Source organism: Mercenaria mercenaria, chromosome 7 (genome assembly GCF_021730395.1).
Source record: "Mercenaria mercenaria strain notata chromosome 7, MADL_Memer_1, whole genome shotgun sequence".
NCBI lineage: Eukaryota > Metazoa > Mollusca > Bivalvia > Venerida > Veneridae > Mercenaria > Mercenaria mercenaria.
Window position 1 is genome coordinate 41,197,361 of NC_069367.1, and position 72,089 is coordinate 41,269,449.

General features: G+C 34.6%; 5 protein-coding genes across 7 annotated transcripts; 2 read left to right on the forward strand and 3 right to left on the reverse strand.

Annotated features, from left to right (window-relative positions):
• The first annotated feature begins 1,081 nt into the window (after positions 1–1,081).
• LOC128558554 (heparan-sulfate 6-O-sulfotransferase 1-like) lies at positions 1,082–9,021 on the forward strand. The gene is made up of 3 exons (XM_053548203.1): positions 1,082–1,735; positions 4,951–5,989; positions 8,394–9,021. Exons 2-3 carry the CDS (start codon positions 5,163–5,165, stop codon positions 8,956–8,958), a joined length of 1,392 nt encoding a protein of 463 aa, XP_053404178.1. The 5' UTR covers positions 1,082–1,735; positions 4,951–5,162; the 3' UTR covers positions 8,959–9,021.
• A 15,375-nt stretch (positions 9,022–24,396) lies between these two features.
• On the forward strand, positions 24,397–31,567 carry LOC123554372 (heparan-sulfate 6-O-sulfotransferase 1-like). Of its 3 annotated transcripts, none has more exons than XM_053548205.1 (3): positions 24,397–25,170; positions 27,247–27,946; positions 30,789–31,567. In XM_053548205.1, exons 1-3 carry the CDS (start codon positions 25,116–25,118, stop codon positions 31,351–31,353), a joined length of 1,320 nt encoding a protein of 439 aa, XP_053404180.1. In that variant the 5' UTR covers positions 24,397–25,115; the 3' UTR covers positions 31,354–31,567. The 3 variants fall into 3 exon arrangements, with proteins under 3 accessions (XP_053404180.1, XP_045200400.2, XP_053404179.1); XM_045344465.2 differs by having other exon boundaries at positions 24,399–25,170; positions 26,953–27,946; XM_053548204.1 differs by having other exon boundaries at positions 24,399–24,613; positions 26,953–27,946.
• Positions 31,568–40,346: 8,779 nt separating this feature from the next.
• On the reverse strand, positions 40,347–44,802 carry LOC123555473 (cholecystokinin receptor type A-like). Its single transcript, XM_045346084.2, has 2 exons — positions 44,623–44,802; positions 40,347–42,029 (listed from the first exon to the last, which is right to left on the reverse strand). Exon 2 carries the CDS (start codon positions 42,027–42,029, stop codon positions 40,716–40,718), a length of 1,314 nt encoding a protein of 437 aa, XP_045202019.1. The 5' UTR covers positions 44,623–44,802; the 3' UTR covers positions 40,347–40,715.
• Positions 44,803–49,856: 5,054 nt separating this feature from the next.
• Positions 49,857–51,880, reverse strand: LOC123555474 (D(2) dopamine receptor-like). Its single transcript, XM_045346085.2, has 2 exons — positions 51,793–51,880; positions 49,857–51,571 (listed from the first exon to the last, which is right to left on the reverse strand). The coding sequence occupies exons 1-2, from the start codon at positions 51,844–51,846 to the stop codon at positions 50,273–50,275; spliced, it is 1,353 nt and encodes a 450-aa protein (XP_045202020.2). The 5' UTR covers positions 51,847–51,880; the 3' UTR covers positions 49,857–50,272.
• A 15,191-nt stretch (positions 51,881–67,071) lies between these two features.
• Positions 67,072–69,018, reverse strand: LOC123555477 (cholecystokinin receptor type A-like). The gene is made up of 2 exons (XM_053549019.1): positions 68,901–69,018; positions 67,072–68,694 (listed from the first exon to the last, which is right to left on the reverse strand). Exon 2 carries the CDS (start codon positions 68,692–68,694, stop codon positions 67,465–67,467), a length of 1,230 nt encoding a protein of 409 aa, XP_053404994.1. The 5' UTR covers positions 68,901–69,018; the 3' UTR covers positions 67,072–67,464.
• Between the last annotated feature and the right edge of the window lie 3,071 nt (positions 69,019–72,089).

The following is a 72,089-nucleotide window of genomic DNA, read 5'->3' on the forward strand; positions in this document are numbered from 1 at the left end:
CATACTGAGCTTCAGAGAATGCTCCGACACATGGTGTCTGTGGGTTTCAATGTATTGTTTCATTTTGTCTCAAATTGAGATAAGATAATGCAAAAGCATTTGAATTTTCCATGCAAAATTGATAATATGCATGTTATTTATAACACTGCTAGATTAAAAACTCGAAAAATGCATCTTAAACTGTATCCGACCAGGGGCGTGATCAATGCTATAGAATGCATATATATGGTTAAAGACAATGCACAGTAGACAAACTGTAATTAAACGAATATATTTATTGTTATCAGTCACGCGAATAGAAAATGTAGTGCCATTTTGCGTGAAGTGAAACAACCACTTGAACATTCAGTGAATAATTTGTATAGTCTTTCACTTCGTCACCTATGAAAAGAAGAACAACCATTTTATTCACTGGCGAGTCGAGAAATACAGCCAACAGCAGAGATATTGCACGAATTTAGGAGGGTTATTTTAACCGGCAAAAATGTTTGCCCTTTTCTAGATGCAGCCAATGATATTTTATTACACGCGCACATGAATGATATTTTTGTTTTTGTTTTTCATACTGAGTAAAATTGCATGAACTTTTTACCGAAAAGTCACGCATGATCACACATCATTTAGAATGTCGACATTTGATATAATTCCACTTTAACTTACTGACATTGTTTTCATTTGTGTAGTCAGTCGTAGCTAAAGAAACGTTATCTTTTCCATTCGTTCCATTCGCGTCTTTTAGAAAGATACGTTTGCCCTTATTTCGGTATATTTAATGTCAGCTTGATACAAAATGCATATATAGACTATATAAAAACCTTGACAATGATTAATTGTATGCTACTTTAGAGTATTTGTAAACAACTTCTATGCATGGTTATTCGATACTTATTTCCTTTATGTCTGTCTATTTTTTTTGGCTGGGTTTAACATCACACTGACAAAATTAAGGGTCATACGATTATGACTTTCCAGCTTTTGGTGGAGGAGGAAGACCACAGGTGCCGATTCGTGCATTATTTCAGGTATGAGCGGGTATCTGGGTAGAACCATCGGTCTTTCATTTGCCAGCTGCATGACTTCCTTCATCACCCAAGAAACCGTACCATTTTGTCGATAAACCTCATTATTCATGAAACGGTGGTACGGTAAAAATAGTCAGTGAAGGGGAAAAGTTAGATTTTGCAAATGGATGGATACAGTGACAATATAACCTCGGAAATATGTCTTTAAATTTCTCTTTTTTTTATTAAACAGTAAGAGTCTTTACATGGGTAGAACGCTTGCACAAATGTGTATAACGGTAATTAATACTGTGTAAACAAACCGTATTAATAGAAGACATACGGGGTACAGTCACGCAAACACTCTTAACAACGCGCAATCGATCAACTATTATATATCTTGTCTGTTAAGACTTTAATTTCGGAGTTAAGAATAGCAAGCCATTGCTTTTTACATTGCAGTAAAAATACTGTCCAACCAATTGTGATCTGTGCTTTATTTCAAAATCGGGAAGAGCTTTATCTGTATTATATTTAATAACAGAAACTGGGTTTAGTCATACTACACCATTTTGTCAATATTTTTGCGTAGCCAAAGTCGGAAATGTTATATTGGATATGTCAAATCAACATAACTAAAACGCGTTTCGCATGCTGCATTTGCATCTTGTGACTTTATGTGCTATACGAAGAATATGTTTTAGTATTTGCTCCGGATTTTTGTTGTTTAACAGGTGAGTTGTTTGAACATTTAAACAATGATAGTAGCTGTAATATTTTATAATAATATTGTACATTGTATGCGTTGTCTCTGACTAAATTTGTCCAAAGACCAATTTCTCATGTTGTACGAATTAAGGGCTCAACCAAATTGCGTTTACTGTATCATAATTGCTTAACTCCTGTATGTACATGTATATATTTACAGCAATATAGAATAATTAAACTAACCAGTTTTATTACACGAATGTACAAAATGTACATTCGTTTTAAACATCAACTTAACAATATAATACATGCAAGATAGTATCCTTGAAAAGCGGTGTTGATTTAAACAATATTAATTTTCCAAATATGTATTTCATACAAACATTTATTAATGTGATAAGATTGAGGAGTAAGCTATTTAAGCTTGTATTAAAACCTCTTTACTGAAAAGCAGTATTGAATACAGTCGTGTAAAGATTTTGAAAGCGTATTCATATCAAATAATTTTATACTTTATATACAAAGGACAAGTGATGCATGAGGAAGTAATTTAAATAGTTCAGTTTAGAAAATTGAGGAAGTGAAAATGCTTGAATCATTGATAGTCTGTTTTGTATTCTAAACATAATATAAGAAATCCGCGGGCTTGTAGCCTCATTTTGTATATGACTACATTGTTCCTTTGGTGTTAGTATGAAAACCAATCTGACTAAAGTACATATCCTATTACGCTACGCATAGGATCTGAAAACGACCTATTCATTGCCTCGTTCTGACGGCTCTTTCTCTAGCCAATCAGAGCCTAGCTTACAACATCTTGCAAATCTACATGTAGCATTGACTTTTGATATTTACAATTCTTATGTCGTAATGTATCAGATAGCCGGTTAGCTCAGTCGGTAGGCCACTTGCTTTGTAAGCGAGGGGTCCCGAGTTCGAGTCCTGGAATAACCGCATATTTTTCTTATCCTATGACAATCGAACAAGTCGTCTGATTGGATAACATAAAAATAGCAATAATGGAAATCCAAAATATACAGAAGACGAATGTGAATAGGCCGTTCTCAGATCTTCGTTTAGAAGATCAAGTACTTTAGTCAGATTGGTATGAAAACGACATTAAGGGTTTTACAAATATTTGTATTTCGTCATAAAACTAAACTAAAGTTATCCTGTCAAATTTTGATAAGATAATGATGAAGCATTTAAATGTAATGTAATTATATATAGCCGCAGAGCTTGCAGACCTATCGTAGTTATTTCATTTATTTACATATTATTTTTTTACTACAAGTTGATTTTAGTTCAAACAGCTCAGTATCATGAGCAAGTATAACACATTGAAATATACTAAGTTTTCGGAGAAGAAAGGTCATTGAGATGTGTACCGTTGATCTAAGTAGGCGTAGTAATTTGCGGCACCTGTACGAAAAAAAAGGAACTGTTTTACAGCTGTAAAACGTCTGTAAATGAACTGTATTTTGAAATTACACCTGTAAAAGACCTGTAAGTGGAAAATAACCAGAAATACAATTGAAATTTACAGGTGTAAAACATGCATTTCTCAAAAGATACAGCTGTAAAAAAATACAGTTGAAAGTTACAGCTGTAAAATGATCATGTCTCAAAATTACAGCTGTAAATTGTTTGGAGGGAAACATGAGTACTGTCAGCCATCTTTAATTAAATTTGGCGGGATATAACTGAAGTTCACAAAGAAACTACATTTTCTAAAATATTGGAATTCTAACCATTATAGAGTAAGTGCAACTGTATTAATATTTAATATAGTTATAAAAGGACATATATATGTACATGCATTAACTATTGACACTATAATAGAAGTTGATAAGTTTTAGTGAAATAATTACAGAATTGTCATATGTTTTAATGACAAAGAAAGAAAACAATATCTGATGCACAGTATCTACTTTGACTATCCTACTCTTGAATTTTGCAAATGGTATACTGTAAACATATTTCATTGCCGTTTATTTACTTACAAGATAATTTATTTTGCCATTTTTGTAGCAATTGCTACCTTTCCTAGAAAATTACAATTCACCCTAAAACTTTTTGTACCTCTGCTTTCGTCCCTTAAAATAATGTCTTCTTTTTCAACACCTGTAATATTTCTATAGCTGTATCTTTGAGGCATTTTTACAGCTGTAACCTTTAGGCATTTTACAGCTGTTACTATTTCATCTTTACAGCTGTAACTTTTTCATTTTTACAGCTGTAGGTTTTTTTACAGCTGTATCTCATTTGCATAATTCGAACTGTTTTACAGTCGTTTGACAGCTGTAAATTAAAATCTACAGCTGTAAAATCAATGTTGATAATGAAATCTACAGGTGTAAATTTGAAATAATCATGACTGTAATTTTGAACAAAAATACAGGTCTTTTATAACTGTAAAATTTCATACAGGCTTTGAAGTTTCATTCTACACCTCGAGTGTATTGTCTTGTCTAGTCCGATGAATATACACTGAAGAGGCCATCTCCCAAAGAACAAGGACTTTGTGGACTGTATGCATGTATACATATATTATATGAGCCGCGCCATGAGAAAATCAACATATTGGTTTTGAGACCAGCATGGGTCCAGACCAGCCTGCGCATCCGCGCAGTCTGGTCAGGATCCATGCTGTTCGCTAACAGTTTCTCTAATAGCAATAGGCTTTGAAAGCGAATAGCATGGATCCTGACCAGACTGCGTGGATGCACAGGCTGGTCTGGATCCATGCTGGTCGCAAAGCCACTATGATGATTTTCTCATGGCGTGGCTCATATATGATATATGTAGTGGATTCATAGAAAACAGCATGTCTCATAGTGAAAGTAGATATATTTATTTATGATCTTCCCGGTATAATTAATCATCATTTATTGTTTCTTGTTGTTTTCTGTCTGTTATTGATTTATGTATATTAATGTCTGAATATCTCTGTGAAACAACGAAATTTTACCAAATATATAAAGTTTGCAAGTTCCTACAGCAAACACAGTGTGTGCCTAAATACTTGTATGTCAATAAACATAATATCTACATTCGTGTTACTGCACTAGAATATGTGTCAAATAAAAAAAATATGTTCCAAATTTTTATGTTCCATGCTGTACTTACAGGTAAATGTGTCGTTTTCTGTATGTGCTCTTAGATTGATGAGATAGAACTAAACATACAAATTGATATACTTACATGCTCTAATAATTCAAAATATCATTTCTAACTGCAGATAAACAAGAAAGATAAAGCCGAGTATAAAATATCGGAGAAGAGACACAGCATCGTAAGCGCAAGAGCAGCTGCAAGCGCTAGTTAAAAGTAATTAACTAGTTACAACAGCGGTATGACGTTTCAGAAGTACAAAAGTGTGATTTTGGTTTGAACATAAACAGATATCTCTGTCATATTGCGGATATTTTCTAACATCGTGGTATTCAAAACATGCGAAAGAGGAGAACATTCCAGTCATTTAAGTTTCTAATTTATTTACTTGGTTTAATGTCATTGTTTTGTGTGTTGATAGGTGTAAATAAGCTTCGTCCAGAGTGCTTACCTCATCACTCACCTGTAAGGTGTAAAATGGTTCATTCAGATTATACTTTTCTCGTAACTAGACGTCCATTGGAAGCTTCTCCTCTATTAAATATAACAAGACATAATGAGAGAAAAGAAACTGCTAAGGAAACGAAGATTGACACACAAAAATCCTCAAACGATATCGTTAAAGCTCCAAAAAGGGGTGTGAAAACATCTAAGGACATTGCAAGACTGTCAAATAATGTTCCTAAACCAGTGCCTAGGACAAGAACGTATACTATTGCCGAATTAATGAAAAGAGCTAAAGAAGATCAGCATTTTTTGACAAAAATTCTAAGCCAGTCATATTGGCATCGAAGGACAAAAGACGTTCTTCAACGTTATTTTACAGGAACGGGCTACTCCTTTGAACCTGAATTCAAGACTGACAGGAATGAAAACCTGATTAACGATTATGACATTTATAATGACGTCATGGTGTTTTTACATATTCAGAAGACAGGCGGAACGCATTTAAATGAAAGATTAGCAAGTCGATTACAAATTCCATTTAAATGTAATTGCCCGGAAAAGCAGAAGGTGTGTCCGTGTTTAAATCCAAAGGGTAATGTGTGGATATACAGTTCCAGATTTTCCGGTTGGCCTTGTGGATTACATGCAGACTGGACACAGCTGCACAGATGTTTACCTGGGCAGCTTGATCTGACTGAAAGGGGAACAAGGAACAGAAGGTTTGTTTTGCACATTTAGCAAAGTCTGTTTCTTGGTGTTCACATTTAGTCATTCTATTGATATGTACAGTCAACTCGCCAATAAAGAATCACTGTCAATAGCCGGTCACTTGAAAATAACATGTGAATCTCTCTTAAACATATTAGAGTATGCAATGTTTAAGTATCCAGTTATATACACTTATCACATAGCAATTATTAGACATAATCTAATGAGTTCCATGAGTAGATAACTTACAACCATGTTTCCTGACGTGGATTTAAGCACTCTTGAAATCTTCGAACACACAAATTTGGTATCATACTGACGAGTGAAACACATACTTTCATAGGAATAATATGATTATGAATTTTAGATTGACTTCGATGACAAAAAGTGCCATCAAACAAAGGGCGGTCATTCAGCCAATAGAGAATCACCCATTTCAGAGATAATCAAAAGGTTGTTCATTCTGCTTAGAAATACAAATCAAAGGTTGATTTGATGTTGTCCCGGTTTGAACTGGCAAATTTAGATAAATGAATAAGGTTCTGTGAATCAGTATTTTTATTTTAGTTTTAGATATAGATTGTGCAAATTATGCCTAGAAATACAACTGTGAAAACTAGTGCTATTTTCCTTTACTTAATATCTCCTGTTTGAAATGTAAACATACTGTTTCTCATTATATTCTATCTTAAAATGTTTATTTCTAATGTCACAGGCATGTTTTGTCAGAAGAAAAGACTATTTTTTCAATCGATAGAAAATATGATAAAGTAGGTGACCCCCTATTGGCAAAAGTGACCCCCTATTGGTGAATCAGACAGGTATAAATATTTCATCATAACTTCAGACATAAAAGAATGATTCAAATAGATAGTGACCCGCTATTGGCGAGTTATCTGTACAAACATAAATTACTCTAGAAATATGTAAATAGATCAATTTAGATTTAGTTTTTCGATTTAAATTAAATTTCGATTTCGATTGAATCTACAGCATTTAGTAAAGTATATTTTATGCGTATTCGAATCTTTCGTGTATTCCATTATTAAAAATTAACTTTTTAAATACAACCTAAGACTAAATACAATTTTTTAAGTCGAATATGTATGGACAGGTTTATAGTAAACTACACATCTGTTTAACGTTTTAATTTATCACAAGGCAATTAAGTGGCGATGAATCGACATCAAACTAAGAAAAACATTATGTTAGAGTTACAAACGCTCGTCACACTTGTTTCATGTCATTACAAAGCAGTTTTATGTTTTAATATCGCTGCCAGTTAAAGCTTTAACTGATTTTATTAATAAAGGAACTCAATCAGGACCACAGACTAGATAAATCAACCAATCAATAATGGAATAATAAACTCTATAAAATGATCTTTTGAAAGATGGTTTAATTGATATTTAAATCTATAAGAAGATCATTTACACGCATAGAACGCAACCAATCAAAATAATAAAGACTTAGTTTGATCGAGACTAATCAAGAATGGTAATGAAATTTGCAAACCCCTCACGCTTTAATAGCACAATTCTATTAGATATAAAAAATGATTGCACTCCATGAGACCAGAAAATGACAACACTGAGGCCATCACTCATCACTTAAATGCTACTTAATTCAGTCTGTTAATGAGAGGTAATGAAATGTGCAGCAATAGTGAAAAGAGCATATGTTGTTGTAAAGAGTTATTACAGTGTTACAGGATGGTTCCATTTTTACTGATGAGGTTACTCTTTTGCTTCAGTCTAAACCTTGGTTTGTTTTCTTTTCCCTTTGTAGATAGTTCCTATTGCCGTTTGTTATAACATTGTACTTGTTTCCTTGGTATCTTTTGTGACTAAAACTGAGTTTATAATTATTTATTTTAGCTCGATTGTAATTAAAGCTTCAAGTTTATTCGAACTACTGTCGAGAGTAACTTGAGTAATTGACTCTCGTGTCTCCTTTTCCGCTTCTTTAGCCAGTAGTGCAACTGGTGAATTTCAGTGTTATTTCTACTGTAAGCAAGAATAGAAGTTAGTGTTTAAAACCAGCAACTTCCTCTGGTAACTTTACATGATAGAAGCAACACTGCTTTCACAAAACCTCGGTTTAGAGTGACATCTGAAAGATTGTTAGTTATTTCAGTTGCAGAAATGAGACAATGAACTTGCAGGTACCTGTGTTCTGTTATTCAACATCTTGTCCACGTACCACTGCATACTCTAAGATGTATAAGCTCACTCTCTTACACTCGATGTATAAGGTCTATGTTTCATAATTGAGCCAGGAGACAAGTCACAAATATCCATTAATGAATTAGACAATGGCAAGTTTGTGCTTACTAAGGCCATATACCCGTGGAATGAAAACAGCCATCGGAAAGATTAATTGGATTTTGATGAATATTTGAAATTTTATTTTCAGATATTTTTACTTCACTCAACTTCGAGATCCTATTGCCCGATACATGAGCGAATTTTACCACCAGAGTGTTGTCGGCGGACACTGGCAGGACGCGCTATTAGGGTGTGGTCCAGGTTTTTCAGACTGGACGGATATAAGACCCTGCTTTGTGACAGAAACATGGAGAGGTGTGACATTAGACAATTTTATGGCATGTCAGCATAATTTAGCAACTAACAGAATGACACGAATGCTAGCTGACTTAAATAGATCAGATTGTTACAGAAATTATTTGGATAAAAGAGCAGTCTATAAAAGGGCTATGATGTGGACAGAATCAGCGAAGGAAAATTTACAGCAAATGCCTTACTTTGGCTTTATGGAAGATACGGAGGCGTCCGATAAGTTGTTTTCGCATATATTCAAGATGAGGTTTAAGGTTAGAAGTTCGAATTTACGAGGTCGTAGCTCTCAGATCCGAATTACAGAGGAGCAGTTTATGAAATTAATCAAACTGGTCGAGCTAGACATTCATACATATCTGTTTGCGAAAGATTTATTTCAAAGCCGACTACGTAACTTGTAACGAGAATTATATTGTTTAATTATGATTACATATCTATGTACATCAATAAAATACACACACCGACCTGCCTTTGTGAGGCCATCACATGGATTTAAAGTCCAGTGCTCCACCTCTGTACCACTAAGACTTTTTGTTGTGTTCAAAACACAGGTGAAAATTGAAATAATTGAACGCCATTTTTTTCATGTATTCAAACAAGAAAATTAACCGTATGATTGAAATGAAAAATATAGTTTAAATTCTTATCATAAACTGTCATAAAGTACCAGCAATCTGTAACTCGAGATCGGAAAGCAAGTGGGTAGTTCGTACTATTTTTAATATTCGGTGAAAGCTTTTTCTGAGACAGACCCGTTGATACGTGCAGTCATAAAATTTAAAAACAAAAACGACATGTTCTGAAATCTAACTCCTTGTTTTTAGCTCACCTGAGCACGAAGTGCTCAAGGTGAGGTATTGTGAACGGTCATTGTACAGCGTCCGTAGGCATCCGTCGTCCGTCGTGTGTCGTCCGTCAACATTTTCCTTGTGAACACTCTAGAGGTCACAGTTTTGACTCAATATTTATGAAACTTAGTCAGAATGTTTATCTTGATGATCTCTAGGCTAAGTTTGAAATTGGTTTATGTGGTTCCAAAAACTAGGTCAGTAGTCTAGAACAAAGGAAAAGCTTGTGAACACTCTAGAAGCCACAGTTTTAACTCAATCTTTATGAAACTTGGTCAGAATATTTGCCTTGATGATCTGTAGATCAGGTTCGAAACTGGGTCATGTGGGGTCAAAACCAAAGTCAGTAGGCCAGATCAAAGGGAAATCTTGAAAATTGGTCAGAATATTTGTCTCCATGAAATCATGAGGTCAAACATGTTTACACTGCAAATATTGCGTACATATAGTTGGCTATATTGATATCCCCATGTCTCAGGCGGAAGTAAAATAAGCTTAGAAATATATGCCGGTGCCATAGAAGTGGAATGTCTTAGTAATCTGATATTCCTGTTACATATTTTATGCATCTGAGGTATTATAAAGAAATGTTCACCTAAAGGTTTTATGAAGGAAACTTGAATAATTCATTAGTTTAGGTTTGGAACACATTACATTATTTGATTTTTCCTGACCTAGATAAGAGACGCCACGTATTCAGGTTCACTTCTCGTGGTATTGCAGCACCTCGCTGAGTCAGAATGTTTGTCTTGATGATTTCTAGGTCAAGTTTGAAACTAGGTCATGTGGAGTCAAAACTAGATCAGAACGCTATAGGCCATAATTGTTACCCAAACTTTATGAAACTTGGTCAGAATGTTTGCTTGATGATTTCTAGGTAAGTTTGAATCTGGGTTCATGTGGTTTAAAAACTAGCTCATCGGTCAATCAAAGGAAAACCTTGTTAAACACTATAGGACCAAGTTGTGACCCACTTTTATGAAACTTGGTCAAATCTTTGCCTTGATGATTCCTAGGTGAGGTTTGAAACTGGGTCTTTTGGTTAAAACAATGTCACCGGCCAGATCAAAGGAAATCTTGTAAATTGGTAGACAATTTGTACCATGTTAAATCTGGTCAAAACTTTGTGTAACCTAGGTTGATGGTTGTGGTATTCTGGTAGAGCGACAGTAGGCAATCAGGATCTTATTGTTAATATTTTACATAAACATGAGTTCACAAGTCGTGATAACGTAGAGAAATGGTCAATACTACATGAGATTGTTCAATCGTCTCTTTTGAGTTTTTCATATACAATGAAGTTCCAATGTATTGTATCGGCAAACTAATGACTTCAATCGATCTTGAAGTAAAATGCGAATTAGTGATTATGCAAACAATGCGTTAATATAATAAGATGGAATGTGTATTTGAACAGACAGATGCATGCAAATAAAATAATATTATATTGCTTTCTTTGACAAATATTGCGTACATGTAGTTGGCTATTGATATCCCCATGTCTACGCGGACGTAAAATAATCGTAGAAATATGCCGGTGCCATAGAAGTGGAATGTCGTAGTAATCTGATATTCCTGTTACATATTTTATGCATTTGAGGTATTATAAAGAAATGTTCACCTAAAGGTGGTATGAAGGAAACTTGAATAATTCATTAGTTTAGGCTTGGAACATTACATTATTTGAGCCGTGCCATGAGAAAACCAACATAGTGGCTTTGCGACCAGCATGGATCCAGACCAGCCTGCGCATCCGCGCAGTCTGGTCTCGATCCATGCTGTTCGCTTTCAAAGCCTATTGGAATAAGTGAAACTGTTAGCGAACAGCATGGATCCTGACCAGACTGCGCGGATGCGCAGGCTGGTCTGGATCCATGCTCGTCGCAAAGCCGCTATGTTGGTTTTCTCATGACGCGGCTCATTTGATTTTAACTGACCTAGATAAGAGACGCCACGTATTCAGGTTCTCTTCTCGTGGTATTGCAGCACCTCACTGAGTAATTCTTAACCTTTTGCCTGCTCTGCCATTGCGACCAGTGCAGACCAAGATGAACCTGCATGGGTCATGATCTGTTCTGTTCGCTATTCAGTCAGTAAATTTTCAGTGAGCACCCCAGTGGTACTGTTCAATTTGAATGATGGACCAGTCCATTTTAGAAATTTAGCAGGGTAAAGTTTAAAAGTTCAGAGGGATATAATAATCTTGCAAAAGTACTTACATATACGATTGCAGCTCGGCCCCAGCCAATATGTATGATTTCTGTGCCGCAGTCAAGAAGTATTGGTCGCATGTCCACAATCAATCGTTTCTAATTCAACTTGTAAAACAGATGCTGTAACCAAACTAGTATTAATTAGTGAAGAAATTATATATCGAATATTTTGAAGATTTTAAACTGACTGAATAGAGCGTTAAATTTTGTACCTATTTTATGAACTTGAAATGGTTGGTACAATATTTGGTAAGTGCTACAAATTTAGATCGAATTGGAGAAACTGTTTTATGTAAAAAATTTCAGTGAACTGTTGAAGTATTAGAGTAAAAAATAAATTATTTTGGGAATTTCACAGATCCATTTTTACTGTTAGATCAAAATCAATCGAATCATTCATAGATTGTTTTTTTGGTTTCACACGTGAACATCAGATCTTAGATGTGCATTCATAATTCATTTGAAACCTTGATTTTATTAAACTATTCTACACTGGTACATGTGCGTGTATGAGGGATCAGCTGCAACCTTGGCAGAATAAAATAACTCTACACAATGAACGAATATAAAAAAAAACTACATTTTGATTTAAATGTCATCATCACATAAGGTCAAAACTTTGTCCTATAACTAAATCTGTTGATTGTCTGTTGACAGTCTGCATAAAATATCAAAACAAACTGTTAAGCTAGATCTATTCAGCGAAACAATACCCGTATCTCCCATTATTCTCTTTACAACGAGTACACACTATAAATAGATGTCATATAACACATGTAGATGAAACTTGAAACCAGGAACACCCGAAGTCATTCGGTTCATTTAAAGTGGCGATCGCTTAAACGTCGTTGAAATTTTACCCTATAAGCCATGACTCAAATATCTAATTGGTGCTCTCAACGCAAGCTTTCATATCAATAATATATATATATATATTCTTTACAGATAATATGCACATTAGTCAGAGTTAAATACAATGTTTCTTTTTGTATGTACTTGCATTATTATGCTGATAATGATTAAGGTTGATATGTTGTATATCTCGTTATAATGTTATGCATTAATTTAACAAAGAAAAATGCCCAGACACAAAGTAAAACACATATGAAATGATGTGTGCATGCATATGTTCAGGTTACAAAATGAACTGTCCATTTAACAACTAGTCGTGGAATTTCATTGATTCATATCTTTGGCAGCTTTAGTATTTACACGTCATTCTGATTTGTACAGGTACTGACAAATACAGTCACAACTTTATATCGTACATGCAACTAGTTATAATATTCATTTTCATTCAGATTGAAACCATATTCGGTCATGATGTGCGTGAAATTAGCCAGAGCAGCCAGAGTAGCCAGAGTAACCAGAGTTCAGCCAGAGTTCGGCCAGAGTTCAGCCAGAGTAGCCAGAGTTCAGCCAGAGTTCAGCCAGAGTTTAGCCAGAGTAGCCAGAGAAGTCAAAACTCTGGTTACTCTGGCTAGCCAGAGTAGCCAGAGTTCAGCCAGAGAAGTCAAAACTCTGGTTACTCTGGCTGGCCAGAGTAGCCAGAGTTCAGCCAGAGTTCAGCCAGAGAAGTCATAACTCTGGTTACTCTGGCTGGCCAGAGTAGCCAGAGTTCAGCCAGAGTTCAGCCAGAGTTCAGCCAGAGAAGTCATAACTCAGGTTACTCTGGCTGGCCAGAGTAGTCAGAGTTCAGTCAGAGTAGCCATAATTCTGGTTACTCTGGCTAGCCAGAGTAGCCAGAGTTCAGCTGGAGTAGCCAGAACTCTGGTTAGTTACTCTGGCTGGCCAGAGTAGCCAGAGTTAAGCAAGAGTTCATCCAGTATCCAGAACTCTGGTTACTCTGGCTGGCCAGAGTAGCCATAATTCAACCAGAGTAGGCAGAGTTTCTAGATTTTTAACATGTTCTGGCTACTCTGTTCAGCCAAAGTAGCAACAGTAGCCCGAGTCATCAGGATATCATTTGCTCTGGTCACTCTGGCTGTTTCTCAGCCAGAGAAGCTAGAGTTTCTAGGATTTTAACATGTTCTGGCTACTCTGATCAGCCAGACTAGCCAGTGTAGCCAGAGTAACCAGGTACCATGTATTTTCAGTCTTAGCTAAGTTTAATTATGAAACTTAATATGTCATTTCTATCTAAATAGCGTATTTAAAACTGAATTTCAAGTTAATAACTATTTTCAAGTGGTTAATTAAAGTAGCTCTGGTTACTCTGGCTAGCCAGAGTTTCTAGGGTTTTAACATGTTCTGGCTACTCTGGTCAGCAAGAGTAGCCAGAGTAATCAGGTCCCGTGTTCGCAAAACATTTTCAGTCTTAGCTGAATTCGATCTTGAAACTTAGTATGTTATTTCTTTCTAAATTTCTGAATTTCAAGTTAATAACTATTTTTAAGTGGCTATTTAGAGTAGCCAGAGAAGCCAGAACTCTGGTTACTCTGACTGGCAAGAGTAGGCAGAGTTCAGCCAGAGTAGCCAGAAGTCTGATTACTCTGGCTGGCCAGAGTAACCAGAGTTCAGCCAGAGTAACACGACTTTATTAGGATTTTAACATGTTCTGGCTACTCATACCAAAGCAGCGTAACATCAATGAAACTTAATGGCAGACACTAGAACATAGAAGAATACATGCATCCCGATTAATGTTGTACAATTAACTATTAATCAAATCATTCACTTTCAGTTTTAATATTGCATATGCCATGTTTTTATGATTTACCTACATATCTGCGATATGTCACATGTTTAATTGTTAAGCGCCCTTGAACGTATATTTATATTAAATGGGCGCTCAACAAATTTGGATTAGTAATAAATAATAAATAATAATAATATAATAATGATAATAATCTCATATACTAAGTTTTTTCTGCAATGGATGCAATATGGTGTTACAGTATTCTAATTGTGGGCGAACGTATGTTTTTTAGGCAGTTTCTATTAATATTATTGTTATAAAATTGTACATATTTTTGTATAAATGTGAGAGTGTTACTAGCTTTTGAAGATGTAATATTTCAGTAAGTGTTTCAAAGTTAAGACATCACTAAGATATGAAGCATTTTCTGTAGTTTTTAGGTCTTGATTAAGTAATATATATGGTAAGATGATATTTTTTGTTTTTTTGAGATTCCTATTACTTCGTATTTATCAGGATTGAATTCCATAGACCAGTTACGTTCCCATTATTCTAATTTTGTCAAATCATCTTGAACTTTGTAAGAGTCTATTAACGAGTCTATGTTGAGGTATATAATAGTGTCATCAGCAAATAAGCGTATTCTGCTTTTAACAGAGTCAGGAAGGTCATTTATAAAATAAAGAAAGAGACAAGGACCCAACACTGAACCTTGAGGAATCTCCTGAAAGAACTGGTAAAGAGTGTGAGCCTTCAATTACTACAGATTGAGAACGGTTACTAAGGAAATTGAATCCAGGATAGAGAGATTCTATCGACACAAAGTTTCACGATTTTATAGAGAATCTTGTCGAAAGTTTTCTAGAAATCCATTAAAATGAGACCTGTTTGTTTCCAGATTGGATATTGTCAAAAGTTCCTTCTTTAAAGGATAATAGGTGAGCCTCACAGCTATGTTTGGAACGGAAGCTATATTGGAAAGGTGTGAGAAGATTGTTGACTATTTGGGTTCTCTCAGGGTTGTTTTTTTTCATGTTTTATGTATCAAGTGATTCATAAAACGGACTTCTGCCAGAGTAGCTAGAGTTTCTAAGGCTTTAACATGTTGCGAAATGACCCTTTTTTGTACCCTCAGGGTTTTTTAGTGTTTCATGTATCAAGTGTTTCATCAAACGGACTTCACAGAATAGTCTTATCATTTAGCAGTCCTATAACTGTTTTATCCGAACACAGTGAGTATCGTTTCATACACATACACAAGTGATACCGAGTTAATACAACATGGAATGTTGATTGTCTGATGGCATAAGGTGACCACAATCAATTTTTGAATGGCATTTTGCGTTTTGATTTCATGCCATAGGTACCTACCTTTTTCCAAGGGTTTAGATGAAATACCGTTATTAAGCCGCTTTAAGTGTATGTGTTCACATGTCAACATTTCGTCAACTTCCACAACTTTAATATGCAAATTTCAGGAATTGGTTGTTGTCAGCATGTATGAAAAATTTATTCTCCAATTTCTTTATATTATCGTTATGTCTTCAAGTTAATTTATTTGGTACAATTTCAAGGCAAACACTGAAGTTAAATAAATACAAAACAAGAAGCCTTCAAATAAATATTCTTTATTTTTACACTCAAAGTTATATGGAATTCACTGAAATTGTTTATGATATCAGTATAAAGTACAGGACATTTGTGGTCCTGAATCGCTTACCTGGACTTTGTGGGATATGACAGTCATAGTAAAAATTCACAATTTGTAATTGTCAACTCTAAATTCTGGGTATTCTGGAAATTTTAAACTTATATTGTATAAGATTAAAAGTTTACTTGATAATCCACAGAGAGAGACTTATATTGCCCAGGGGGTGGTGATTCAATCAAGTTTGAAAGAACTCCGTTATAAATTTTGCTAATTTACATGCAAACTATTTCAGCTCTTACTAGTACCCTTGTGGCTCTGAAAGATGTTTGCTATGTAAGTATATCATGTTTTTTTCTATGTAGGATCCATTTTGACACTGGGGTATTGGTTTGAACATGTAAAATATCTTTACTCTTGTCATTGCAATTCTTATGAGAAGATTTTAAAAGATTTTCCTGAAAGATTTTGCAAGCTTATTAGCACAAGCGGGGGCAATTTTGATATCAGGGGACATGATTTGCTCAATTTTAAGAGAGGCATTCACTAGGCCATGCTACATACAAAATATATATAGTCTGGGCCTAAAGGAAAATAAGACTATTTTTATAGGATTTAATATATTACTCTATATGAAACTTATAGCCCCAAGGCAGATCCAATATGACCCCGAAGTCCATGATTTGAACAATTTTGAAAGAGATGTACTTGCCAATGCTTCTTGCAAAATACCTAAGCTCTGGGTCTTGCGATACTTGAGAAGATTTTTAAGGTTTCACAATACAAAATGGAATAAGTACCGAGTTCAGTCAAAGAGCCTGACTCAATCTGATAGACAAGACAAAAGTTGATCTTAAAACCTCACACAGTGACAAGAGCAAGTATAGTGTATGAGGGTCACTCAATATATAATGGTAACTATTAAATATCATTTAATCTGACTTAGTCTTACCTATTAAATTATTTTGTTCAGTAATGTAAATTGACTTTTCACCATTTTCACACTGTTACGTACGGCGTTCCGTTTGGACAACCGTGACTTTTTATTTAATACTAAACCGCAATGCACGATGGTACGATGACGAAAACGCGATGGCGCGATGACACGATTGATGAAACAACGATGGTACGATTGTAAAAACGCGATGGTACGATGCTGCAATCGCTATTTTGCGATGTCGATGTAATATCGCGTTTCAATCATCGTACCATCACGTTTTCAACATCGTACCATCGCGTTTTCACCACCATATCATCGCGTTTTCACCATCGTGCCATCGCGTTATCATCACCGTACCATCGTGGTTTTACCATCGTGCCATCGCGTTATCATCATCGTACCATCGTGGTTTCACCATCGTACCATAGCCTTCCAGTTAGAAATGCGAAGTCCCGTACACATTTTTTTTTTGTCAACAATAGATGAATGTATCTAAATGTATTTTGAGAGAAGAAATTTACCATTTAGATTCTGTTGTTTTCCAAAATATTAAGTGCTCTGTTCAATAAAACTGTAAAACTGCAATGTGAAAATGAGATTGTATCAAGCCTGTATTTTACTGAAACATGTATTGTACCACTGCGCATGACCTCCGGATGGTGACAATGCGATGGTACGATGATGAAAACACGATGGTACGATGACGAAAACACGACGGTGAAAACGCGATATTACATCGACATTTCACCATCGCGCCAGTGTTTTCACCATCATACAACCGTTGTTTCATCATCATGCCATCGCGTTTTCGTCATTGTACCATTGTGCATCACGATTTAGTATTAGATAAAAAGTCATGACTGTCCAAACGGAACATCGTACTTATGGGGAAATATCTGTACTGTTTGCATGACAGCGCTATTTTCAAGGCATGCTCAAAACTGGACATTGACAAAAATTTTTAAAAAAATGTGCTCCATTAATCGTCGTGCCGTGCCGGGCTTAGCCTTTATTCGCCATGATGTAATTTTGACCCCAACATGGCAGGCACATATATGTCCGTTTCCGCCAGGGCTCAAACTCGCGACGGTCGGATTAGATGACAGACGCTCTAGTCACTGAGCTATGGAGGCGGAATTATTCAAAGAAGGTTTCTCAAAAAGGTGCAACATCATACAAAATGGTATTTGCAATATATCAATTAGTAACTTGGTTTTAGCCATGGGCAACCTAAATGTAGCTATCGTGTGGATGGTTGACATCGTGTGTAATAAATAAGTTGCCAGACGTGTATAAACTGTTAAAGGATATTCTAAGAACTTGTATCGAAAATACCTTTTGACATGATACAGGCATATTACTAGTATAGTATAGCCTTGAATATCCGGACTCGCAATGTTTTTACGACTTCTTAGTTTTACATTAAGAGTCCTGAGAACAATGAATTTGGAAATGCATTGTATAAGCTTATAGAAAACTGTACAACCCGATTTGAGGTACGTTGAAACTAAAGTCATTTTTGAAGAAATTTGAAGGAATATCAAAATTTTGTTTTTGTATCTTAGTAGTCAATTTAATATTTTGTTAAAATATTTTCAAAAGTAGTGGATCGAAAACGTCCAAAATCCTGGTGCCTACCAGTTCAAAATAAATTAGATGTGGGCTGTAATATCAAATATCAATGCTGATATATTCTGCCACAGACCTTGCAGGCTACTTTGTATACTTACAATTATAGAAAAAGAAAACACTACCTTAGCATTAATTTACAATGTATACTCGGCGTCACTGAAAAGTTACCACCTAATATATATTTACCTCTTTACTATTTTATACAATATCGACGTCACTTTTTCATGGCCTGTGCGCGGTTTATTACTCATAGACCATTGTCTGATATGTCTCCTAAACCCATTTCATGACTGTCAGGTGAGAACAGCATATACGACGTGCAATTTCGCGACATGAAAGTTCGGCGTCAACCATGCCAATGGCCTGATGGCGTTGATCGTGCCTTAAACGTGGCATTCTTAGCAAGGATATTCTGGGTTTTTTGACGTATTCCTTTTAGTCTGTCGACTAACTTTTAAGTGCGATGAATGATTTGCGATAGAAAATTCGTACATGTCAACATTGCTGGAAAAAGTCATTTTGCAAGTGCAGCCCGTGCCTCAAATGGAGTTTATCGAATTTGACAAATCTTTACACCAGTGACGTCTCAGCTGCGTCAAAAATGTAGTCGTGTTATACCTTTAACACAGTCCAGTGCGATTTTTAAAATATAAGGGTCATTATGGTGGTAACTTTTCAGTGACGCTGAGTATATATAAACAAACAGCCTTTGCATATATCCTGTTACTTCTTTTTTTGGAAAGTGTCATTTTCTGTTTCGTGTTACTCTTAACTTTGTTCGAAAATCATGCCGTCTTACAGTTTCTTTCTTGTTGTTGTTGTTGTTATTTTATATTTTTAGGCGTGTTTTAAAAGACTTTCAATCTACCATAAATATATAGACCTGTCCGCTTTAATCTTTGTGAATTTCAGCCTTCATATACCACACACACAAAACGCAACAGGTCTAACTTTTTATTTACATTATAATTATATACAACAGTTAGTGCAGCCTAATCATGTATAATATGATTTTTATGAAAAAGGGTCATACATTTTAAAAATGGCTCTAGTTTACATGTTTGTCTGTATTTTCTCTGGCTTTTCTGGCCAGCCAGAGTAACCAGAACCCGTGCGCATTTCAGTTATTCCTGGTTACTCTGGCCAGCCAGAGTAGCCAGACTATGTGAAAATTATTAAACAGACTGTCCTGGTCAGCAACAGTAACCAGAGCTCTGATTAATCTGGCTACTCTGGCAACAGGTTTTACTGTATTTTCTTAGGCTATTTCTGATTAGCAGGGTAGCTTGTACCAATGGCCATCTCGAAAATTCTGGCTGTTCTGGCTAGCCAGAGTAGCCAGACAAATGAAATCATGGTCACTCTGACTACTCTGGCTGACCAGACTAGCTAGAACATATTAAAATCCTAGAACGTCTGGCTACTCTGGCTGCAGTCTAAAAGATAAGACAATTCTTTGAAGTCCGTTTTATGAATCACTTCATATATATAAAACACTCAAAAATCAAACCTGAGAGAACCAAAAGGGTCATTTCGCAATAGGTATTACAGTATGTTCTCTGGCTATTCGGGCTAGCCTAGGTAGCTAGAACCAATGGACATTTCGGAAATTCTGGCTGTTCTGCCTAACCAAAGTAGCCAGAGCAATTGACATCCTGGTTACTCGGCCACTCTGGCCAGCCAGAGCAACCAGGTTTCTGGCTACTCTGGCTGAACTCTGGATATTCTGGCCAGCCAGAGTAACCAGGACTGGCTACTCTGGCTGAACTCTGGCTACTCTGGCTAAACTCTGGCTGAACTCTGGCCAGCCGTAGTGACCAGAGTCCTGGCTACTCTGGCTACTCTAAATAGCCACTTGAAGATAGTTATTAACTTAAAATTCAGTTCTGAACATGCTATTTAGATAGAAATGACATATGAGTCGTGCCATGAGAAAACCAACATAGTGGGTTTGAGACCATAATGGATCCAGACCAGCCTGAGCGTTAGGATCCATACTGTTCGCTAACAGTTTCTCAAAGTCCAATACGCTTTAAAAGCAAACAACATGGAAGCTGACAAAACTGCTCGTATGCGCAGCCTGGTCTGGATCCATGCTGGTCCCAAAGCCACTATGTTTGTTTTCTTATGGCACGGCTCAATTATTAAATTTCATAATCAAATCCAGCTAAGACTGAAAAACTTTTGTGAACATGGGACCTGGTTACTCTGGCTACTCTGGCTGACCAGATTTGCAAAAACATGTTAAAATCTTACGAACTCTGGCTTCTCTGGCCAGCCAAAGTAACCAGAGCAAAAGGAATCCTGGTGACTCGGGCTACTCTGGATACTTTGGCTGACCAGAGTAGCCAGAACATGTTAAAATCCTAGAAACTCTTCCTACTATGGCTGAACTTTGGCTGAACTTTGGCTGCTCTGGCTGAACTCTGGCTACTCTGGCCAGCCTGTGTAACAAGGGTCCTGGCTACTCTAGATTAACCAGATTTCTAGCTACTCTGGCTACTCTAAATAGCCACTTAAAAATAGTAATTAACTTGAAATTCAGTTTAAACATGCTATTTAGATAGAAATTACATATTAAGTTTCATAATCAAATTCAGCTAAGACTGAAAATGTTTTGTGAACCAAGTTACTCTGCCTGCTCTTTAAATCATAGAAACTCTGGCTACTCTGGCCAGACTAACCAAAGCAAATAAAATCCAGGTGACTCGGGCTATTCTGGATACTATGGCTGACCAGAGTAGCCAGAACATTTTAACATCCTACAAACTCTGGCTTTTCTTGCTGAACTCTGGCTACTCTGGCCAGCCAGGGTAACTAGAGTTCTGGCTACTCTGGCTGAACTCTGGCTACTCTGGCCAGCCAGGGTAACTAGAGTTCTGGCTACTCTGGCTGAACTCTGGCTACTCTGGCCAGCCAGAGTAACTAGAGTTCTGGCTACTCTGGCTGAACTCTGGCTACTCTGGCTGAACTCTGGCTACTCTGGCCAGCCAGAGTAACCACAGTTATGACTTCTCTGGCTGAACTCTGGCTACCCTGGCTAGCCAGAGTAACCAGAGTTTTGACTTCTCTGGCTACTCTGGCTAAACTCTGGCTGAACTCTGGCTACTCTGGCTGAACTCTGGCCGAACTCTGGCTGAACTCTGGCTACTCTGGCTGAACTCTGGCCGAACTCTTGCTGAACTCTGGCTACTCTGGCTGCTCTGGCTAATTTCACGCACATTCGGTCATGAGCTAGCTCGTTTCGGAGACATACAATATACGAAACGTAAACCCGATACTGTAACAATATACGAGTCAGCTGCGAAAGAAATTGTACACTTTAATCTTTTATAAAACTGTCTCCATTAAATTTTAGAAAAAGCCGAAATACGTAATGGAAATAGATTTAAAAGCGTTTAATTAAGGATGTTGTAGAAAGAACACAAAGAAGACCAAAAGCAATTATTCATTTTTTTATATTTATTTTTTGCTATTAAAAAAAAACGTTGGTTTTCTGTCGATAACGTGTGTAGTTAATTATGTCTCCCATCAAACAGTGGTGTGGGAGACATATTGATTTACTCCAGTATGTGTGTCCGTGTGTCTGTCTGTCTGTCTGTCTGTCACAAAGCTTATCCGCACTCTAAGTCAAATATTTCTCATCCGATTTTCACCAAACTTAAACAACATGTGTTTGATTATAAGACCTCGGCCAAATTCGATAACTAGTGAAATCGGTCAAGGCATATTGGAGTTATGGCCCTTGAATTACCAAAAATCGGGCTTTTCACTCTTGTCCGCACTCTAAGTCAACATTTATCAGCCCATCTTCACCAAACTTGAACAAAATGTGTTTGACCAAAAGACCTCGGCCAAGTTCGATAATCAGCCAAATCGGTCCAGGCATTTTAGAGTTACGGCCCTTGAATTACCGAAAAATCGGCCTTTTTACTCTTGTCTGCACTCTTAGTCAAACATTTCTCATCCGATCTTCACCAAATTTGAACAAAATGTGTTTGACCATAAGACCTTTGCCAGGCTCAATAACTAGCCAAATCGGTTCAGGCATTTTGGAGTTCTGGCCCTTAAATTACCAAAAAATCGGCCTTTTTGCTCTTGTCCGCACTCTTAAGTCAAACATTTCTTATCCGATCTTCACCAAATTTGAACAAAATGTGTTTGACCATAAGACAAGTTCGATAACAAAACAAATCGGTCCAGGCATTTTGGTGTTTTGGCCCTTGAATTGTAGTGAGTAAACAGTATATTAAGACTGACTTGCTATTTAGATGATTAGGCAGTTGTGGGAGACATTCGCTTTTCTCAAAATCAGCTCTAGTTTTAATAAGAGAACGCCGGGTACGCTGGAAGAAACATGCATATTCTGTAAAATCGAATTCTTTCTGTTCATATTTTGAATGACTACGCATCATCATTGATAAAGTCCTAAGGCGCAGTCTCGCCTGTCCTTTATGTCAACTTCATTGGCATTACGAAAGCGTTTGACAAAGCGGACAGAGACGTCGTTTTGATTATTCTGAGACGCTGTGATATCCCAAGATAAACAGTCAACACAATACAGAGACAACTGACCTAAGCCTTTCCCAACTTTTTTATATAAGCGCTGGTGTCAGTCAGAGCTGTTTTCTGTTACCTTTATTTTTTCTGCCTGGGGAGACTTGGTCATGAAGTCAAATTGATACCAGGGAGAATAGTCATGTGGTCGTGACCATAAAGGCTTTTACTTGCCTACCTAGCGGGGAAAGTATACATTTATCCGAGCACGCGCCGGGGATAGATATTCCTGTCTTTCCCTAGGGAAAATCCTTGTCTAAAATAGCGTGCACTAAGGTGACGTCACATAGTACTGGCACCTATTTGTCTCTACAATCTATTTTGAACATGATAGGTAAGAAAAATGATCTAACATGCCTGCCTGTGTAAGACAGTTGTTTTCCCTACCCTCGGGACAGCATGGATAAAAACCTCGCTAACGCTCGGTTTTCCATTCCACACTGTCCCTCGAGTAGGGAAAACTCCGTCTTACACAGGCAGGCAAATACTGTACTTTAGACATATCTATATTTTCTGACAATTAAACCTATTGCATTAATTGATAAGCGTATTTTTATAAAACATTATGTAACGTAAATTACAAAATGATTTGATCAGTTGAGAGAACAAAACTAAGCGGGAACATTGACATCAGCACATTCTGCATGTTACTAAACTCATTTGCTAATGATTTGGGTTGTTTCTATCATATAAATCACCACATTCCAGTTTTATACTTTATAAAATAATTGTTAAGGTAACGTAAATAACAGGCTGTAACTCATACAGAACCCGCTTGCCAGATGGCAGAATTCAGAAATATGATCTACAGACCAGGGGCTTAAAAAATAATGGGGTCTACAATTTCCCTGGAGGGGTGGGTGGCTGGGGGAGGGGGCGGAGGGGAATTGTTTCTCTTTCCAGCTCTGGACCTATAATGATATTTTATTATACCTCATTACATTTTCATTAAAACTTATGAATGATATGTTTTGTTCTTCAGACGGAATAAATTTGCATGATCACACATCATTCAGAAATTTACACGTCAGAAAGGTAGAATGTTGACATTTGATATTTCAGTTTAACTTACAGACTTTGTTTACATTTCTATGGGTTCGTTTGTTTAGTCCATGTTATCTTCTCCATTCGTTCCATTCGCGTGTTTTAGAAAGATACTTATGCCATTATTTCGGCATAGTTAATGCCAGTTTGATACAAAATGCATATATAGACTATATAAAACACTGGGACAATGATAAATTGTATGCTACTTTAGAGGAAATAAAATATTTGTAAACAACGTCTATACATGGTTATTCGATACTTATTTCCTTTTTGTGTATGTGTTTTTTTTATTGGTTGGGATTACATCACACTGACAAAATTAAAGGTCATATGCTTTTCCAGCATTTGGTGGTGGAGGGAGACTACAGGTGCCGATTCGTGCATTATTTCAGGTATGGACAGGTACCTGGGTAGATCGATCGACCATTCATTTGCAAGCTGTATGACTTAATCCAACACCCGAAGCGAAGTCACGCAGAACCGTACCTTTTTGTCGATAAATCTCATTATTAATGAGAGGAAACGGTGTTACGGTATGGAAAATATTAGACTTGCAAACGGATTGTGATTTTAAAAGGGATACAGTGACAAAATAACCTTGAAGATGTTTCTTTCTATTTTCCTTTTTCATATTTAAAACATGCATAAAGGTGTATAACGGTAATTAATACTGTGTAAACAAACGTTATTAATAGAAGACATACAGGGTACAGTCACGAAGACACTCTAACAACGCGCAATCGATCAACTATTATATCTTGTCTGTTAAGACTTTAATTTCGGAGTTAAGAATAGCAAGCCATTGCTATTTACATTGCAGTAAAATACTGTCCACCCGGTTGTGATCTGTGCTTTATTTCAAAATCGGGAAGAGCTTTATCTGTATTCTATTTTAATAACAGAAACTGAGTTTGGTCATACTACACCAATATGTCAATATAATTGCATAAACAAAGTCGGAAATGTTATATTGGATATGTCAAATCAACATAACTTAAACGCGTTTCGCATGCTGCATTTGCATCCTGTTACTTTATGTGCTACGAAGAATATATTTTAGCACTTGCTCCGGATATTTGTTGTTTAACAGGTGAGTTGTTTTAACATTTAAACAATGATCGTACGCTGTAATATTTTATAATTGTACGCGTTGTCATGACTAAATTTGTCCAAAGGACCCATTTCTCATGTTGTACGAATTAAGGGCTCAACCCATTTTTGCGTTTAGTGTACCATAACTGTTTAAGTCCTGTATGTACATGTTATATTTACAGCAATACAGAATGATTAAACAAACCGGTTTTATTACACGAATGTACAAAATGTACTTTTGTTTTAAACATCAACTTAACAATATATTACATGCAAGATATTATCGTTGAAAAGCTGTGTTGGTTTAAACAATATCTATTTTCCAAATATGCATTTCATACAAACATATATTAATGTGATAAGACTGAGGAGTAAGCTAAAAGCTTGTATTAAAACCTCTTTCCTGAAAAGCGGTATTGAATTACATTTATATTCACAGTCGTGTAAAGATTTTGAAAGCTTACTCATACCAAATAATTTTATACTTTATATACAGAGGACATGGTGATGCATGAGGAAGTAATTTAAATAGTTCAGTTTACAAAATTGAGGAAGTGAAAATGCTTGAATCATTGATAGTCTGTTTTATATTCTAAACATAATATAAGAAATGAGTGGGCTTGTAGCCTCATTTTGTATATGACTACATTGTTCCTTTGGTGTTAGAATGAAAACGACATTAAGGGTTTTACAAATATTTGTATTTCGTCATATTTGCCCTGTGCACTTCATGTACGTGTAATGGATAAAATCAGTTCAGCAAACCACTGTTTACAAATCTTAGTCCTGTACCGACCTGTCCTAAAATGTAGAAAGGTGTTCCTATTAACGAACCTTAGGGGTGCATGATATTTCGATGTAGTCACTTTCGGTCGCCCTGCTTTTCAATATATTCAATCCACAAACTCAATTATATATAACAAAATGAAATCAAACTGACAAAATGAATGTGAACCTAAAGTTATCCTGTCAAATTTTGATAAAATAATGATGAAGCATTTAAATGTAATGTAATTATATATTGCCGCAATGCTTGCAGACCTATCGTAGTTATTCCATTTATTTACGTATTATTTTTTGCTATAAGTCGATTTTAGTTCAAAAAGCTCAGTATCATGAGTAAGTATAGTTCACATTTAAATATAATAACTAGAAGTTTTCGAAGAAGAAGGGTCATTGAGATGTGTACCGTTGATCTAAATAGGCGTAGTAATTTGCGGCAAGTTTCATTCTACACCTCGAGTGTATTGTCTTGTCTAGTCTGATGAATATAAACTGAAGAGGCCATCTCCCAAAGAACAAGGACTTTGTGGATTGTATGTATGTATACATATATTATATATGTAGTGGATTCATAAAAAACAGCATGTCTCATAGTGAAAGTGTATATATATTAATTTATGATCTTCCCGGTATAATTAATCATCATTTATTGTTTCTTGTTGTTTTCTGTCTTTTATTGATTTATGTATATTAATGTCTGAATATCTCTGTGAAACAACGAAATTTTACCAAATATATAAAGTTTGCAAGTTCCTACAGCAAACACAATGTGTGCCTAAGTACTTGTATGTCAATAAACATAATATCTACATTCGTGTTACTGCACTAGAATATGTGTCCAAAAAAAAATATGTTCCAAAGTTTTATGTTCCATGCTGTACTTACAGGTAAATGTGTCGTTTTCTGTACGTGCTCTTAGATTGATGAGATAGAACTAAACATACAAATTGATATACTTACATGCTCTAATAATTCAAAATATCATTTCTAACTGCAGATAAACAAGAAAAATAAAGCCGAGTATAAAATATCGGAGAAAAGACACAGCATCGTAAGCGCAAGAGCCGCTGCAAGCACTAGTTAAATGTAATTAACTAGTTACAACAGCGGTATGATGTTTCAGAAGTACAAAGCTGTGATTTTGGTTTGAACATAAATAGATATTTCTGTCATATTGCGGATATTTTCTAACATCGTCGTATTCAAAACATGCGAAAGAGGAGAACATTCCAGTCATTAAAGTTTCTAATTTATCTACTTGGTTTAATGTTATTGTTTTGTGTGTTGATAGGTGTAAATATGCTTCGTCCAGAGTGCTTACCTTATGACTCACATGTAAGGTGTAAAATGGTTCATTCAGATTATACTTTTCTCGCAACTAGACGTCCATTGGAAGCTTCTCCTCTATTAAATATAACAAGACATAATGAGAGAAAAGAAACTGTTAATGAAACGAAGGTTGACACAAAATCATCAAAGGACATTGCAAGACTGTCAAATAATGTTCCTAAACCAGTGCCTAGGACAAGAACGTTTACTATTGCCGAATTAATGAAAAGAGCTAAAGAAGATCAGCATTTTTTGACAAAAATTCTAAGCCAGTATTATTGGCATCCAAAAACAAAAGACGTTCTTCAACGCTATTTTACAGGAATGGGCTACTCCTTTGAACCAGAATTCAAGACTGACCGGAATGAAAATCTGATTAACGATTATGACATTTATAATGATGTCATGGTGTTTTTACATATTCAGAAGACTGGCGGAACTCATTTAAATGAAAGATTAGCAAGTCGATTACAAATTCCATTTAAATGTAATTGCCCGAAAAAACAGAATGTGTGTCCGTGTTTAAATCCAAAGGGTAATGTGTGGATATACAGTTCCAGATTTTCTGGTTGGCCTTGTGGATTACATGCAGACCGGACACAGCTTCACAGATGTTTACCTGGGCAGCTTGATCTGACTGAAAGGGGAACAAGGAACAGAAGGTTTGTTTTGCACATTTAGCAAAGTCTGTTTTTTGTGTTCACATTTAGTCATTCTATTGATATGTACAGTCAACTCGCCAATAGAGAATCACTGCCAATAGCGGGTCACTTGAAAATAAAATGTGAAACATATTAGAGTATATAATGTTTAAGTATCCAGTTATATACACTTATCACATAGCAATTATTAGACAAAAGAAGAGTGATCTAATCTAATGAGTTTGGGTTCCATGAGTAGATAACTTACAACCATGTTTCCTGACGTGGATTAAAGCACACGTGAAATCTTCGAACACACAAATTTGGTATCATACTGACGAGTGAAACACATACTTTCATAGGAATAATATGATTATGAATTTTAGATTGACTTCGATGACAAAAAGTGCCATCAAACAGAGGCGGCCATTCAGCCAATAGAGAATCACCCATTTCAGGGATAATCGAAAGGTTGTTTATTCTGCTTAAAAATACAAATCAAAGGTTGATTTGATGTTGTCCTGGTTTGAACTGGCAAATTTAGATAAATGAATAAGGTTCTGTGAATCAATATTTTGATTTTAGTTTTATATATAGATTGTGCAAATTATGCCTAGAAATACAACTGTAAAAACTAGTGCTATTTTCCTTTACTTAATATCTCCTGTTTGAAATGTAAGCATACTGTCTCTATATTCTATCTTGAAATGTTTATTTCTAATACCACAGTCATGTTTTGTCAGAAAAAAGACTATTTTAAATCGATAGAAAATATGATAAACTAGGTGACACCCTATTGGCAAAAGTGACCCTCTATTGGTGAATCAGACAGGTATAAATATTTCATCATAACTTCAGACATAAAAGAATGATTCAAATAAATCAAACATTGATATGAATGCGAGCAATAGTTTTAAGTGTTAATAAGTTTAAATATCATGAAAGTTTAAACATTCTTCACTATATGCTAAAAGTTTAGATAGTGACCCGCTATTGGCGAGTTATCTGTACAAACTTAAATTTTTATATACCAAATACAAACTGTGAAATATTTAAAGGTAGTCTTTTATACTCAGGGCCAATTGTATGGAATTGTTTGCCAATAGAAATCAAAACCTCATCTTCATTGTCATGTTTTAAATTTGACTGTATAAAATGGATCGATGAATGAATGGATTTTAATGCTAACTACATTTCATGTATTTTTACTTTTATTTTATGCATATATAATTTCTTCGTTGATTTCGGTTAAATATTTGTTACTATGATCACAATAGTGTACATTCTAGTCGTTCATTCTAGTCGTAAGAGGGCCCCATGGAAGATTAGCTTTGCTAAATGGGTTACCCTCTTTAAATAAAGAATGTACTTACTTACTTACTTACTTACTTACTTACTTACAAACATAAATTACTCTAAAAAGATGTAAATAGATCGATTTAGATTTAGTTTTTCGATTTAAATTAGATTTCGATTTCGATTGAATCTACAGCATATAGTAAACTATATTTTATGCGTATTCCAAAGTTTCATGTATTCAGTTATTAAAAAATAACTTTTTAAATACAACTTAAGACTAAACACATTTTTTAAGTCGAATATGTACGAATAGGTTTGTTGTAAACTACACATTTGTTTTACGTTATTAAATATCTAAATGCAATTAAGTGGCGATGAATCGACACTAAACTATGAAATACATTATGTTAACAGTTAAAAACGCTCGTCACACTTGTTTCATGTCACTACAAAGCAGTTTTATGTTTTAATATCGCTGCCAGTTAAAGCTTTAACTAATTTTATTATTAAAGGAACTCGATTAGAACCACAGACTAGATAAATCAACCAATCAATAATGAAATAATAAAATCTATAAAATGATCTTTTGAAAGATGGTTTAATTGATATTTAAATCTATAAGAAGATCATTTACACGCATAGAACGCAACCAATCAAAATAACACAGACTCGGTTTGATCGAGACTGATCAAGATAGGTAATGAAATGTGCAAAACCCCTCACGTTGTAATGGAATTCTATTATATAAAAAATGATTGTACTCCATGAGACCAGGAAATGTACAACACTGAGGCCATCACTCAGCACTTAAATACTGCTAAATTCAGTCTGTTAATGAGAGGTAATGAAATGTGCAGCAATAGTGAAAGGAGCATATGTAGTTGTAAAAAGAGTTATTACAGTGTTACAGGGTGGTTCCTTTTTACTTATGATGTTACTCTTTTGTGTCAGTTTAAGCCCTGGGTTTCTTTCTTTTCCCTTTGTAGATAGTTCCTATTGCCTTTTGTTATAACATTGTAATTATTTCCTTGGTAGATTTTGTGACTATAACTGAGTTTATACTTATTTATTTTAGCTTGATTGTAATTAAAGCTTCAAGTTTATTCGAACTACTGTCGAGAGTAACTTTAGTAATTGACTCTTGTGTCTCCTTTTCCGCTTCTTTAGCTAGTAGTGCAACTGGTGAATTTCAACTTCCTCTGGTCACTATGCAGGATAGAAGCAACACTGCTTTCACAAAACCTCGGTTTAGAGTGACATCTGAAAGATTGTTAGTTATTTCAGTTGCAGAAATGGGACAATGAACTTGCGGTACCTGTGTTCTGTTATTCAACATTTTGTCCACGTACCACTGCATACTCTAAGATGTATAAGCTCACTCTCTTACGCTCGATGTATAAAGTCTATGTTTCATAATTGAGCCAGGAGACAAGTCACAAATATCCATTCATGAATTAGACAATGGCAAGTTTGTGCTTACTAAGGACATATATACCCGTGGAATGAAGACAGCCATCAGAAAGATTAATTGCATTTTTATGAATATTTGAAATTTTATTTTCAGATATTTTTACTTCACACAACTTCGAGATCCTATTGCCCGATACATGAGCGAATTTTATCACCAGAGTGTTGTCGGCGGGCACTGGCAGGACGCGCTGTTAGGGTGTGGTCCAGGTTTTTCTGACTGGACGGATATAAGACCCTGCTTTGTGACAGAAACATGGAGAGGTGTGACATTAGACAATTTTATGGCATGTCAGCATAATTTAGCAACTAACAGAATGACACGAATGCTAGCTGATTTAAATAGATCAGATTGTTACAGAAATTATTTGGATAGAAAGGCAATCTATAAAAGGGCTATAATGTGGACAGAATCAGCTAAGGAAAATTTACAGCAAATGCCTTACTTTGGCTTTATGGAAGATACGGAGGCGTCCGATAAGTTGTTTTCTCATACATTCAAGATGAGGTTTAAGGTTAGAAGTTCGAATTTACGAGGTCGTAGCTCTCAGATCAGAATTACAGAGGAGCAGTTTATGAAATTAGTCAAATTGGTCGAGCTAGACATTCATACATATCTGTTTGCGAAAGATTTATTTCAAAGCCGACTACGTAACTTGTAACGAGAATTATTACATACTCGTTTCTATTCCACGTTAAGTTACACTGGTACCGAAAAGGACACTATTTTTCCATATACTGACGCCTGATTTTCATAGCGGGTGCGTGACGTAAATCAGTGTGTGCTGTTGCACTATTGTTTCTATTTAGTTCAGTATTGTCAGTCCTATTTTTACGTGTAGATGAGTATGTAATAAAAAGGTTATTATCTTTGCATCGGGAAATATGCACTCGTTCTTCAGCGGAAGAATATTGCGCTCCTAAAGTCGCGCAATATTCTTCCGCTGAAGAACGAGTGCATATTTCCCGATACAAAGCTAATAACCTATTATTATATTGTTTAATTATGATTACATATCTATGTACATCAATAAAATACACACACCGACTGCCTTTGTGAGGCCATCACATGGATTTAAAGTCCAGTGTTCCACCTCTGTACCACTAAGACGGTTTTAGTGTTCAAAACACAGGTGAAAATTGAAATAATTGAACGCCATTTTTCATGTATTCAAACAAGAAAATTAACCGTATGATCGGAATGAAAAATATAGTTTAAATTCTTATCATCAACTGTCATAAAGTACAAGCAATCTGTAACTCGAGATTGGAAAGCATGTGGGTAGTTCGTAATTTTTTTAATATTCGGTGAAAGCTTTCTCTGAGACAGACCCGTTGATACGTGCAGTCATAAAGTTTAAAAACAGAAACGACATGTTCTGAAATTTAACACCTTGCTCACCTGAGCACGAAGTGCTCAAGGTAAGATATTGTGAACGGTCATTGTACAGCGTCCGTAGGCATCCGTCGTCCGTCGTGTGTCGTCCGTCAACATTTGCCTTGTGAACACTCTAGAGGTCACAGTTTAGACTCAATATTTATGAAACTTAGTCAGAATGTTTGTCTTGATGATCTCTAGGATAGGTTCGAAATTGGGTTATGTGGTACTAGGTCCGTAGGATAGAACAAAGGAAAAGCTTGTGAACACACTAGAAGCCACAGTTTTAGCTCAGTCTTTATGAAACTTGGTCAGAATATTTACCTTGATAATTTCTAGGTCAGGTTTGAATCTGGGTTATGTGGGATTAAAAACTAGGCCACCCGGTCAAATCAAAGGAAAAGCTTGTGAACACTCTAGAGGCCACAGTTTTGACTCAATCTTTCTGAAAGGCGGTCAGAATGTTTGTATTGATGATTTCTAGGTCAAGTTTGAAACTAGGTCATGTGGATTCAAAAACTAGGTCAGTAGGCCAGATCAAAGGAAAATCTTGTAATCACTCTAGAGACCACAATTTAACTTTGAAACTCATGAGAATTAACCAGAATGTTTGTCATGATGATCTCTAGGTCAAGGTTGAAACTGGGTTATGTGGGGTCAAAAACTAGGCCATTCGTTCAAATCAAAGGAAAATCTTGTGAACACTCTAGAGGCCACAGCTGTTACTCAAACTTTATGAAACTTGGTCAGAATGTTTGCCTTGATGATTTCTAGGTCAAGTTTGAATCTGGGTTATGTGGATTTAAAAACTAGCTCACCCGGTCAGATCAAAGGAAAACCTTGTTAACACTATAGAGACCACAGTTGTGACCCACTGTTTATGAAACTTGGTCAAAATCTTTGCCTTGATGACCTCTAGGTCAGGTTCGAAACTGGGTCATTTCTGTTCAAAACCAATGTCAGTAGGCCAGATCAAATCGAAATCTTGAAAATTGGTCAGAATATTTGTCACCATGAAATCATGAGGTCAAACATGTTAACACTGTTATGGTGTGTTACTCAGGTGAGCGACCTAGTGCCATCTTGGCTCTCTTGTTTATTTATTTATAACAAATGGGTTCCAAAGTGTCGATGACTAGAGCATAGAGAAATCGGTCAATATTACAGAGATTGTTCCAGGTCGTTCTCTTTTGACAGTTTTACATATAGCATGAATTCAGTATTTATCCGGCAAACCAAATGACCCATGAACGAAGAATAAATGCGAACGATCGGAATTGATATAGTGATGATGAAACAATGGGTTAATATTTATATAGATGAGATGTGTATTTGACAGACAGATGCATACAAATAAAATAATATTATATTGCTTTCTTTAACAAATATTGCGTACTAGATAAGAGATGCCACTGATTCAGGTTCTCTTCTCGTGGTATTGCAGCACCTGGCTGAGTAATTCTTAACCTTTAGTCTGCTCTGCCATTGCGACCAGTGCAGACCAAGATGAGCCTGCACGGGTCATGGTCTGCACTGTTCGCTATTCAGTCAGTAAATTTTCAGTGAGCACCCCAGTGGTACTGTCCAATTTGAATGATGGACCAGTCCATTCTAGAAATTTAGCAGGGTAAAGGTTAAAAGTTCAGAGGGATCTAAAAATCTTGCAAAAGTACTTACATATACGATCGCAGCTCTGTAAGATGAGTTCGGCCCCAGCCAATATGTATGATTTCTGTGCCGCAGTCAAGAAGTATTGGTCGCATGTCCACAATCAATCGTTTCTAATTCAATTTGTAAAACAGATGCTGTAACCAAACCAGTATTAATTAGTGAAGAAATTATATATCGAATATTTTGAAGATTTTAAACTGACTGAATAGAGTGTTAAATTTTGTACCTATTTCATGAACTTGAAATGGTTGGTACAATATTTGGTAAGTGCTACAAATTTAGATCGAATTGGAGAAACTGTTTTATGTAAAAAATTTCAGTGAACTGTTGAAGTATTAGAGTAACAAAAAAATTATTTTGGGAATTTCACAGATACATTTTTCACTGTTAGATCAAAATCAATCGAATCATTCATAGATTTTTTTGGTTTCACATGTGAACACTAGATCTTAGATGTGCATTCATAATTCATTTGAAACCTTGATTTTATTAAACTATTCTACACTGGTACATGAGCATGTATGAGGGATCAGTGCAACCATGACAGAATAAAATAACTTTACACACCGAACGAGTATAAAAAAACTACATTTTGATTTGAATGTCATCACTTTGTCCTATAACTAAATCTGTTGATTGTCTGCATAAAATATCAAAACAAACTGTTAAGCTATTCAGCGAATAATACCCGTATCTCCCATTATTCTCTTTACAACGAGTATACACTACATTTAGAGGTAATATAACACATGTAGATGAAACTTGAAACCCGGAACACCCGAAGTCGTTTAGTTCATTTAAAGTGGCGATCGCTTAAACGTCGTTGAAATTACCCTATACGTGACGACACAAATTTGTTATTAGTGCTCTCAACGCAAGCTTTCTGATACATTCTTATATCTAATATATATATTCTTTACAGATAACATGCATATAAGTTGGAGTTAAATGCAATATTGATGTTGTATGTACTTCGCATTATCATGTTGACAATGATTACAGTTGATATGTTGTATTACATTTTTTTTTGTATCTCGTTATGATATTAGGCATTAATTTAATTTGGTCTTTTGTTATTAAATGGCGTATTTCAATTAAACTGAATCTTGAAATTAAACAAAGAAAAACGCCCAACCAATAATCGGCAGACACAGAGTAAAATATATATGAAATAATGTGTGCATGCATATGTTCAGGTCATCACAACATGATGTCAAAATGAACTGTCACGTGGAATTTCATTGATTCATATCTTTGTGTGGCAGCTTTAGTATTTTCACGTTCTTCTCATTTGTTACATCTCTAATAGATTTAATTAATGTGATAAAGAAAGTAATCAAGAGTCCACAGAGTACAGGTACCAACAAAATTAATACCGTCACAACTTTATCGTACATACAACTAGTTATAATATCAATTGTTATTCAGGCTGAAACCATATTCGGTCATTAGCTAGCCTGTTTCGGAGACATACAATATCTGAAATGTAAATCAAATACTGTAACAAAATACGCGTCAGCTGCAAAAGAAATTGTACACTTCAGTCTTTCATAAAACTGTCTCCACTTAGAAAAAAGTCGAAATACATAACTGAAATAGATTTGAAAGCGTTTAATTAAGGATGTTGTAGAAAGAACACAAAGAAGACCAAAATTAAAACTTGCAAAGATTTTTTTTTATTTATGTTTTGCTATTTTGTAGTCGGTAACGTGTGTGGTTAATATGAATAAGGGAATGCCTGGTACGTTAGAAGAAACATACATATTCTTTAAAATCGCAGGCTCAATCTTGTCTCTCCTCTATGTCAACTTCATTGGCCTTACGAAAGCGTTTGACACGCCGTTTTGATGATTCTGAGACGCTGTGATATCCCCGGATACAACAGAGACAACTAACCTAAGCCTCTCCCAACCTTGCAATATAAGCTCTGGTGGCAGTCAGAGCTGTTTTCTGCCACCTTTATTCATTTTGCATAAGGAGACTTGGTCATGAAGTCAAATTGATACCGGGTAGAATAGTCATGTGGTCGCGACCATTAAGGCTCCAAGTTAATGTGCACAGAATTCTAGCGAATTTTCTTCATTAAAACAATAGGAAAGACTTTAACTCACAGATTCAGAATGACTCAGTCCCAAGAAAAAGTGAACCGTCATGTTTATTTGGCTCTTGCAACAAAAGAAGAGGCAAAGCATAGAAACTGTGACTTTGTTATGTATAAGCATAGGTTTTGAAGAAATGTATGGATTAGCAGATCCATTGAGTTAGGTTACGTTCGAGATTAGTTTAGAAATTTAGAATGCGGAGATGATTTCCAATTAGAACCCTAGTCTTAAAACAAGTTTTCTCTAAAAGTACAAAACACGTCAGTTTAAAGAATCGGAAAAGGCAAAAGATGTGTGTCTACTGCGGCATGAGGGATCGCAAACTTCTTAATAATTACAGAAAGTTTCATTCAAGTAAGTCTGCTCTGATACAGGTAAAAATAATATTCTACAGTCTCTTGGCAACTGGAACTTTCGACAGCATTGACCTATTAAACTATTGTATGGTACAGAACGTCATTTAAGAGTCTCAGACAATAACATGCATCAGCAATAATAAATAGTACTATAATAAAGTTTTGTGAGTGAAGAAAACTGAAAATATCTTAAATGACTGACGTCTTAGGCTATTAAAAATGAATGCTCGGCAGATTTTATGCACCAGACATTTGACCTCCTTCAATAACCATCACAATGTCTTTGATTATTTGGCAACCTTGTATGAAATCTTCGATAAAATGTGCAGTCTTTCATATCACTTCTAAATGTATTATCTTCTATGCTTAAGTTATTTCAAAACTGTAATTAGAACGAACACTTCAGTTTGATATGACTATCTGTAGACAGAATGAAAATAAAAATGTCGAGGTAAAAAATAATTTTGTCTTCCGAGCCAAGCGGTAAGTATTCCGATACCCGCCATTAAAATAAGCTTATCAATTCTTAGAAACTGGGGCACAGTGTGAGACACGTAATCTCTCAACATAAAATAGATGATAAGTAAAGAGTAAGCATGCCTATGGACCCTTGTTTTATCGACGTACCTTTGATTTAACTATCTGTAGACAGAATGAAAGTGAAACTGTCAAAGCAAAAACAAAGTTTTGTCTACCAAGAGGTAACTAGTTTGATACCTGCTATTAAAATTAGTTTATCAATACTTGCTTTATCAACGTACCTTACCTGGCATTTCACATAAATGTTGCCTCTGTATCTTCGTAATTACTTATTGATCATAAAGAATTAATAGCATCGGATCATCTTGCCATATTTATCAGTGCTGACGTGATTTGTTTGATCGATTTTATTACAGTCTTCTTTGGAGAAAATGAATAAATGAAAGACATTCACGTTTTATCTGAAATATTCAATCAGAACACTGAAACGACAGAAAGCTAGGTGTTACCAAAGCTTCAGTAGTTACCCCGTAAATTATTTTCTTGTCCTTCGGGAGCACAGAGTCCATTCAATATTATTCTATATAAAAAGTGTTCCATTGAAGCCGTTGCTAGGTACTCTGAGGGATGTTTTTTTTTCTTTAACCCAGCTAAAGCGAATCTGTTAATTATTTGTTTAGTTGTGTTTTATGCCCCCAGACGATTTGCACGCGCTTTATATACGTTGGAAGTCCCCGTGGTAAATTCCGTCATACAGACGATGCACTACAGCAAGATCATAATTGAAACAAATTTGTCCACTGACATACTAACACAGTACAGGTTTTAAAATGGAATTTGAAACCGTTTCATCCAGAAAGCAATTAGGATGGCTATCGATACTGATCCATCCATTGTGTTAAATTTTCATACCTATCAAATAACTAAAACGCATCAAATAACTGTAACACGCATCAATTAATCAACAACTTATTATTTAACGGATCACGAGCCGGAAGTATATTTCGGATCCTTCTTAATGTGTCAAAAATCTGTAATGTTACGTAGTTCAGGTGTTGAGCTTATATACCAAAAATATACCTGTCTATAAATCAGAGAATACTTGCAATTGTTCCTTTGTAAAAAATCTATTTATGCGTATTTTACATAGTCACGTCTATAGTATATACATGTTGTGATGTATTTAAGTATTTCAAAATGTGTTTTACACAGAATTGGCAAAGGTGCCAATACAGATCTTGGTTTGTTTAACCAATGAAAGAGGAATAACTCGAAAAGTATTCCTGTCTGTGATTTTCAAAGTTATCCCTTTTAACCAACATTTCAACAACTGATAATTTTATACGAAACAAAGGTAACATTGTGCTTATTAAGCTGAAAATGCACCGGGGAGCTTTTGCCATTTCTCTCTGGTGAGATATTCTCATTTTGTTTCTTCACACAATATCCCTATCTTTCTCGACATTTTGTTTTATCTCTCAGGAAACTGAAATCAATCTAGGTAACATTAATTCTAATTCTATAGCAAAATGCATACTAGTATTCTTATAGTAGTACTAATCTTAAAATCATTTTAGCCGTGCCACGGGAAAACCAACATACTGGCATTGCGACCAGCATGGTTCAAGACCAGCCTGCGCATCTGCGCAGTCTGGTCAGGATTCATGCTGTTCGCTTTTAAAGCCTATTGCAATTAGAGAAACAGCATGGATCCTGACCTGGTCTGGATCCATGCTGGTCGCAAAGCCACTATGTTGGTTTACTCATGGCACGGCTTATTTAACCTCGTATTAATCAACAGTAAAAGTTGAACATACGCAGCAAATTAGAGCAAGAAACATTCTTCCTGTCTTGAATACAATAAGAAAGCTGTGATAACCTTAGAAAGCACAGATCGCTCATACCTCAATCAAGAAACATTATCTGCCTAATTATTTGAAAAGTACCTGCAAATTCAGAAAACAAGAGTTTCATATTTTTTTCATAAAGCTATGTAGGAAAAACTAGACTCTCACCGGCAGCCATAACTTTTTCAACAAATCAAATCAGCTTTAAAACATTTCGTACAGTATCATCTAAAAAGGTTTTAAGTTCTGTGAAATTTATTTCAAATTCCATTCCGATCATTGGCTGAGGCAGAAATTGCGTTTGCGTTTGGTAATTATTTTCCACTTTTAGCTCCGGCGGCAAATGTTTTGGCAATTGGAAAATTTGAAAAACCCACCAAGGAATTAAGTATTACAAGGAGACAAGCTGTTAAGGTATTTTTTTCTGCTTTTAACGAAGCGGAATGATTTTAAAAACCTTGGTAAAAGTTTTAAATTCGGGTATGTAGTATTTTACAACTCTACAAACATGTATGATGAAAAGCGACCTAGCCGTTTTGATAGAGTCTAAATAATTTGAAAAGTATTTATTAAGGGTTATCCAAGCAATTCATGACAAAATATTTTAAAAGCTTATACAGTATAACCCCTCCAAACAGATACACCTTGTAGCCAGATCCCTGTCCACACATTTCGTGCGGTGCTGAATATACTCTCATATATGACCACTGAAGACCGAATTTCCTCTTAATTCCGGATACCGGAAAACTTTTTCAAAAAAAGTGAAGTAAAACTATATCAAAATACGCTTGCAAACCGGTCATGATATTTTTGATATGAGGAGATGGTGGCAAGTTAGTGAATGTCTGTGCTAGCTGCTTTAGAGGGATTCTACTGTACCAATATAAAGATAGGAATAAGTAGTACATATCCAGTGAGGGCAATGTTTTATTTAGAAGTAGGGATATTTTTAAATATTTTATGAGAAATTATTTTCAAATTTAAGAACAGATTTTTGAATTTTCACTATAAACAAATATGTAAAGGTGACCTCGTCCTCTTGATAGCCATTTTTGAACAAATCGGAATAATTCTTAGAACGTGGTAGAGTGTTATCCAAAAACATTTTGTGTGTGAAATTATTTCAAAATCCGGCCCGCGTCTTATATATTTTTACATACGTTCCATGTTTTCCAACCAGTCGAAGGATTTCTTTGGAAAGGTTCACTAGATATACAAAACAGACATAGAGATAAATTCCATAACCACTAATGACTGCCTGCTTTGTAGACCGCAAAGGCACACACGCTTTCTGCTTGTCCATGAAGCTCATATTCGGCTTAGTTTTATTCGGATAGATACAGATTCAATTGTTGTCGTTGGAAAAAAATATACCGAATACAAACCATCAGAAGATAAAAAGGTTAAGTTTAGTTTTACGTTGTAAAACGCCAACGTAAATGATACTGGTGTAATTAATAACGGCCGCGTGGTGGTGTAAAGCGTGAAACTTTAAAGCCACAGCCTGCCTGAAACGTTTTTGGTTAACCTCCCATAAGTAACTGTATGACGTTTAATAGTGCTACTTTGCTCCCATAAAAGATTTTAAATGCCTTTTTTAAAATTTAAAATCAATATGTCAATACTGATTCTGACAGATAAATCTTTTATCTAATATAGGTCGGGAAATTTTGACAAGAAAGGTTATTCTTGAATTTATAACCGACTTCAACATGTAATAACATTGTTGTAAGAGCGGGCATTGAATTTTGTACTATGTGCATTTAGTCTCAAGTGCACAGGAGACAACAGTCACGCTTCAAGTATCACAAAAGAAACAACCACACTGCATCAGATTTTATGAAAAATATTAAGTCAGTATCAAAATATATAAATGCAACTTGCAAGAATGAAATAATTGTCATATATGTAAATCCTTGTGTGCATGTTAGTCTCCATCAAAGCCTAGTTCGCTAATGCATAATAATTTAAATTGAGATACATCTTAGATTGCACTGAACAATTATCTCTAACATCCTGCATTATAGGCATGTTCGAAATCATAGCGACAAGCGAAATCTCAATCTCAAGTCGCAATGAGCAAATGAAATATAACAGACAAAAATGTAACTGTGAACGCTGTTTATGGAACCAAACGGACTTGTTTTGGTACAAGAATAACATCTGGTCCATTTTTGAGTACTAAATTTCTCATAAATTATTCCACGGACAGCATTCCTTTAACATCACCTTAACAAAGCTTCTAAACTCGGAATTGAAAATACAGTAAATGAAAGGATTGAAAACGCTGTTCAAGTAAGGAAGACGTATGGCAAACTTTATCCCAGCTTCCAGTTCATATTCCTTTCCCGCATCTAGAGCCCATATAATCATCACAAAATAAGGTGTAAAACAAAGCACAAACACAAGTGAGACTGAAAACAACATTAGGGTCAGTTTCATTTCCATAGGAGCAATTGCCTTGACCTTCATATTCCCGTGGCCATTGTTCGTTCGTATTGTTCCCAATTCTTTACCTCGAGCAGACCTTCCGAATGAAAATTCCTCTATATTTGTATTATTTGATTGTCGAATGTTTGTTTCCGATGAATTTGTGTGCTTATCTATCTGTTTAGAGAAACCAAAGTTAACGTCTGAGCAATTTGTTGCATTATTTGTAAAGTCGCTAAGATCCAATGTCGAGATTGTATTTCGAGAAATATTATCCTTATCTTTTGAATCAGGTATATCCCCGGACATGTCATTAGAAACAGGATCCCTTAAACTTTCATCGGCTGCAGGCAAATCAAACTCAGGTGTTTTAAAATGATCTGCTTTTTGACTCACTTTTTGGCGTATTTTAACGAGACTGTAAATGATAAGAGTATAGACAACAACTTGGGTGACCCAAATGATGGCGAACAAAATCATGTCTATAGCGTTGAAGACAAAAATACTAATTCTGTATCCAGGGCCTTTTATCTCTTTGCAGTAGTAGCCAGTTATTGTACCGTTACTGGTTGAAGTGTTTAGTAGAATTTCAATGCTACTGTAATGTACAAGTTCTTTAATTGACAGCAACAGCGCAAACAGCACGAGTCCTGTAACAACATGCTTAGCATTCGATACTGTAACTTGCTTTCCAAAAGGTTTACATATTTTTCTGTGCCTGTCAATTGAAATAATCCACAGCACGAAACAAGAAGAACCAACGGTCCAACGGCCAAAAAAGTGTGTGAGTTTGCAGACGGCACTATGATACGATGTAACTATAACTGCCAACTCCCAGATGCTTAGAATTAAAGCAATACACACCGCTACATCTACTGCAGCTAATGACGTTATCATTATTAGCGTCGAGGATCGCTTCGCTCTCTTTGCGTAAAATGTTAGAGTCAATATATTACCGAATATTCCAATCGCACAAAATATTACCAGAGATATTATATCTGGGAGAAGGCGCTGAAGTATTTCTTTTTGCGTTTGTTTAAGTAGCAGTTCTTCGTCATCCCCTGTGTCATTCATCTGAAAGTCATACAATATAATCTATTTATTGATGAAGTTATGCAATCAATGCTTAAAGTATACATGTTCTTATAAGGCCATCTATAAGAAGATCCTTTAGAAGCATAGAATACGACCATGAAAAATAATTGCAAACTGGGTTTTACTGAGTCTATTCTTGAAAGGTAACATATTATGATCCCTATCACTTAAACGGAGTTCTAGTATACATATAACTGAACGGATCAAAAACATAAAATAAGCCAAAATAATCATTACTCAGAGTTTTAATAATTCTAGAACTTGACATAGATTTCTTTTTGTATTGGTTACATAAAGTAAAGTCTTGTTAAACATATAGCAATAACCTTTTCTTGGCAAATAATCAAATAGAAAAAACGGAAACTCCACAGGTCGCTCAACACGACAAAAACGGAAATCTTGCAGGCTCGGTTTGATTGAGCCTGTTCAAGGACGGTAGTGGAAATGCATGCTACCGTCCACGCCCTCTAGCCCCGGGTTGAGCAGAACTCAACATTTACACATGCTACAAGTACAGAAATCAATTTAGAAGCATCCGAAGATGTATTCATACGGCGGTGCACATGGAACCTTCTATAATACACTAGCGTGTGATTCCATGGAAAGCGGCGTATGGTCCCTAGTTAAAATAATAGTTTTGCCCTAAACGAGAAAACAATGGGCAGAACTAAACACACTGGAATTTTGAAAGGGGATCTGAAGTTATGGAGCCTACATATATCAGGAACTGCCAAAAGATAAAATTAAAAAGCAGGCACCATATCTAAGGTGTGATTATACCATACCCAAAGCTATGAAAGCGGGAAGCTGACAAAAGTGTCGGAAAATAACCTTTGATAACATTTTGGGACTTCTTTCCCTTATGAAGAACATAAAAGAATAATCATATTCACAAGCATACAAGGATAAAATGATAAAATTAAATGCTGTAAATTATTCACAAAACATAAAAAACGTGCATGATTTTTTGAAAACCCGATTCTGTTATTGTACGTATATGAATGTAACCGATTATGCGTAATGCTCAGCAGGAAGTGATTTTACTTCCGTCAGTAACTCTATATATCTAATTATGGAGAGACTTAAACATACCATTTATTGTTTAAACATGTAGGTAGTCAATCTGAATCATATAGTGTTTATATCAGTAACGTCTAAATCCTGAAGGGAAACAGCCTTGACAATCATGGGTAACGTTTAACTATTACGACGAAGATGATATAGATATCTAAAATCGAAACCATGAAGTAATTTGGCATACAAATGTACATTTAGCTGATCACCTTACATGTTTCTCATGAAGTTGGATGAAGAAAAAAGTTTTTTTTAACATTGAAAAGTTGATTTTGTTACCGTAAAATCGTGGTTATATTTTATTTTACTGAAGTCCATGGTGGCACTCCAAGTGATATTACGGTATCATACATACAAGGAAGTCGCTCGATTCAATGAACATTTTTGCTGATAATTTCCTGTTCTCTTGACGGACTTCGATAGTATAACAATCGTCGAAGACAGGAAAACAAGTGCTTTCCTCGGCACAAAATGTCTGCCGAATTTTCTCAATACTTCTCTTTAACTGTATTACACTTCCTCCAAATGTTTTTAATGTTTGAAGAAAGTATTTAGAATATGTGTCAGAGCTTTGTGTCGAGGAGGAAAGTTTCCCCTTTATCCGACGCTTTTTATTATTCCTTCTCTTGAGAAGGAATATTATAGTTCGATAAGTCACACTTGACTGAGCTACTGATACTGAAAGCTGTTGTCATTACAAGCTTGCCAATAAAACTCCGTGACCTTAGAAATAACCTCTGACGTTAGACTATTCTTTCCTAATTGAGGCGACTCTCTGACTGAACGCGTTCCGTGGATTACATATTACTAAACCCGAGGATGTTATTTCCTCCATTCTTGAGGAACATAACATACATTCAGTCGACCAGATAGACATATATCAGCAAATTTAAATGTAAACAATTAAATATTACCATTACCTTGAAATGCATAGTTAATATATGAAAACAAACCCCATTGCGACCCTCTAATTATGCGCAACAAATTCATGCATCGAATCGTAAATGATTAACCGGGTCAATGTCTTATTGCCATATTTACTCTACTGAAAGTGGTAACAGATTTAATTTGTTGTTGGATTTAACAATTTATGTTAAATAACTAACGTAAATACTTACTTGAAAATTTTTAGCAGTATAAAACAGACATTGCAACCAAAATTTTACAAGATGATCATTTTATATTTTAATATGCCCTAGAAGGAACTTTTGCTATGCTTTAACTTGTTTTATTAAATTAAAATCCATCAAAAAATAAAAGAAAGATATCAGCAAACATGCTACATGTTACCTGAATAGAGTCAACCCTCTGTGTACAATACGGAAAGGTTACGTGTGTGTCAGCCACTATTTAGTCCTAGGCAATCGTGTTGGCCATAATTACATTTCTTCAAGTGATGAACATTTAAATGCACTTTACTAAGAGAGTATATTAGACTAAGACAGAACATTTCTAATTGTAAAATTACTTATTTGACAGTAGAAAAGTTTCTAATTACCTTGCAGGTTTTAAAACGAATAATCCTATCTTCAGTTTATGAAATTAATGATCCGTCGATAAACACCATCCTGACAAAATATCTTAAAATTAACAAAATTTAATTCAGTTCATTTTAACAGGTTATGCTTGGATTATTTTCCTCCTTTAAGACATACACTCAACCGCGTGCAGTCGTGTACAGGTTGAACAAAGGGTTTAATTGTTGTATTCGTAGCTACCCATGAAGTTAACAATTTAAAATATTTCTGAAAATGACTAATTGTTTGTAACGAAATGTGATATTTTCTATCGATAATCTAACACTTTCGCCTCTAAATGAAACCTTGTCAACTTTGATGGGTCAAATATCATGTGTCATTTTGGTAGTGAATAGTACTGCTTAGACTTACATTATTATAGATATGAATTTAAATCAAACAGCAATACAAAACTAAACCGAAGCATTTCTATAAATGTATAGTTTAATTGTTTATTTCTTTCCTTTGTGAAGTATTGTGCAGAAACATTTGGTCGGAAAAACGTTCACCTTCGGAAGGAATATCGGATCAAATTCTATCTGTAAGTAACGCGCTTAGGAATTTCGAGCGATAATGAAGTCAATATATCAGCGTTTGTTCTGTTGGGTTTAAAGTCGTACCGACACAACTATAGGTCGTATGGCAAATTCCATGCTTTGAAGGTAGATGAAGACCCTAGGTGCGCCTCAGTGCATTATTTCATCTGGGTAGAGCCACCGACCATCCGTAAGCCAGATGAATGGCTATTCAACAATGACGCGATCAGGGAGCGAAACAACTCCACCATACGCATTCGAATCGGGCGCTCTAGCAGTTGACTACGGCAGTTGACAAGGAACTGTATTGTAGCGTATCCTAAATCTGACTCTTTTCCAAATGGTGTCTCGGGCTGGAAATGCCATCCTTAACGCACAAAACGGATGCACTTATATTTGATCTTGACTTGGCTTCGAAATGCATGAATGGCAAGAAGTTATAAGGCCGGCTACTGATCCAGTTCTTGTCGCCGGAACCATTAGGAAAAGCTTTATACGTACGACCAACCTAAATTCAAAGGATTGAACGCGATTCCGATGCTTCAAGAAGTCTCATAACGAAACGTGAATACGTGGTTTTGTTTATCAAATTTGATGACGTTTTTCCTGGAAGCATGTGAAACACTTTATCACAAATACCTGAATTTAAATAAAGCACACAATGAACATCCATGAACTAGCAGGCACGTAATTTTCGCTTTGGATGGATTACGCTTAATAAATTATATTTCTTTTCTATTACTTACATGACTGCTTGAAGTGCATTTTTTCTATGTGAATCACAATAAGACTTGATATAGCATATTTAAGATTAGCAGGGCAAACGAAACATTTGTTTAATTTCAAAGTTACCCGAGAATAAACAAATATATCTAAAGGTTTGAATCTTAGGCGTAAAAATAATGTTTGTTTCCGGTATCCTGACCTACCCTAAATTTTGGCCCGATCCAAAATGTTTTTTTATGGCCTTGGAGGATATTTTTCAACTTATTAACAAACAAATTGCAAAACTGCACTTTTTATGCTTTAAATATGGTCAGTGATGTTAGAAATCAACTTACTGATGCTCTAAAAGCATAAACCCTTGAAGTCTCTATTAATATTAATAATAATAATAATAATAATAATAATAATAAAAAAACAAAACAAAAAAAAAACAAACAAAAAAACTCCGACCTACTTCCTCTATTTTAGTATGTTTACCGGAAACAAAGATTTTTTAGGCCTTATCATTCGTCAGTGAAATATTCTAAAGATTTGATTAGTTGGCCAATTCACTATTGAACTGTTTGAAAGCACAGTACATACCATTTTTCAGAAACTTCGCAAGACTTTGGTTTCAAAGCAAGTTTTCTATTGTATTCGGTAAACTTATTAAGCATTTCATTTCATTCATATAAAAAGACTTTAAGAATACTTTGAGATACGCCGCATGTTTGGTGTTCGGCCTTCTTGCAAGTGGACGCTACCATTTCGTCTTTGATTTTATCGGACGTAACTGGTGTGGGCAGATTTTAAAAATCCGCTAGAGATGCATTGCATTGACATTTGTCTTTTGCCCTGCTTCAAACGGGCCCACTAATGGTGTTTTCTCGTGCTGCTCCGGCTTCTAGTTTAAGGTAACGGACCCGTAATATTATATCTCCTTTTGAAGAATATTCAATTTCTACCTTTAACCTACTGCGACTATTTTTTCAGGATGGTGTAGACTCAAGCCCCACTAGGACCGAACGTTTTGTCTTTATATTTTTTTTCTAGTAAGTTAAACTGTTTTTCCATTTTTTTTTATTGATTTGTTGTACAAAAGCGGAAATGTTTCATTTGAAAAGCCATTACTTGCTGTTTAAAGTGTTTTTACCTCTGATACAGAAGGGTGCAGGGTTAGACATCTTTCAAAATACTGAGTTACATGTCACATGTCTGTCGAATAGGTCATACCCGTTTGACTCACTCTTACCTTTGAATAAAGAAGATCAACCCGAATGTGTACCATGTCAAACACCGCTAACTATTAAACACATTTTAATCGACTTTGTGTCGATACACAGTACATATATGACGTTCAGTCTTTGAGAGAATTATTTGACAACGTTTCAGTCGGAAATATTTTATCGTTTTTAAAGCAGATAGGAATATATCAAAAGATCTAACACTTCTTAGTTTTATATATATCTTGCAATATTATTATGTTTGCAGCTGATATTTTAACAGACACGTACATACATTTTTACATTACTGTTTTTAGATATGCTTTACATTTTTACATGGATGCTTTTAGATATGTTTTACATTATTCATAGTGTTCTTTACATTTTTAATGGATGTTTTTAGGTATGCTTTACATTTTTATATCAAAGTTTAGGCTTTACAGTTGGCGTTTGCAATATGACTTCTTCTCGGCGATATATGACAATTTTGTGTCGATTCGCCGTAAAACCCAACTCACTCACTCACTGAGTTACATGTGGTAAAGTTCTTTATTTTGCTTTAACTCTTTAGTTTATATATTGTGAAAGAAATGTAAGTAGGTTTTACTTCTGCCCCATGGTTATTTTTGAATATAGAGAGCAAAATTTAAAACAGTCTCAGAGGACTCGGCTATAATATTTCAGTGTTGGAGCTAAATTTATGTCAGTATAAAGCCTTTTACTTGAGGCTCCCCAGAAAAAAAAATGTTTTCGACAGTTTTATTCTGTGTTTGATACTTGAGGAAATATCATAAATTATTCAAAGTAAAAAGAAATGACACGGGAAAAGGTGTTTAAAAATTCAACACAGTGCAAAACAATGTGAACTTTAAGACTGTATCAGGCTAATGCATCTTACTATTATGGGTTCACGTCTTTAAATGTTGATCATTTATACATCCATTAATATATACTGCTGTGGGACTTTGCGTATTTGAATGTGGACTGTTCCTTTTTGTCAGTGACTGTATTCGTTATATAGCACATAAATATTTATGCGAATCACTGATGTGTTGGGTCATGTGATCAGTGATTGATCAGATGATACGTGGCGGTAATTTGTACGGGTAACGCGGTTAATAATCATTTCTACACTTGGCTTCGATTGTTTCACATATACTGTATTCAAATTCGAAACTTCTTTAGGTTATATTATTGATTAGGCGAAGTTGATATGTACTTGATGAATTATAACGTAGAGCATACTTAAGACAACAACAGTGGTTTCTCTAGTTTTTCGAAAGGCTGTTACTCTTTGTTATTTTGATAATACCAATATACGGTAGGTACAGTTTTCCAGAGTTTGTACTTTCCAAAGTCGGGAGTGATTTTTTAATCTGGCCTATTGAATTTAGGTTGACGACTGTAAAGTGCAGTCACTGTGTGTATGATGCATTTTTCATAAAAGATGATTATCTGATGATGTTATTTGAATGAAATCGATATGCGTAGTGTATGGTAATTAGTACATTTGTATTTGTTTATAAAGAACATGATTATATGTTCATGCTCTTGTTTATAAAATGCTCCAAATAAAACAGTGTTTGTGTTTTGTGCATAGTAATATTAAGACCAGTACAACCAGACGATCTGGAAAACATGATAAAATTATCACGTTTGTTGGTAGAATGGGGTGACGTCGTTCATATTAAAATTTGGGTGTGAAACACATTTGCTTGTATAAATATTTATAACATGACTTTTAAATATTATGGTTTTCATTATTTTTACTGGTGGGTCTCTAGCATTAAATACTTAAAAAAAATGATATCGACATCACTTAAATCTCAGGTACAATAAGACATTGTCACAATTTTTCTTGTTTACCTTTTGCAGCGTTGTTTCACAAGTTGTGAATACACTGTTCATACGGCAATAACAAATCTAGTGCGTGTGCTAAGACCTAGTAATCAGTCCAAACATAGCTGCCAGTACCAGCAAGTGAAGTTCGTTACACAAGAACAGTTTGTATTACGTGTACTTAACAGAATATATTCGAAATCCAGTAATACCTTCTTATTTGGAAAAGCCTCATCTTAATGGTTTCAAACCAATGGAGCTAGGTCAGAAAAAAAAGAAAATCTGCGAAGCATTTTTCCCAGTTTCCTCTGGCAAGGGTTATATCAAATCTAAAGTTGTAAGTCTTTGTATGCGAGGATACATGTCCAGACATACTAATATATAATATCTATTTCGTAGTGGCATGATTTTGTAACATGATTATATTTATAAAATGTAATAATATTAAATTACGTAATAAATGATACCTTTAACATTCAACTCCGTATTTAACCCAAACACCACTGCCCCACTTCACACGCAATTTAACAGGTCAAAATGCTTCAGTCCATGGCTTTGATTTCTCGTATTATAACTGAAATTTTCATATTCACTCTTACTTTCACGGAAATCGGAATAAGCTCCCCAGTGGCGTTTTTGTCACTGACCGTTTCAAGGCGGTGCCCCAATGTGCTCTTTGATTTGTTCGTTTCGTCCTCGTATGTTTGCTTTGTATGTGCGTGCGTGTTAGTGTGTGCATATTGGTCGTATGCACGTCAGCGTGCTGTGAGTTGGCATTCCCTGTTAAATATTTTTCCTTGTTTGTTTTTGCAATGTCTCAATCTGTTTTATATGATATGCACAGTTTATCTTACATTGTGTCTAGTATTGTATATTAACTGACTAATAATAATTCAGAAAAAACACACGAAACTATAGTGACAAATGTATTGAAATATCTCAAGTGTATCTAGAAAACACTACGATTCGAATCATATTCCTCGCAATAGTCAAGTGATATGAGACAATGCAAACTACACACACAACAAAGGTATAACCAGGCAAATAATATCAAATCACTTTAAAAATAAAGATTACATTTATTACACTGTGTGTAAACTTCATTAACTGGTGCGGAAATAAACTTGTATATTATCCTTCGTATTTGTTATTACATACCGTAGTAAGATATGTTACTGTTAACAAGTTTTAACTGCCATCTTTACTTTAAAAATCATCTGACAGATTGAAAATTTCAACTATTTTTCATGCTTACTGTTGTCAGGTACTTAATTGTGAATCAAATTAGCTACATTTTTATACAATTTTACATAAATGAATCCAATGTTTCATTGCCAGCTCCAGCAAAATACACGTTTCAAGAATTTTCTAAATTTCGGATTGAAAATACAGTAAATGACTGGATTGAAAACACTGTTCAAAAATGGTAGTTTTAACGCAAACTGGACTCCTGCTTTCAGCTCGTAATCTATTCCTCTACCAAGGAAGTTTCTCATGATTACTCTAACCACAAAGAAGGGTGTGAAACTCAGAATAAAAACCATTGAAGCCACAAACATCATTATGGTAAGGTTCCGTTCTGTGACACTTTTGACAGCGACATTTTTAAAACTAGCCTTTCTTATGCATTTTCCATTTCGTCTGGATGGTCTAGCAAAAGAAACTTCTCGTTCATTAACTGCGGGTACACTCGGTGGCTGGTGTGTTCCGTCTAGAGGTGGCTGGTGTGTTCCGTCTAGAGGTGACTGGTGTGTTCCGTCTAGAGGTGGCTGGTGTGTTCCGTCTAGGGAAGAATTTGTTAAAGCGTCATCATTTCCATATGAAGTTTCCGTATACTCTTCTCCAGATATATTTTTGTTATGTGGGATATGCCAGAAACTATTTCCATTCTTAATGGTGGTGTCCTCACATTTAATGTTCTGTTGGATCTTTTGTGATCCCCGGCTCCTTTTGATTCTGCGCTTTAGTATGGTAAAGACTGCACTCGAATAGGCCACAATGATGGTGATCCAATTCATCAAGACCAAGAGAAAATCCAGTGCATAGAAAAATGACGCTATGAACTTTAAATTTGGATCATCCGTGACTGTACAAAAATATCCAATTATTGTCCTGTTGATCTTCGAAGCAGGAATTTCCAAGACGACAATGTCATAGATTATCAAATTTCTAATTGCCAGAACTAAGGAAAAGATGACAATACCAGCTACTATATATTTTACAGCAGGAATTGTAATCTGTTTAGCATATGGTTTACAGATTTTTCTGTGTCTTTCTATCGAAATTATCCATAATAAGAAACAAGATGTTGCAATTGCCCACAGACTGACAAACTGTGTTATCTTGCAAAGAAACCTTTGACTATGTCCAATATTAACGATCATTTCAACAAGTTTCGGAATTAAAAACACACATACATTAAAGTCAACTATTGAAAGTACTATAATCAAGTTGACAGTCGTGGTTCGTTTTGACTCTAACGTGTAAAAAATCATCGCCAATACGTTGCCAATGAGACCCACAAAGGCTAGAACCGCAATGTAGACAACTACAGGAAACAGTCTCATGAAAATTTCGTCCTGCCTTTCGTGAAGTAGATCATTTTCGTAATTCTTCGAGTCTTCCATCTGAAATATGAAAGAGATCATAATTGTTTTCAACTTATCTAAACGTTTAGTCGAAATCTTTTTACAAACACTAAACATAAGCGCCAACTTTTTTAAAAATTGTAAATCCAATCTGCAATATATTATACAAGACTAAAATAGCCCAAGTACTAAAATTGTCAACCGATTTTATTTAAAAACATAAAGACAGAGGTTAAAAATGTAAATTATCAAATAATTACCTTGATTTTACCAGGCTGATACGATATGCACCAAGAATACGGAGGACAGAGCATCAGAGCATCTATCAGTTTTATACGGATGTGTTTATAAGACTATACTACATTAGATATATTACATTAAAATTCTTTTATCTCCCAATAATTTTCCGGCTTAAAAGCGATTTATATTTCCTTGAGTGACAAAATTGAAACCGATTGTTAAAAGAAATAGCTTTGTAATAGTTCGATGACTGAGACCAGTTATTCATTTAATACTTCTTAGAAATCAATAAAATTTGATATAAGATAGTCTATGACTTATTTGGTAATATATATTTTTCATAATGCACTTATTGCTGGTCAATAAGAAAAACTATTGCCCTAGTTCGAAAGAATGTGTATTAGTTCTATACCATGACATCAGAAATAAATCTTCGCAGCTTATTTTATTTTTTGTTTACTTATAACTTATTGTATTAGCCTAGAATTGTGTTGAACAAACTATAAACCGGCGATATATATAGAACGACATGTAATAATATACATTTATTGAATGGCGTGTTGGTCAAAAGTCAAAACTAGTGCTTGAGGTCAAAAGGACAGAGGGACAATATTTTTTTTCAGAATTGACAGGCAGGCCATTCATCAAGTGGCTTATTGCGTAACATCAGAAATGAAATTCAACCGTTTTGACTTTTTAGCCAAGCGTTGAAGACAGATCTGTCATAAAAGCATGAACTATGAACCAGCGATTTATAAAGATAAAATTTTATTTGTGTGCATTAACTTTTCATATTTATGCCTACTAGAGCCTCCTTTAGCACACCAATTCGTCCTCCAGCTGTGCAGATAGGGAACGATATGATCAGAAGGACACACCCACACGCACACACACGCGAGCGCACGCACGCACGCACGCACACGATGAGAGAGAGAGAGAGAGAGAGAGAGAGAGAGAGAGAGAGAGAGAGAGAGGGAGGGAGAGAGAGAGAGAGAGAGAGGGGAGATTCGGGGGTGCATGTCCTATTAATATTGTACAGCTCCTGTTATTGAAAGTGCAAGGTGCCGGTAATTCTTCTTCCACGGTAAGAAAAAGTACTGGCCTCTTAAATAACCAGGAGAGTCATCATCTATATACACATTGATACACAATTTTAATTGGCATACATTGCAAAATTAGTATTGTAGTTCTATATAAACTTTTGATTTTTATACTTAGTAAAATTACATTCGGTATTTTCAACATTTAAAGTAAATATCCTAAACATAAGATACTTTGGAGAAAGATCAGCATGGGATGCCTTTAAATATTCATGGCATACTTTACTTATAGTGATGCAATATATATATAATAACATGTGTATGCCTTTTTCATGAGATAAACACAGTGGCAACATTTCATATGCGTACTTGGTCCTAGATTTATTCCAGCATGAAATGTATGAACACATGGAGACATATAATTATATATGAAACTATCATATGATTATATTAATATGCAGTCCTAATTTTGATTCATAAAACTGTGTTGTTTTTGAATATTTCTACCGTCAAATATAATATCATTCAGCCGCACATTTTTGCACGGGCTTCTGGTAAATTTATTACTACAACAAGCCGCTTTAAAAATCAACACACAGAACAGATACTGTGTATCTTGGAAGTAAAATGTATGATACAGTACAGTATGCCTTTTTATCTCTGTGTAATCGAATTAGTGATGTCTTAATATCTCTGATACATTCGCCTTTGTGATGATTAAGAGATTATATTTAGTAACCGAGTGAATACTTTTGTGGACGTGACTTTTATTGTAGGACAATATTTTATAGACTTTGTCCGAAATCTCCTTTCAATTTATTGGTTTCAGAATATACATTGTCCGTGTCATGTAGGCAAAGAATTTTTATAAATTGATAATCAACATTATTTGGCATGTCTATTAAAGACTTCGGGGCGGTATTACTGTAGTTTCTCAAAGTGTAGATATAGTGATAGACACAAATGATAATCCTACATGTACCAGGTATTTATATATGCACCGGTATGACACTAGTTAAAAAACAGAAATAACTGCATGGTTAAAACTTTGTGATAAGTCATTTAATTTAAATGTCATTTCTCAAAGTATATTTTGAAGAGTTTTTCTTGTTGTTTTTTTTTATATATTATTTACTATTATGTTGTGTGATATATTGCACATAACATTGTGTGTAAATTCCAGCTTAGCTTAATAAATGGATCTGAATTTATTTTACTAGACTTCAAACATTTTCTGAAGTCATACAATATGCATGTATTTAACAACTATTTCACAGTCAGATAAGTTCTTCCTGCAATGATCCAGTTATAATTTATCAGTGGTTACATAGTTAGGACTATTTGCCAGTGATACTACTGCACGGAATAAATCAGAAGTCTCGGAAAAGTTTAAACTGCGGCTGAAAAATCATCAAAATTTATCAAGACTTAAGTGTTATATTCAATATCAAATATTATATATAATAAAGTTCTTTAATTGTTTTCATTACTTAAAATTTTACGTGCTATCTATACAAAATGTGCTCATTTTTTCAGGTTGGTCTTCTTTTAGTAGCATCATCGCCCTCACTTTGGTCACCTCTTATTATTGATTTTTATTATCGAAAATCAGATTTTGTTTTGAAAGTCTTTGATAGTATTTCAAAGATTTCCGTGACAAAGTATATCAAAATTTGATTTTATGGAGATGTTGTTAAATGTCATGGCAATTACTATTTGTATTTTGTAAAATTATAAGACATGAAATGGCATAATTTGGACTTTTTTGTTTGTTTGTTTTTATTAAGCATGAATTCATCACACCGATAGCAAAAACTTTGAAAGTTCAAAATTAAAATATTGTTCAATGAATTTTCAGGATAAACGGTAAACATTTTTCTTGTGTCTACCATAACAACTTTTTGCTTGGAGCAGTCATGCTATAAATTTAGTCATGAGATTTCTTGGATTAACAGCTACGTATTTGATTTAACGAACATGTGATGATAATGATTATGATGATGATGCGATCATGTATTGCCAGAGATTGAGCTGCAGTTGGAGTTTTATTGCTCTTCAAAGAAACAGATAAGAATCTTTCATACAATGGTTTTATATCTTCTTTAACATATCCTATTTTTATGCCCTACTTTTTATGTCCACCCCCCTTTTTACTTACGCTCTCCCCCTCCCCTGTTTTTACCCCGTCCTCATTTTGTTACCTTCCATATAATTTAAATGAATTTGTTGGTTTGAATAAAAATCAACCTTTTTGATATATCTTTCCACTACAGTTTCTATCTGTGTTTGGCTTACTTTTCAAAGTTTGGCTATGGCTATGTTTGTTGGGCTTACTGCTTCCAGGGAGTCTTCTCTTTCTTTTTGTTTTTGTTTGTAGCCTAAATAATAGGGGCGGTTTTCATCAAATATATAACGGAATTCTGACAGGCTCTTTTTGAGAAGTAAATTATTTACTATATTATCCTGAATAATGACTGACTTCCTAAGCATTTAGTACATGAATTTCTAAAATGAAGTTGTTTGTCTTGTTAGTAGAAAAATAAGGACAGAGTGAAAAGTTCCTAAAATACAGATGTCGTTTTTTCTAAAAATCAAGATTTGAAGCCTTGTGAAGTATTTGAAGTGATTCGATTCGTTTATGTATGAAGAAAGTTGCATAAACATTGGTCATGTTTTTATCTTAAATTGGACATGGAAGGAAATGGATACCATAGAAGAATTGATTTGTATCTTTTTCTGATAATTGAGGAAAATTATGATACACTTTGGTAGTTCATTGAACTTCTACACTAGACATAATTATTTTGTTCATTTAAAGTATTGGTGAGAGAGTTTAATCTATCTAAAGATTAACATTATAGAGTTTAACATAATATTGTAAATTCTGATATATCGATGCTCAGAAAAATAGCATCTTAATAATGCTCAATCTTCTGTCTTTATTTTGGTATGAAACATAGCAGGGTTATCCTTCAGAAACGTAGAGAAAAATCATTTTCAAGCAAGGCATCCTGTCACTATAAAGAGTGTCTAAAAGAGGTTATAACCAGACTTTTCTGATTCACACAGCTTGTTACGTGTTCTTTCCGTTGGCAGCTCTTTGTCTTACGGAACTGAGTGTAGACACCATGATAGCCATTCGGATTGAACTGCTTTGATATTTGTCTTCTGACTGTTGTATTTAGGATTAACCTGGCAGGGGTGGGGGTGGGGGCGCATTTATTTACACTTTCTACTTTCTCTGGAACATAATTAGAATTACAATAAAGCCTTTGTGTGCACCAGTTCCCGGATAAAACTCCAAGTGATGTTTAGTCACTGACCGCACATTTTGTTCCTTTATTTGCTTGTTTGTTTTTCGTGTCTAATTGTTTTATTTTCTCTATGTGATTTTGTGAAAATGGCAATCATTAGCATATCCATACACACATTACTTTCCGAGGTTACCTTGTCCTTAAACATCGCGATTCACGTATGATTGTCTATTATCCTTAATAATCTTGTTTGCATTTTCAGTTAATATATGGTTAATTTTATATGTAATATTTAAAAAGAGACAAACTCCCCTTTAACAAACTTCCATATCTAATTCTTGAACATGTTTGATATGGATATAGACATCTTGGCTGCTGCAACTTAACTGCATATAAATATCCCAGTACTCATTAATAAATTTATTTATTTGACAACAAAGGGTATCGAATACAAGAAAAACACTACTTCGCCGTTAAATGTTAGGTTGTGCAAGAGCCCACATGCACAAAATGGAAAAAAAAACTTTTTCTTTGGTATTTTCCAACGTATGAAATTTCAGACCTGGTGAAAAGGCCTAATATAGAAACCGTCAAGAGAAAATTAGTACAGAGAAGAACAGTATAAATATTTCTAGTTTTATTCAATATACAATGTTTGCCAAAATTAATTTTCAAAAAGGTACACATTATTTGATGAGATTCAAAATAATAAGAAGATATAGAACAATGATATATACACCTCTTACACGTCAAAACGGTAGCAGCATAATTAGGTAGTTACTACCTAAAATGACTTTGGTAGTTCTTTTGCAAATTTTACTTCATAATTATATTCTCCCTATTCGTTCCATTGAAAATTATGACGCTCAATGTGTATGAACCGCAAAAGGAAAGGCGCTAAAGGAACGAAAATGCCACATATTAATAACGTATCGCTGTTTTGACGACGGCCGCGTATAGTCAGGGAGAATATACAGCAAAATACGTGCAATTTATAACAAAAAAACAAACAAAAAATAAAAAAAAATAAAATATGATGGCAAAGTAAGCATGATTTGCACTAGCGATTTGTGGATTTCCGATCATATTCTGTCGATAATTCTAATGAACTACGAAAAAATCATTTCTTAGGCATATATTCTGTTATAATGTCAAGTTTTAAGATGATTTTTAGAAGTACACATTAAATCTCTAAGAATATGCAAATGAATTGTGAGTAAGAAAATACATAAACAATTATGTTCATCCATACATAAAGCTGCAACACTTTAGGGAACAAAGAAAACAAATATTGAAAAGAGACGTCCATTGAGTTTGAATTAGGACGTAGTAAGGCACCCAGTATGTACATGAAATAAAAAAATGTCTAGAACTAGTGTTGCAATTAGAGTATCAATTAAAAGAATCTCTCATTGGTTGAAGGTGCGGATTGAAATAGCTGGTTCGGGTGTAACTGTTTAGGTGGCAACGAGGCGTTGCCGAGTTACCGTTAAAACAACTGCCCGAGAACCAGATATGTCAAACACCTTCAGCAAGTGAAAGATTCTTATCTTCATTACATGTATATGCCGTGAGTAGTTATAACTGCCCTTTATTTCCAGCCTATCAGTATATAGGAAGATCACAGATGGTACAACTGACCTTCAACAAGCTAGCTGGATTCCTTCCTCAATGAAACAATTTTAACTGTCAGATAAAATTAAAAGGTACTAGCGGACAGAGAAAGAAATCACATTTGTCTTTTTTCCATCGACAGAGATAAAACTCATTCTGATGTGATGTTGTACATATTTTTTTTTATGTGAAGACAATTCCTATACATTCGGAGATATTTATTTATATTGTTTACGCAATGCAGGTCATATAGCAACTTTTACGAAATAAGTACAGACACAGGCGGACTCCTCGGTAGAACCAATAACCAAAATAACATGAGCGAATTTTGCGAACCCAAAGAGATGATAAAAAAAACAAGGCCCATTGAATATACGTTATTCTTATTTTTGTATTCTGTTTTTAAATGATATAGCTATGCAGAATCATATAAGAACATAATTACGCTAAATAAATGAAAGATAAAGATTTCTGTGAGAGGGCATGCCATCAAGTCCCTCCTGTCACAGCAAACAAAAGATCTATCGACGTATTAAATGTCGAGCGAATAAACTGTAACTTCTGGTTAATTTATTTAATGCACAATATGTATTTAAAGTAAATACTACAGTTTGCACGTTTTACAATAATGGTGCCAGTCTAGCTATGTCAAAACCTGCAGATTCCACGTTTAAGGAATTTTCTGAATTTGGAATTGAAAATACCGTAAATGATTGGATTGAAGACACTGTTCAGCATTGGTAATTTCAACGCAAACTGGATTCCAATGTTAAGCTCATAATCTATGCCAGTACCAACATAAACCCTCATGATTACTCTTATCACAAAAAAAGGTGTAAAACTCAGAATGAAAACAATTGATGCCGCAAACATCATAATGGTAAGGTTCTGTTCTATGACACTTTTGACCGCGACGAATTTGACATGAGACTTTCTTATGTCATTTGCACTTCGCCTTGATTGGTTGCTTGCAGAAGACGTGCTTGCTTTTACGGTTAACGTAGACGATGGCTTTTGTTTTACATCCAGAGATGAATAAGTGTTATCACCATCATATCTACATGAATTTTCCGTATTCTCCCTCGATACATCACAATCTTCTGAAATATGCCACTTACTACCGTCATCAGCACCACGTACATTGCAGCTGGTTTCTGTTACGTTCAGTTCACTTTTAACGATTTGTTGCAGTTTTGGCGGTTCCCGCTTCGTTTTGTGTCTCTGCTTCAGTACGATAAAAATTGCATGTGAATATGTCACAGTGATGGTAATCCAAGACATTAAGATAAGGAGAAAATCCAGTGCGTAGAAAAAAGAAACAATAATCTTTAAATCTGGATCATGCGTTATTGTACAGTAATATCCAATTGTAGTGTTGTTAATACTTGATGTAGAAACTTCGAAAGCAATTGTGTCATAAATGATCACATTTCTAGTTGCCAGTGCAAGTGAAAATATGACAATACCTGCTACTATATATTTGACTGCAGGGGTTGTAATCTGGGTAGCAAACGGTTTACAGATTTTTCTGTGCCTGTCTATTGAAATGACCCATAACAAGAGACACGAACTTGCAACCGTCCACAAACTGATAAAATGTGTCAACTTGCAGAGAAACCTGTGACTATCACCAACATTTAAAACTATCTCAATAAGAATTGGGATAAATATTACACACACGATAAAGTCCACTACTGAAAGGCTAACTATTAGATTCACAGTCGTGGTTCGTTTTGACTTTGTTGCGTAAAAGATCGTCGCCAAAATGTTGCCGATGATCCCTACAGCGCCTAAAACTGCTAGAAGAACAATAATAGGAAGAAGGCGCGTTTAAATGTCGTGCTGTGTCTGGCGCAATATATCATCTCCACTGTTCTTCGAATCTGCCATCTGAATAAGGTATAATTCATATCCGCTTGAATAAATTTGAAGCTATAAACCGAAATTTATTTTACTGGAATGGATATATACGCTAAAAATAATATTATTGATTTGCTTAAAAAAAATCAGACCATAAAATAGTCTAATTTCCTACTCCTATCTTGAAATGCCAACTGAATTTATTAAATTTATTTAAACAGTAAAATGAATAACATATTATATTTACATTTATTATACTGAGAAGACAGATTGTGTTGGAAAGTTTAGATTATAGTGTGATAAAGATATATGCACATAAATTATAATATAAAAAAAACTTTAACTTCCGCGTATAAAGGTGATCTTTGTTTCGTTTGAATGAGTAATTTGCGGGCGATTGTATAGCAGTACGATGATTCATTTCCTTCTAGACCAAATTATGACTGTAAGAGAAACTTCAAGATTTCATGTAACTAAAATATAACAGAAAATTATAGTCGGTTATCAAGAAGTCTATTTTTATACCATTTTAATTAGGTAATAAATGAAGTATATAAGAAAAAATCCGCTGGAAGCATACTATAACACAAGCAAGCTAAGTTAAAGCAGTCTCTGTTTGTATGAGTCTCTTCATGAGTGTGACACCTCTCGCACTCCTATCATCGGCTTAGGCGAAATTCTATGTAATACAGATATATTTATAGATTTAATGTACTATATGTTCCTAATGGAAACACTGAGTCCAAGTATGTGAAGTTATCCGACACTTTTTGGTCACATGAACATTTTCAGTATTTACCAGGTGAGAAGCTCTCGTGGTGTAATAAGCTCAGACAATATACAGCGCGGGCGCATGACTGACCGGGCAGTCCCCTCATAATAGTTATGGTAGCCTCTTCCTTTTTCATATCATTTCTCTTCGAGTCGTGCGACGCATTTGGAAAATACCATATTTTGTCGGACTCCTTTTTTGATTTTTCAGTCCCTGAAGTCGAAACGACGCAATCCTGTTTTGAAAAACAACTACAAAGACATATTTACGATATATGGTATGCGAGGCCGTCACGTACTGTATTTGCAATTACAATAAAGGAAATCCTTTAAAGGTCCATTACTAAGGGAAAGTGAGTTGGCAATTTTTTTCATAGCCAGTGCACAGACTTCTGCAAGACACTAAATAATGAAGATTGGCAGGTCAAAATTTACAGAAGGTCTTTGGAACTCAAAGAAATGTATGTGTATTATGTTGAAAATTCAATGAATCGACAGAATGACCCCCAGGTCTTTTAAACTTTCTTCATACTTCATAGAAAAATAATTGTACATATACTGCGATTTATTTCGAATTTCTACATACCAACTTTCATTTTCCAATAAAATGAAATAGTTTCTGTGCTTTTTAAAAGAAATTAAAATGTTCACTTTCCTTAGTATTGGACCTTTAATATCTAAAGTTGGCTTAGCGTTTCTAACTTTCCCAGGAATATAGGTTTCTGTACTTGAATCACGAAATTTTCATCTGGAAAAGCACCGTTATGGAAATTCGATCGGTAAGGAAACGGTTATCTATTTTCTGAGTCAAGCATCGTTATAGTATTTACAAGTTCAACACATGCCTAATATCCGTTTTGTGTCTGGCAAATGGGTTGATTCTGTTTAAATTTACGTGGATTGAGTTTAATTACTTATTTAAGAGTCCTGGAACCAAAATCACTAAAGACCCACAATGATATGACCGCTCGATAGGACAACTTTGTTTTGCTTTACAATAAGCTATTACGCATTCTGGTTATACGTACAGGAAAAGAACACAACGATTTTCCCATGTTAAAATGATCATTGCTTAGTCTAGTTCATCAACTTTTGAAATTGCATCAATTTGATTTGCATATTTCTGCCTGATTTTCGACAAGCTGAAATCATATTGAACAGTACGAAGCCTTAGTCTGACGACATCGTGAAGGTATGCAAGACCTAAAAGTTTTGAGTAAAATATCTAATCTTTTAAAATTTCCGTTGTAAAATATTGCCATTTTATACACCAGAAAGTATCAATTTTTTCTTCTTCTGCATTTGTTGTTGGATAATTAACAATTAGATAAAAGAAACAGTATTGTATGATAGGTCATTCTCGGTTGGTGGTCCAAAGATGTGGAATGACCCCCCTTATGAAAATAGAAATTGTGACACTTTCAGTCAGTTTAAGCGACATCTTCAACTGTATCTTTTAAATATAACTATGTAAGCATTGTATAGTAGTACATAGTAAGTGATGGCATTAGTAACCAGGTAGGGGAAAAATAGGCTCATGGGGCAGGACGCTGTTCGTTTCCATATATATGTAATATATATATTGTTCTACATATTCTTATCATTTTGAATCTAATCAAATGATATGTAGTTGAAAATATAATACTTTTCGAAAATTAATTTTGGAAAACATTGTATATTGAATAAAACTAGAAATATTTATACTGTTCAATTTCCTTTCATAGCTTCCACAACAGGCTTTTTTACCAGGTCTGAAATTTCATACGTTGGAAAATAACAAAAATAAAGTGAGTTTTTTTTATTTTGTGCATTTGGACACTGGTACAACGTAATATTTAATGGCAAAGTAGTGTTTTTATTGTATTCGATACGCCTTTAGCGACGTGTGAAGTTTTCACTATTCTCTATTTTATGTGAAATGAATTAATTTATTGTTGAGTGCTGAGATATCTATATGCAGTTACGTTGCAGACGCCATGATGTCTATATCCAAATTAAACATGTTCAAGGAATAGATATGGGTGTTTGTTAAAGGGTAGTTTGACACAAGATGATTAGGAATAAGAACAGACAATCATACGTGAATGGGAGTTTGTTAACGGGTAGTTTGACACAAGATGAGTAGGGATAAGAACAGACAATCATTCGTGAATGGGAGTTTGTTAAAGGGTAGTTTGACACAAGATGATTAGGGATAAAAACAGACATTCATACGTGAATGGGAGTTTGTTAAAGGGTAGTTTGACACAAGATGATTAGGGATAAGAACAGACAATTATACGTGAATGCTTATGATTGCAATTTTTACAAAATCACATAGAAAAAATAAAACAATAAGACACGGAGAAACAAACAAAAAATAGGAAATAAGTTGTCCTGTCTTGTGCTTTCCATTTCTTTCTGACCACAGCCATCCACAGTATGGTTGCATTTGTATGCCTATTAATGAATTGTCAGACATTGTAGGGTCCATAAAATTATTTTATCTACATTACAACAATGTATTTATTATATCAACAAATTTCTTTTTGAATAATTCTGACCAAATAGTACTTAGTGACATTGTTTTCGTTTCATTCATATAATTTGTCCCGCATCTGAAAAAGAAGGAAGTGATATAATTTTGGACAGTATTTTATCGCCATGTATACAGTTTTGCTCTGACTATTATGCAAAGTATTGATTGATTAGCACAGTATAATGAATTGGAAACTCTCGCATTTCAACACTGTTTACATTATTTACCTATTGTTTAGCAGCATTGCTTCACCCAATTTCTGTCACTTCAAAATCAAAATGGCATACCTTACTTGAGCTGTGCTGTTATAAACATTTAGTTTATATACTTGGTAAAATTAATACATTTTATGAGAATTTTCAACATTTAAAAACATAAAATATTTTAATGAAAGATGGGCATTGAATATCTTAATATATTCATGACATACGTTACCTATAGTTATGCAAAACATATATATTAACATGTACATACGTTTTCCATAAATAAGCATTTTCTGGATAAACATTTAATTGTGACAACATTTTATATGCGTACTTGTTGCTGGATATATTCCAGCATGAAATGTATGACCACATGAAGACATATTATTACATATGAAACTTTAATATGATTATATCATCTTTGGATATTGAACAGCGGCAACTACATTTGTTACAAAATATAACTCTAATAGATGTATAACACTCCTTTATTTCGACTTCGGTCCTTTCAATATATATGGGCTGATAAAGGAACATATAGAATATGTTATCAGAGAATGTTGCCATTTTCTTTAAATGTATATATTATTAATTAGATCTTAAAATTAAAATTGATGAAAATTGTATGGTAATAAACGTCTAAGTTCGTCTAAGATGTCTACCCAGTAATGCCCTTGTATATTTTTTGACATGACGTGTTACAAGAAATATCTTGCGCATTTAAAGATATATTTGCCACTTGGACACATTGTAATTTATCATTATTTTACAGCTTTTATGACACAGAATAACCATATAATAATTTGCCCTCTATGTACGGAATTTTATGCGACGAATTAGTGATGTCTTTTTATAATCGCCTTTGTGATGATTAAGTGGTTCTATTAGTAATTCAGTTAATAATGTTTAGACGTGACTTTTTATATCAGGACAATTATCTTACAGACTTTGTTCGAAGCGTACGTGTATTGGCCAAAGTCTTTTTTCGATTTATTGTTTTTTTCTTTTTAAAAAAAAAAAATACATTGCCAGTGTCCTGTAGGCAAAAGAAAAAACGTATAACGTAAAACATCATTTCGCATGTATACTAAAAACTTCGGGGCAGAAATACGGTAGTTTCTCAAAATGTGTTTTTTTCAGGTTGGTCTTCATGTAGCACTATCCTCGCGCTCACTTGACCATTTCATATTATCGGTGTTAAAAGGAGCATATCACAAACTGTAAAAATATTCTACTAAATTTTACTACCGAAATTCAGCCTTGGTTTCGAAGATCTTTATCAAAAATTCAAAGACTTTTGCAACAAGGTATATAAAAGTTTTATGGAGATATTATGGCAATTTCTTTTTGTACTTTGTAAAATTAAAAGACACTCGAAGTAACGTAATGGCCTTATTTTGACAATTGCTTTTCATTTTGGTTTTATTTAACATGAATTTATCAAACACTACCTTGCCATTAAATATTACGTTGTGTCAGTGTCCTTAAAGTTCAAATATAAAACCTTTGTTTGACGAATTTTCAGGTTAAACATTTTTCTTATGTTTACCATATCACCTCTTTGCTGGCTGTAAATTTAGTCGCGGATTTATTTACATTACATCATCAGCCACGTGTTGGATGTAACGAAAATGCGATGATAATAATGCTGTCGTCCAAAGCCTGAGAGGGAGCTGCAGTTGAGTTTTATTGCCCTTCAAATAAGCATATACCATATTATCTTTTTTGATAGCAACCTTTATGATACATCTTTCCACTTCAGGTTCTATCTGTGTTTGGCCAACTTTGCAAAGTGCGACTCAGGCTGTGTTTGCTATGTCCAACGCTTCCAGCGAGTCTTCTCGTTCATTTTTAGTATGTTACCTAAACTATGTGATTGGTTTTCATCAGCCACGTGTTGGATGTAACGTAAATGCGATGATAATAATAATGTCGTCCAAAGCCTGAGAGGGAGCTGCAGTTGAGTTTTATTGCCCTTCAAATAAGCATATTACCAATTTCAATGCAATGATTATATATCTTTTTTGATAGCAACCTTTATGATACATCTTTCCACTTCAGGTTCGATCTATGTTTGGCCAGCTTTGCAAAGTGCGACTCAGGCTGTGTTTGCTATATCCAATGCTTCCAGCGAGTCTTCTCTTTCATTTTTAGTATGTAACCTAAACTATGTGATTGGTTTTCATCAAATATATATAACGAAATTCTGACTGGCTCTTCTTGACTTCGTAACCATTTCGTGCATGGATTTGTTAAATGGAGTTGTCAATAACTTTTATAAATAGATTTTAAGCCTCGAAAATAGCACATTTTTATCTGATGGCTTAACCAATGTACGGATCTAGTGTCAAGAAAAAAAGTTAATACAGAAACAACCTGCTGGAGTTACTTCCACTGTTAATGAAGAAAATTTAACATATGAAAAATTTGACAGAAGAAACATAGGGGCGGGAGCCAGTCTAATATAGTGTTGGAATACAACTGCGCTTTTTTATTCTCAAAATGAAAATGTGCAATTTTGTGAAGTATCTGAAGTGATCCAATTCGTTTATTTATGAAGGAAGTTGCATAACCATTGGTAATCTTTTTATTTGAAAGGTGGTCTGAAAATTATCTGAAAGTCATGTTACAATTTTTTAATAAATAAAGCCGTTCTTGAATCTTGAATTATAAGGCCTTTGATTCAGCATGGAAGGAAATGGACATCATAAATAATGAATTTGTATGTTATTTTTTCTGATATTTTATGAATAATAAAATCTGTAAAAAAGATCCCTTGAAAGCAAAGAATGCAACCAAGGAAAATAATAGCAGACTAGGTTTGATTGTGCCTGGTCATGAGAGGTAATGACACCTGTCACGTCCCCTAGCACCGGTAGTTCATGGAACACCCACACTGAACACAACGATTTGATTTATTTAAAGTATTGGTGAGAGAGTTGAATCTATTTTGAAGATAACAATACCGCTTAACACAATATTAGAATGTTATCTCACAGATTGCATGATAAATTGATGCTCAAGAAAATAGTATCGTGTTAAAACCCAAATTTACGTCTTTATGGTACGGAACATAGTATCTAACCTTCAGAAATGTTGACAAAACTCAAGTATAAACAAGGAATCCTGTCACAGTAGCGTTTCCTTTTGTATTTTTACAGCTTTTTGTGAAACTGGGTGTAGAGTCCATGATAGGCAGTTGTTAAAGCTAACGGGAATTGAATTGTTTTGATACTTGTATTCATTCCTGTTTCGTCGGATCCTTCATGGGCTTTTTTGTTTTACACATTGTGCCTTAGGTAACTTTTGGGTGTAGTTAGGATTCATCTGGCTTTTATCTACACTTTCTGGTTTCTCTGGGACATGGTGGGTGTTAAGAGTAAGGTTTTAAGTTTGCGCACCATCAACCGTATAACAATATCCGGTGGTGTTTAATCACTGACCGTCCGGCTTTGTTCTTTTATCTATAATTATTGTCTTTGTGGTCTTACTGTGTTTTGTAAATGACATTCGTTTACACATACATATACACACTGCTGTGGAGGATGCTGCTTTCCCACGTGTGATCTTTGTTCTTTGGTCTTATATCATAAATCTTGTTTGGTTAAATTCATCTTTATTTATTTGGTTAATCATATGTTCTATATTCAAAAGTGATGAATTCTTGTTTGACCTGATTCCATGTAATCTTGTTTGGTTAATTTCATCTGTATTTATTTGCTTAATTATATGTGTATCAAAAGTGATGAAATCTTCTCAACGAACTCCCATATCTATTACTAGTACACGCTTACTAAAAATTCAGATATCTGACAGCAATGGTGCGTCTGCACTCTTGCAAGTAAACGTATTGTATACATATATCTCAACACCCACCAAATTCTAACTCATATGACAATGTGTACTGAATAAAATGAAAGACTACATTGTGGATGTTTTATGTTGTGTTAGGTTCACATGCGCGAAATTGAATTATTTACCAAGATGTGAAATATCATACCTAATGCTGAAGCCGTCAAAAGAAATAAATTAACAGAAGAACAATGTAGATATTTCTAATTTAAATATGTTATATACAATGTATTACAAAACTGATTTGTGAAAAGTATTAAACTTATTATGAGTTTCTAAACAATAGGATGTATGCATTGATTTCTTTTAAGAATAAACAAATAAGCCGCGCCATGAGAAAACCAACATAGTGCGTTTGCGACCAGCATGGATCCAGACCAGCCTGCGCAGTCTCGTCAGGATCCATGCTGTTCGCTAAAAGTTTCTCTAATTGCAATAGGCTTTGAAAGCGAACAGCATGGATCCTGACCAGACTGCATGGATGTTCAGTTTAGTATCTGAAGTTATCACTCGAAATTATCACTCAAATTTTTATGTGGGTCACACCAGCCTTTGCATTCATTTATTTTTGTCAAAATTGTCAAACCCCACATTTTAAGAACTTCCTAAACTTGGAATTGAAAACACAGTAAATGACTGGATTGAAGACACTGTTCAGAACTGGCAATTTTAATGCAAACTGGATTACTGTTTTCAGTTCGTAATCTATCCCAATACCAAGATAAATCCTCATGATTACTCTTATCACAAAGAAAGGGGTAAAACTCAGAATGAAAACAATTGATGCCGCAAACATCATAATGGTAAGGTTTCGTTCTATGGCACTTTTGACTGCGACGAGTTTGACATAAGACTTTATGTCATTTTCATTTCGCTTTGATAAATTGCAGACAGAATGTGCCCTCGGGTTGACAGTAAGCATAGCAGGCCGATGATTTCCACCCTGAGACGTATGTGCTTTATCATTATCATCTCTGTATGAACTTTCCTCATCCACCCCTCTTGATACATCAAGGTCTACTGATATATTCCAGTCACTACCTCCATCGGCATCACATGTGCCGTAGCTTGTTTCCGTTATGCTCTGTCCGCGTTTGATGTTTTGTTGCAGTTTTGGCAGTTGCCGCTTCATTTTATGTCTCTGCTTCATCAAGATAATAACTGCATTCGAATATGTCACAATGATGGTAACCCAAGCTATTAAGATGAGGAGAAAATCCAGTGTATGGAAAGAAGAAACAATAATCTTTAAGTCTGGATCATCCGTAATCGTACAGTAATATCCAGTTGTAGTCTTGTTAATACTTGGTGTTGAAATTTCCATAGCAACTGTGTCATAAATGATCAAATTCCTAATTGCCAGTGCAAATGAAAATATGACAATTCCAGCAACTATATATTTGACTGAATGGATTTTGATCTGTTTAGCAAAAGGTTTACAGATTCTTCTGTGCCTGTCTATTGAAATGACCCATAACAAAATACATGAACTTGCAATGGTCCACAAACTGAGAAAATGTGTCACCTTGCAGAGAAACCTTTGACTGTTTCCCACATTTAGAATTACCTCAACAAGATTTGGGATAACCAGTAAACACACTATAAAGTCTACTATTGTAAGGCTTATTATCAAGATGACAGTTGTGGTTACTTTTGACTTCGTTGTGTAAAAGATCATCGCGAAAATGTTGCCGATTATCCCCACTGCGCCCAGAATTGCACCACAAACAATAACCGGAAGTAGGCTCATGAAAATGTCGTGCTGTTTCTGGTAAAGTATATCATCACCATTCGTGTTTGAATCTTGCATCTGAAAAATATACAGTCAATCGATGTTTATGTACCTAAAAGCATTTTAAAGCTATTTGTCGATGTTCATTATAGTGGAACTTGACAGAAGACTTTATCCTACGAATGGTACTACCAATTTGCATAAAAAAAACACACCATTAAATTGTCCATTTTTTTAAACGCTAGTCGCATTCAATGATAAAAAGTAAATTATGAAATAGTTACCTTGATTACGCTATGGAGACATGGAACATAAAACTAATCAAGTCTGTGATGGAAAGTTTAGATAAGAATGTAATAATGATATAAAGTAGTACATTATAATATAAAATAGCTATAATTTCCGCATAGAAACGTGATTTCTTTCTTGATGACAAGTTTACTAACAATTGTGACGACCAGTCATTAATTTCCTTCATATAATATTAATACTGATAGAAAAACTTTAAAAATGTTTTTGACTTATATGTAAAGAAAAGAAAAGCAGTAGGATATTATTCATAAATTATTGTAACGTTTTCATTTATATTTAGCAAATAATATAGCACAAACAGCGATTTGTCATTGAATAAAATTATATGTTTAGGTGCGAAGGACGCATCTGAACGACAATGATTTTCTTCAAGACAAAAATCCCGTTTGGGATATATCATTTCAATTCCAATACGATGTCTAGAGTTTTATCTATATCCTTGGTGCCATCCTCCAAATATTTGCCTGTTTTATGGTTTTCTGTCCAACGCATCGCTACGACGATTCCGGCTATGACGTATTTTAAAACGTATAAATTGTGACTTTACTACCAAATTATACAGAGTGTTGGTTTTCTTTGTTTAAGATTTATATATACCAGTTGGTGATGTATAGTTGAATAAGGTCATTATTTGAAGTTAGATGCGAAGAAATAATATTACGAAGGCGCAGCCCGAGACTGTGATGATTTTAGTTGAATAAGGCCATTGTTTAGCGTTCAAATGCGAGAGAATTATAATAAGAGGGCGCCAAATCTTTGCCGGTTTTGTGTGGTTTTCCTTTCCAGCACGTCGCTTTGACACGGGTGGTAAACGCGCAATCCAATTCCCACTGGGAATACGCTAAAAATGGGTTGCGCGACTTCCGGTGCTGGTGTTGCGCATCAATATATACAAAATCGAGGTAGGTGGGTTTTTGTTTTTGTAAATAATGACACATTTACGAGAGTTTTCGAAAAAAAGCAAAATGCTATTCGACACAAAAATGAATAAAGAATATATGTGTGAAATACCAACTTATTAATTTAAGAATCAGCTCTGTTATCACGAAAACTCTGCTGGCTCGAACTGTCTAAAAAGCATGAAATCATGAAAAATGCCAATTTTCTAACTCTTGTGCCTTCTTTCTGGAAATGTGACGCTTCTAATGATCAAACACGTGCAAAACAGTCATGAATATTACATACACTTGAATGATATGTTGCTTTTGGGGGAAAGATTGGCAAAAAATAATCGGGCATGGGGTTGCGCCCCGGGAATGGAGTTGTGTATATAAGTAGTATTAGAATTACCGATTTTGGCTCAAAATCTGACCCCCCTGACCCCTTGACCCTATTCTATAAGCGGACTTTAATCTTACCCTAAACTTAAAATATTAACTTGGTACCCTTAATACCCTGTGTAGGAAGTGATTATTGTTCATGTTAATTTTATCAGTTTTTGTTGAAACAACTGATTGAGAATTACGCTGTAATCCATTTGCACTTAATGACCTTAGTATAGAACGTTTCGCAGACGACATATGTGTCAGTTTTTGTTGAAACAGTTTATTGAGAATTACGCTGTAATTCACAAAAAATTTTAAAACCATTAAACGTATAGATTATAGCTTTGTAATTTGGTGACACACGGTGTGTTTACAATCAATATTATAAGTTAAACAGACGATTTATTGCATTCCTTTTAAGATAAACATATATCGAGGAGTTGTTTATACAACATATTGATCTTATTTTGAATTAGTAATCATATTATTAGGGTACACATAGTAATTAAAACTTAATTAAACTTTAATCCAAAAGTTTGTTTCCATCATAAGATACAGGTTCATCCGATATGTAGAATTTGATGTAACATCCGTCAAAAGCGAAAATGTTACTTCTGTAGATTTTGAATCGTCATAAGGATATATCAATCACTGTCCCTGTTTTAGATAAATTTTAATTTTTTTCTATACATAGATATTAACTGATCAGTGTCAAAGTCCTCGGCTGTGATATTTACATTATCAGATATATTCAATAAAATAAAAGTTGGAATAATACCAACCACCTAAATAAAAAATGTGATATTGGGCTTTAATCGGTTTAATCCGGTCACCTATGGGCCTGGCCCCCTTTAAAATAAAAATTAAATCTATTAATAAATCCAGTTTTTTCGACTATAAACACACCCTTCAAAAGCACATCTTTGGCAATAATTTATATTCTTGATTTGTTTTTATAAAATCTTTATAATCTACATAATTCCAGGTCTAAATTGAAATGCATTTAAATAGTTCAGACCGGTCATATTTTCATATGTTGAATATATCCAGGCACCACCACGGTTAAAATACTTTTTCATTTTTATGTAATCATAAAAACTTTTATTATAGTATTCAAAGAGAAACACTTCATGTCTCACTTTTTCTATTTCTTTTTCCAATTCTTTTTCCAATTCTTCTTTCATTTTTTTGTCTTTCTTTTTAAGTTTAAGAATTATTTCAGCTAAATCATCAAGTCGTTTTGTTGTAGCAACTTCAGAAGCAGATAGATTGTCAACAGTATTCTTTGTTCTAGCTAATGTGTTTCTTGTTTAAAAAAACATTTTAACTTTTGTAATTTCTTCAGCATATGGTAATTTCTTCAACATTAGCGGTTATTGCTTTAGTATTAGCATAATAACTTGGTATTAGCAGTGATTGATTCTCCTTGTTTATCTGATATTTTAACTACAGAGTCTAAATCATTATTATTTTTTAATTTTATCATTAATTATCTTAATTGCTTCAGTATTAGCAGTAATTAACTCTCCTTGTTTAGCTGATATTTCAACTACAGAGTCCAATCATTTATTATTTTTTTAATTTTATTATAAATTCATTAATATCTTCTTGTAATTTTTTTGTAATATACTTAATTCTGCATATTTAAATTGTGACGTTGTCAACAATACTAATCCAATTTCGAATTTGTTTTTTAAAAAGTCACTATTTAGAATTAATTTCTTTTTTAAGGTTATCTAATGCTGTATCATGATCACACCTCTTTGTGAAGCTGCCTTTTCCAATTCAGATTTATATTCTGCAAATATATTTGAAAATGTATCGAGTAAATCTTGATTCCCTTTTGCCATTTCAGTATTAGTATATTATATTCTGTTTTGATTTCTAACTGATACA

Coding starts and splice junctions, on each gene's coding strand:
- LOC128558554 (XM_053548203.1), top strand. CDS start 5,163: ATGCGAAAGAGGAGAACATTCCAGTCATTTAAGTTTCTAATTTATTTA. Junction 5,990..8,393: donor AGGGGAACAAGGAACAGAAG/GTTTGTTTTGCA, acceptor TTTTATTTTCAG/ATATTTTTACTTCACTCAAC.
- LOC123554372 (XM_045344465.2), top strand. CDS start 27,165: ATGCGAAAGAGGAGAACATTCCAGTCATTAAAGTTTCTAATTTATCTA. Junction 27,947..30,788: donor AGGGGAACAAGGAACAGAAG/GTTTGTTTTGCA, acceptor TTTTATTTTCAG/ATATTTTTACTTCACACAAC.
- LOC123555473 (XM_045346084.2), bottom strand. CDS start 42,029: ATGAATGACACAGGGGATGACGAAGAACTGCTACTTAAACAAACGCAA.
- LOC123555474 (XM_045346085.2), bottom strand. CDS start 51,846: ATGCTCTGTCCTCCGTATTCTTGGTGCATATCGTATCAGCCTGGTAAA. Junction 51,572..51,792: donor ATCAGCCTGGTAAAATCAAG/GTAATTATTTGA, acceptor TTCATATTTCAG/ATGGAAGACTCGAAGAATTA.
- LOC123555477 (XM_053549019.1), bottom strand. CDS start 68,694: ATGCAAGATTCAAACACGAATGGTGATGATATACTTTACCAGAAACAG.